The sequence below is a fragment of the Microcaecilia unicolor genome, chromosome 12 (assembly GCF_901765095.1).
Source record: "Microcaecilia unicolor chromosome 12, aMicUni1.1, whole genome shotgun sequence".
NCBI lineage: Eukaryota > Metazoa > Chordata > Amphibia > Gymnophiona > Siphonopidae > Microcaecilia > Microcaecilia unicolor.
The window spans coordinates 71,895,812-71,967,900 of NC_044042.1; the positions used below are offsets into that span (position 1 = coordinate 71,895,812).

A 72,089-nucleotide genomic window follows, 5' to 3' on the forward strand; every position below is an offset into this window, starting at 1 on the left:
ATCTCCCTCTCTCGCCTGCATGCCATATGGTCTCTCAAACATCCCCCCTCCCCCACATACCTTTTAAATAGCAGATTTTCACCGGCAATGAGCAGCAACTAATAAACACTGCTCATGTTGGCCCCACAGCCTTCCCTCTGATGTGTTTCCACATAGATGGGAATACATCAGAGGGAAGGCTGTGGGGCCAGTGTGAACAGTATTAGTCGCTGCTCGCTGCAGGCAAATATCTGCTATTTACAAGGTATGCAGGAGGGGCAGTTGTTCGGAATTTTCGGCTGGTGAGGATCCCTGCCAGCCACATCATAGGTGTGCTGCTACTGGGTGGGCCTGAACCCAAAGTGGGTAGACCTGGGCCCACCCTTGGCTACGCCACTGATTTGTACCCTGCACTTTCCCACTCATAGCAGGTTCAATGCAGCTTACATATTATATACAGGTACTTATTTGTACCTGGGGCAATGGAGGGTTAAGTGACTTGCCCAGAATCACAAGGAGATGCCTGTGCCTGCAGTGGGAATTGAACCCAGTTCCCCAGGACCAAAGTCCACCACTCTAACCACTAGGCCACTCCTCCACTCCCTAGTTGTTGGAATCCCTCTGACATGCCCCCTTTTCAGATATGCATGATTGACGTTATACATTGTGCTTTATAGGATAGCATGCAGCAAGATGCGCGTGCAAATTATTAAGACTGCCAATTAACATGAATAATTAGTTAATACACAATTATTGATTATCATTAGCCAATTTATTTGCGCACACGTCTCTGATATGCGCACAAAGCTGGACCTGAAATTTGGGCATGATATATAGAATCTGGAGGATAGTGGCTTAGTGGCTAGAGCAGTGGGCTAGAGACCAGGGTTCAAATCCCCTCATGTTTATTGGTACTTGATATAGCGCCTTTGCCAAACTGAGCAGATCAAAGTGGTTTACACAAAAATTAAACTTGAAGAAAGAGAAAAGGATTACAATAAATAATACAGAAAAGAAAATAGGGGATATTATTCAAACCACAGGAAGACAGAAGGAAAGGATCAGAAAAAGGAAACAAGGAGGGGTAGGAAATAACAAGGGGAGGAAAAGAAATAGGGTACTCCCAATGGTGTTCCTTGGTTTGCTGTGCACCCCACCCCCAGGTGCAGCATGACACCCCCTGGGTGCAGCGTCATCATCATCCCTCCTGGCGCATCACCTCCAAGCCCCCCCCCCCCCCCCCGAGTGCATTGTTCTTACCTACTGGGGTGCTGGGAGCAGCCGCATGGCTGTTGGCTCCACTGGTTCCCTGCTCCCTCTGCCCCGGAAGTAGCAGCAGAGAGAGCAGAGAACCGGTGGAGCCGACAGCCGCATAGCTGCTCCATGCACCCCTCCTGCAGCATGCACCTGGGGCAAACTGCCCCCACCGCCCCACTGGTTGAATGAAAGGCAACAGAGGGTATCAGTAAATGGAGCTCACCCTGAGGAAAGGGATGTTGCCAGTGGTGTGCTGCAAGGTTTGGTTCTTGGGCTGGATCTTTTTCACATTTTTGTAAGTGATATTGCAGAAGGGCTGTCTGCTAAGGTTTGCCTCTTTGCAGATGATACCAAGATCTGCAATAGGGTAGACAGCCCTGATGGTGTGGGTAACATGAGAGAGCTTGAAGAATGGTCTGGAATTTGACACCCGAGACTTTTATTGGTAAAAAAAAAAAAAACATAGGGTCATACATTTGGGCTGTAAAAACCCAAAGAGTTTAGGCAGGATTGAAGAACGGTTTGTGTAGGAAAGAAGAGAGGGATTTGGGTGTGATCATATGTGACGATCTTAAGGTGGCCAAACAGGTAGAAAATTTGATGGTGAAAGCTAGAAGGATGCTTGAGTATACAGGGAGAGGAATGACCAGTTAAAAAAAAAAAAGGAGGTGATGATGTCCCCTTATAAGATTCTGGTGAGACCTCATTTAGAATATTGTGTACAATTCTGGAGATCACACCTTCAAAAAGATATAAACAGGATGGAGTCGGTCCAGAGGGCAGCTACTAAAATGGTCAGTAGTGTTTGTCATAAAGTGTATAGGGACAGACTTAAAGATCTCAATATGTATACTTTGGAAGAAAGGCGGGAGAGGGAAGATACAATAGAGACATATAAATACCCACAGGGCATAAATGCACAGGAGGTGAGTCTGTTTCAATTGAAAGGAAGCTCTGGAATGAGGGAGCATAGGATGAAGGTGAAAGAGAGTAGACTCAGAAGTCCCACCCAAACCCACTTCTCCTCTCCCTCCACTCTCTATCTCAGTTGATAACACCCTCATCGTCCCCGTCTCATCGGCCCGCAACCTCGGAGTCATCTTTGACTCCTCCCTCTCCTTCTCTGCGCATATCCAGCAGATAGCCAAGACCTGTCGCTTCTTCCTCTACAACATTAGCAAAATTCACCCCTTCCTCTCCGAGCACACCACCCGAACTCTCATCCACTCTCTCATTACCTCTCGCCTTGACTACTGCAACCTACTCCTCACTGGCCTCCCACTTTGCCATCTATCCCCCCTTCAGTCCGTTCAGAACTCTGCTGCACATCTTATCTTCTGCCTGGACCGATATACTTGTATCACCCCTCTACTCAAGTCACTTCACTGGCTTCCGATCAAGTACCGCATACAGTTCAAGCTTCTCCTACTAACCCTCAAATGCACTCGATCTGCAGCCCCTCCCTACCTCTCTACCCTCATCTCCCCTTATGTTCCTACCCGCAACCTCCGCTCTCAAGACAAATCCCTCCTTGCAGTACCCTTCTCCTCCACCGCCAACTCCAGGCTCCGCCCTTTCTGTCTCACCTCACCCCATGCTTGGAATAAACTCCCTGAGCCCATATGCCAGGCCCCCTCCCTGCCCATCTTCAAATCCTTGCTCAAAGCCCACCTCTTCAATGTTGCCTTCGGCACCTAACCACCATACCTCTACTCAGGAAATCTAGACTGCCACAACTTGACATTTCATCCTTTAGATTGTAAGCTCTTTGAGCAGGGACTGTCCTTCTTTGTTAAACTGTACAGCGCTGCGTAACCCTAGTAGCGCTCTAGAAATGTTAAGTAACATAGTAACATAGTAGATGACGGCAGAAAAAGACTTGCACGGTCCATCCAGTCTGCCCAACAAGATAAACTCATACGTGCTACTTTTTGTGTATACCTTACCTTGATTTGTACCTGTCCTTTTCAGGGCACAGATCGTATAAGTCTGCCCAGCACTATCCCCACCTCCCAAACACCAGCCCCCCCCCCCCCTACCGGTTCTGGCACAGACCGTATAAGTCTGCCCAGCACCATCCCCACCTCTCAACCACCAGTCCTGCCTCCCACCACCGGCTCTGGCACAGACCGTATAAGTCTGCCCAGCACTGTCCCTGCCTCCCGCCACCGGCTCTGCCACCCAATCTCGGCTAAGCTCCTTAGGATCCATTCCTTCTGAATAGTAGTAGTAGTAGTAGTAAGTAACCTGAGGAAATACTTCTTCATGGAAAGGGTGGTGAATTTGTGGAACAGCCTCCCGGTGGAAATGGTGGAGATGAAAACGGTTTCTAAATTCAAAAGAACTTGGGACAAGTATGAAGGATCTCTAAGGGAATGAAAGGGAGAGTAGATGGCTTGGATGGGTAGACTGGATAGGCCATATGGTCTTTTTCTATGTAACCCTAATTTGGGGGTAGGGAGTGGGAGGGGTTAACAGTGAAGAAAGGTCCAAGACATCTCAGCTTTAAAACCCTCATCAGCATGTGGCTTGAAGCTGGAATGTGGAGGAAGTGAACTGAAGCCAAAAGACAAAATCTTAACAAAATACATATCATAGTCAAGTTCAGTATGATTTTCTAACCCCTTCTCAGTCACATTGTGGTTTGCATGTCCCATCACGTCCCAGGAAGGGGAGTAAAGCAGCTTTGACACTATCTTGCAGACGCTGCATTTCTCTGCTGCGTGGAAGCTGGGGGGGGGGGGGGGGGGGGGTTGGAAGCAGCTGCTCTGAGTAAGGTCGCCTCTTGCTGTTTTGATGCTGTGCTGTCTTATGACAGGTCATGGAGATGGTGTGGGTGAAAAGGGGCAGTTTGCCCATCACATCATTTGCTATGTTTCATGACAGATAGGTGGGTGGACTGAAAAGAAGTAACCCACTCAGACAGCAGGAAGGCATCATAACATACATGGGTGTATAGAGAGCAGTGTGCCAGCATCACAAGGGTTAAATCAAATCTCTTTCTCATTCCTCTCATTTCACTATGTTAATTTGGTGCCCGTGATCCGTTCCAAGTTTTCTATAAGGTTGTGAAGAATAATAGCTGAATACCAGAATTTCCAGGAATCTGAGAATTTCACTGGGGGCTGCTGTAAGATTCTGTATTTCTCAGGCTTTGGTTGATGATTTGGGGTTAATGGCATCAGCTTGTTTTACTCGTAGGACACCGGGCATCTCTTTTCAAGTAGCATGTTTCATCCCACAGGGTTAACTAACCAGAGCAGCTCAGGGTGGGAGAGCATGGAGAGCACATGGTCTGCCTGAGAATCCAAGGCAGAGAAGTAGAACAGACTGATTGCAGAATTCCAGTGCTGAGGGGTTGATGTGACAGAAGATTAGGAAGGCAAATGATGGAGGGCATTGAGTGACCACATATGAAAAAAAAAAAAACAGGACAGGATGGAAAACAAAACTGAGAATGTTATAATGCCTTTGCATCGCTCCATGGTACGACTGCACATCGAATACTGCGTGCAGTTCTGGTCAACACATCTCAAAAAAGATATAGTGGAATTAGAAAAGGTACAGAGAAGGGCAACGAAAATGATAAAGGGGTTGGGACGGCTTCCCTATGATGAAAAGCTCAAGCGGCTAGGGCTGTTCAGCTTGAAGAAGAGACGGCTGAGATATGATAGAGGTTTATAAAATACTGAATGGAATGGAACAGGTAGATGCGAATCACTTATTTACTCTTTCCAAAAATACTAGGACTAGGGGGCATGTGATGAAGCTACAAAATAGTAAATTTAAAATGAATCAGAGAAAATATAGCTTCACTCACTGAGTAATTAAACTCTGGAATATGTTGCCAGAGAATGTGGTAAAAGCAGTTAGCTTAGCAGGGTTGAAAAAAGGTTTGGATAATTTCCTAAAAAAAAGACAAATCCCATTAGCCATTAAGATGGACTTGGGAAAATTCCACTGTATAATTCTTTGCTGTTCTGGGATCTGGCCAGGTACTTGTGACCTGGATTGACCACTGTTGGAAACAGGATACTGGGCTTGATGGCCCTTTGGTTTGTCCCAGTAATGCAATGCTTATGTTCTTATGGAGGCAGTACAGCTCTTGTGAGGATAGGTTGGGAGGCAGTTAAAAGTAGTGTATGCAACTTTATAAGTCTATGTGCTTTGAAAATGAGCCTCCACATCTCTCTTTCAGTGGTACAGCATGCCTGAGAGGAACAATTTGATCAAGGCTTTGATAGACTAACTCAGGGGTGGGCAACCAATGGCCTGCGGACTGAATTCAGCCCGCTTTTGAATTTTATGCAGCCTGCGAGACCTTGGGAAGTATACACAGAACATGTCATTAATCAGAGTTTTGGTTATTTTAAATACTGTATTTCACAAATATTTTCAGAACGGCTACGTTAACAGTTTGTTTCTACCATTCTAATTAAAATGTTAATTAATTAATTATTACAAAAGGTCTATGGAGCTCTGTGCTTTTCCGGTTCCAACATGCAGGGCCGTGCCAACGCGGTAAGCGAGGTAAGCGTGGCAGGGGAGCGCCATCCTCTGGGGGGCGCCCCGCCGTGCCATGCTTGCCTCGCCCTCCCGCTCCCACGTCCCAACTGCCTGCCCTCTTCTCCCCCCAACAAAATCTCTTTTAAATTTACCTCCGTCCAGCTGGCAGGGCAGCGAACGGCGCAGCGTCAGTGAAGGAGGCGGCACTCCCGACGTCTCTACTAGTCTTCCCTTCGCTCAATGTCCCGCCTTCTTCTGACGTCATTTCCTTGGGACATGGGAGCGGGAGGGCAGGGGAGAGAGGACAGCGATCATCTTCACGGGGGGGGGGCGCGGGGGGGGCGGGGGGCACACACTCCAACCGCTTGTCTGCGGGGGGGGGGGGGGGCGCCACCCGATCCCTTCCAGGGGGGCGCCACAGACCCTTGGCACAGCCCTGCCAACATGGTATAAAGTTGTGGCCTGCCAGAAATAGTACTGACATTCATGCGTCCCTCTGTGCATAAAGGTTGCCCCCCCCTTCCCTAGGTGAACATTCATCCATACACCCCTTTCACATTGTCCAGCATCTCCTTTCCTCTATCCCTTAGGTGTCCAGCATCTCTCTCTCTCTTCCCTCCCCTCCCCAACCATGTCCAGCATCTCTCCTTCCCTCATCCACACTGCTATGTCTAGTATCTTCTTCCCCTGCAGCCACCGCCACTGCCATTTCCACCATTACCCTACCATCATCTTTCTCTTTATTGAGGTACCTGTATTCTGCCATTTGTGCAAATCATGGACGACGGCTCACAGCACAGGTTATGTGGATAGTGAAGTGCAGTAAAGAAATACAATAAGTTCTCTATATACATAAAAAAACAAACAAACAAACAAGGGAACAAAGATAAGGAAGAGGATGAATAGAAAAACTATTTCAACTGGAAAGACATGAGAAGCAAATCTGAACACATTAGGATAGAGGCTTAGGGCCAGCAGACCCTCCACAGCAATGAGCCATTTAAACAGAAGGGAAAGCTTGGCAGCTTCTTAAAACTGTTGATAGAAGTTTTCAAGATGAATTTCAAATGGCAGTGAGCTCCATAAGGAATGAGCTAGAAAACTCAAGGCAGCATTTCAAGAAAAACGCCTCCATCCTTGGAAATGCAGCACAGGTCTTTGAGGACACTTGAACACTCCAAACCTGCCCCTCCAATGGGGTGCTCAAAGGCCTGCACTGCTGCTGTCTGTCTTGTGTTGTTGGTTTTGTTCGCGCCCACTACCCCCCCCCCCCCCCCCCTACAAATGGTTCCACCCTAAGTGGATGCTTCATCTGCTAAGTGCCAGGGCTGGCCCTGAGGTTTGGGTCCCTGTATCTGTAGAGTAACCTGCCTGGACAAGTCAGAATGGCTGGACATTTGATCCTCAGAGGTCTCTGCCTTGATTTGGATTTTTGGATGTAATTACTCACCTTTTCCAAATGTGAGCTCAAAGGGGAACTGAGGAACCGAGTTCGATTCCCACTTCAGGCAGCTCCTTGTGACTCTGGGCAAGTCACTTAACCCTCCATTGCCCCATGTAAGCCGCATTGAGCCTGCCATGAGTGGGAAAGCGCGGGGTACAAATGTAACAAAAATAAAATAGATACTATTGGAGATTCTACATGGAATGTTGCTATTCCACTAGCAACATTCCATGTAGAAGGCTGCGCAGGCTTCTGTTTCTGTGAGTCTGACTTACAGAAGCAGAAGTCTGCGCGGCCACATTGGTGTCACTTAACCCTCCATTGCCCCATGTAAGCCGCATTGAGCCTGCCATGAGTGGGAAAGCGCGGGGTACAAATGTTAAAAAAAAAAGTGAAATGCAAACAGATGCACAAGTCAAGGTTTGAGCACAATCTCCACATTTTATTGGGGTGATTTAACAATGTAAAAACAAAATCTGGAAGAGGGAAAGATGACATGGGGAAAGTAACCTACACTGCATGAGCATAAGGATAGCCATACTGGGTCAGACCAATGGTCCATCTCACCCAGTATCCTATTTCCAACATTGGCCAATCCAGGTCACATGAACCTGGCAGTAACCCAAATAGTAGCAACATTCCATGCTATTGGCTTCCCCTTGTCTTCCTCAAATAACAGACTATGTCCTCCAGATATGCTAACCGTTGAACAACCCTCTAAAACTAAAAACTGGCATGAGGAAATTAGCCTGCACTGCATGGCACGGACTGCCCTGGCATATCCTATCAGTCTTTATCTGTTGTCATCCACTGTTGGCTCAATTCTATAACCAGACACCCCAAATTTGACGGCTAAAGATGCAGCATACAGAGGGCTAATTCAATAACAGCATCTCAGTGTCCAGATTCTGGTAGAGAATACTTTGCATGCCTACATGTAGATGCATTCACTAACACGCCTAAACATGGCATTCTGAAAGATTACAGTAATTTGTAAGTTACATATGAAATTGTTGGACACGTCCATGGCCTTGCAAGATGTATTACCGTGAGTTGTGTGCTAAAGTTACAGAATACTGCTTAGTGCCCAAATAGCACTTATGAACTTAACTGTAATGGCTCTGGCCACCTTGTTAGACAGGCTGGATGGACCGTGCGGGTCTTAATCTGCTGCCGTTTACTGTGTTACTGTAAGCGCCAATAATTCTAATTATTGGTGTATCTGGGTTTGAAAAAGGTTTGGACAAGTTCCTGGAGGAAAAGTCCATAGTCTGCTGTTGAGACAGACATGGGGAAGCCACTGCTTGCCCTGGGATTGGTGGCATGGAATGTTGCTACTATTTGGGTTTCTGTCAGGTACTTGTGACCTGGCTCGGCCACTGTTGGAAACAGGATACTGGGCTAGACAGACCATTGGCCTGACCCAGTATGACTATTCTTATGTTCTTAGTACGTAAATGTAGGTTCCAAGTTCTAGAATGTTACAAGCCCTTGGAACTTGCATCAGGATATAATTGGTGAACTGGCGCAGTGTCAAATGAAAGTATAACAATGTGAAAGTTTAGGAGAGGAGGAAAAATGTTGCAGATTCTTGGTGCAGAATTATGTTTTGTTACTCTGTGGCCATGTGAGGAAGGAGCTTGTTGTAGGCTCCATATAGGCAGTGGCTGGCCAACTCACACACTTCATTCCTCTGGCCAGGTCTTTAAGTAACTTTGCAGATTAATGTCTGGGAATGAAAAGACACTTTGACCCTTTTCTTTGCTTCATCCCTGTTTTAAAAATCTGTTCCAGCCAGACATGGACCATAGCAGCATCTTGTGCTCTCTGGGCTGGATGACAGAAAACTTGCTACTGTGTACATGTGCACTGTTTTCTCAATCAGAACATCCCGTGGAGACTCAGCCCTCCTCCCCCCTTTTATTTCACAATGAATTGTCCCAGAGGGCGCTGGAATACGGAAGCACAGATTCCACAGAGGGATGTGGAAAGTATACAGATAACTATTTACCAAGTTAATCCAATAAAATAATCTATCTGGCCTTCAGTTTAATAAGAGCTCTCTCTCTCTCTTTTTTTTTTCTTTGAGGTCCATGGGACCGATGCAAAAAGCCACGCGCCGACGGCTATGCACATGGTTTCGAGGCGGTGAAGCTGTAAATTAATCAGATGCAAATTCAAATACGCATAACTTGCACACTAATCACAGAAAGCCTGCCCTGCCCAGCACATACACACAAAAGTCCTGCAGTAAGAGTGCTTTGAAAAATGCAAAAATCCCAGCACACATCTGCGCAGATGCTGGAATGTTGTTCTGCCCATAAATATCAGCCTTGCAAAAATGTCCTGAACATACAATTTTTGTGAGGCCAATATTTATGCACATGATAACATTCCAGTTCACCTGCAGTCAGATGTGTGTTGGCAATTTCGTTTATGTTCGGACATGTGCACAGAGCTGTTAATTTGCAGGCCCTGATCAGGTTGCAGAAAACAAGACACCCTAAAATGGCATTAAATTCTGTCAACCAATCCTTCTACACTGTCCAAGTGTGAAAATGTTCATGTGCTGTGTGCAGGTTATAAACCCCTTTACTTTTGTGCATTGTGGAGAAATATCATTCCAATGCCCTCATTACCATATAGTTTGTGCCCAGGTCTATTGCCTGGATTAACTGCCACAGTGAACCCCTTTCTGCACCGTGTGGCCAGTAACATATGCATAAAATGCTCGTTAACCACACGCTCCTGCCTGTAGTAGCTTTCGCAGTCGCTCCCTGTTCATATGCGGTAAAAAGCACGCCGATGGGGTTATTTTCATTGGGCTTAGCACCCCCAATAATTTTGAAAAGTTGGCTCCTATGACTCCAGAGGTGGCTGCTGCATGTGTATTTAGAAAAAGCCACAATGTAAAGTGTGATCTGACTGGCAACACGTAACATTTATTGCAGAATATTTACAGCAAGGGGGAAGTGCCCTAAAGATGTCCACGTAAATTTTAGCAGGAGAAGATGCCTCTTTATGCAGCTCTCTCCCTCCCATTCTGTCTGGAATCAGTAACTGCTAAACTCCTGTTTTGGGAGGTTTTGTGGCTCTGAGCTTTCTAGCGACCGAGAAGCAGCCGAGTGTGCCAGTGAACGCGTAGGAGGAGTAGGGGGCGGTGCTTAGCCCCGGTGGGAGGATTATGGGAGGGGCCGGACTGGGTGGGAGGAGAGTGGGGCGGGGGAACGGTTTACCTTTCCTCCCCTTCCAGCAGGGCAGATTCAACCCCCTACCTGAAGATCCAGAGGGGAGAGGGAAGAGAGAAGAAAAGCAGGAAGGAAGGAAGAGAGAAGGAGAAAGAGGAGGAGGAGGAGGAGGGAGATCCAGATCGAGAAAGGCAGACGAGAAGAGGCAGGAGGGGAAAGAGACAGCCGGGAGAGAGAGAGAGAAAGAGGATCGGGGATGGCAGGGTAGAGAGGGCCCAGGGCCCCGGCCGAATGAAGCCGCTGGAGAAGTTGCTGAAGAAGCAGAGCTCGCTGCTGGCCGGGCCGCGCCGCCCCTCCGGCCCCGTCGGCCCCCCCATGCTGCCCGGCCTGAAGGAGCCGAGCCCGCCGCTCAGTCCCGGGCCCCCGGACACCCCCTGTCAGCTGCTGGGCCGCCTGCTGGAGCAGCTCCTGGGGGCCCCCCGTCCCTGTCCCGCCGCAGGTAAGGAAGACTACAGCATCTCACCCCTGTCCTGTACCCCACCTTCCCCCTGGTATAGAGGGATGTGCCCTGCTGTATCCCCCATAAACCGCAGGGATCATCCTCATCTGTCAGCTACATAACCTTCCCTCCTCATTGGTGAATACACTAGGGTCCCGTGCAGGTAAACAGGGTTACTCTAATGCCAACATCTCTATCCTTACCCTCCCAATACATGCACAAGAAGACTTTTGCACCACCTCCGTACACAGGAGGCTGGGGCTACCCTGGAATTCTCACCCCTACATCCAAGAAACTGGAGCCCCCCCCCCCCCCCGTACCTTCTTCCTCATTGCATTCCCCGGGAACAGGTAAAGTAACTGGACCTGACTTTGTCCAGCCCTCTTGTGTGTCATTATTACCCCCTCTTTGATTGAGTGGGGTAATAAGAACATGGGGCACAAACTGGCTTATCTCTCCTGCCAAGGATGTGGATGAATGAAAGGAGATTTGTCCTCAGATCCTCTGCCCATTTCCTCCTGTAAACCAGGAGAACATGTAAAGATGACCTGATTGGATCGCCAGTGCCCATCCATGTCTCCTCACACGCAGGACATTTTGTCCCTGGAAGTAATTTTTCTTATCCTTGACCTTTTGGCACAAATAGATATTTGAATAAAATCGCAGCCAGTGGCAGATCGTTTTAGGTGTCATTCTGTCCCAAAGAATAGAACAATTATTTCTAATGACATCCTCATCTCTCTTTTTACTGGAGGCAGGATGTGATGGGTTAGGTATAAAGTGAGTGGAGCTGGGAGGGAGTGTTTTTCTCTTGAAATTAAAGCAGACAGGTCAGGCTTAGGACTGGCTCAGTCATCTCCCTGACTCCCACTCAGATGGCTTTATCTCTGTGAGGCAATCCATTTTTTAATGACCTCCAATGACAGTGTTTCTGACTGAGGGTGTTTGAGGCTCATGAGTGGGGAAATCCTATGTGGGGGGAGTGGATTTTGTGACTGTTTCAGCAAACTACATATCTCGATTGGATAACTGTGTCCAAAAATGTTATGAAGTGTTCTTGTAATGAGTCCATGTCTGAGTCAGGACTGGGAATGGGGAGGTAAGGTTGGAAGGGGTCCCTGGTAATGTGGAGCCCAGGTTGGGGGAGATAAGGGTATGAGGGGCATTGACAATATGAGTTTGGGGCTGGAGGTGGAGGAGGTAAGAGTGATGGGTGCATCTGGTAATGCAGACTCCATGCCAGGAGTCAGTGTCCAGGATAAGAGTGGGTATTTTTGAGGGAGAGATCTCTGCATCTGAGAAAAAAAACAAATCCCTGTGCTTTGCAAAATGGATTACATATATCAGATGGCTAAACTGACAGCAATTCAGAATGATCAAGTGGTTACTTTTACATTACATAAGTGTTGCCATACTGGAAAAGACAGAAGGTCCATCAAGCCCAGAATCCTATTCAAACAGTGACCAATCCAGGTTACAAGTACCTGGCAAAATCTCAGAACAGTACAATACATTTTATGCTGCTTATCCTAGAAAAAAGCAGTGGATTTTCCACAGGTCCATCTAATAATAGCTTATGGACTTTTCTTTTACCCAAACCTTTTTTAAAACCCTGCTAAGCTAACTGCTTTTACCACATTTTCTGGGAACAAATTCCAGAGTTTAATCATATGTTGAGTAAAAAAATATTTTCTCCTATTTCTTTTAAATTTACTACTTTGTAGCTTCATTGCATACCCTCTAGTCCTAGTATTTTTGGAAAAGGTAAATGAGCGATTCGTGTCTACCCGTTCTCAGCTGTCTTTTCTCCAAGCTGAAAAGCTTTAGCTGCTTGAGCCTTTCCTAATAGGGTCTGGGAAATGTACAGTAGATATGGGCACCCAGACAAACTGATGATCCATTCCTATTATTGGCTAATGCTTAGACTGGACTGGGTATAGAAAATATATGATGGATTTATCTGCCCTGGCTGTTCGGGGGAGGGGGATGTATATGTGTCGATATCAGGTGTTTATATTCTGCTGTTGTGTGAAAGTTAAAAAAAAATCCCTGTAAAAAGGAAGTTACTTTATTGGATGGGACATTAAGGTGATGGCCTTGCAGTCTAGTGGTTGGAGGGCAGAAGCCTTTTTTGTGATACGAGATGTGAGGTGGATGTAATAGGGAGTCTATTCTATAAAGGAAAATAGGCGTCTAGTTTTTCTTTATAAAATGCTTGGGTCCCATAAATTAGCTGTATGCATGTACGCCAGCCATAGAGCTGGGGCCTAATTGCCGGAGATATGTACATAACTTATAGTATTCTATTTGTTTGTTATTTATGTATTTAACAAATTTCTAACCCTCATTATCTGAAAAGTCTAACAGAGTTAGATATCACAGTTAGTATCTATACAATATTTATGCGCATGTTTGTCCCATGTGTTCACCTACCAGTAATAATACACACTCTGTAAGGTTTGTGTATTAACAGAATAGTGCTTAAATAAAATGTTGGTATTAATTTGTATAAACCTTTATCCTACTTACTCGTAAATGTTGGGGCCCACATTATGGAATTACCCCTGAGGTGCATTGGTTTGGGGCAGAAGGCCCAGCAAAGGGTACCAGAGCCCCTGTTCTGTATAGTCGGAGCTCTGTTGGGATTAGGGCAGCACTTGTCAAACGTTTTGTGGCTGTGACCCCATGATAACGACCAGGTCAAATTGTATGACCTTCCAGGGTGCAGAAGAATGATGCGCCTATGGAAAGCCCACCCAGACCCTGACCCCAAACGTGACCTGCAGTTTGGAAAGCTCTGGGTTAGGGAGTGAGGGTCCTTGTAGCTTTTCTGTCACAATCTGCTGTCTTAACATGGAGGCCATTTATGTCAAGATGTTCCTTTAATCGTTAACCAGTAGGGTTGGTAACTTGGGTGAGTTGAGCTCTGCCTGGCCCCTCAGAGGGCACTTTGCAAAGCCATATAACTGGGTAAACTGGCAGTGGGTGGGAGCTGTTTTGCTGGGCCTGTGAACTGATAGGGGTGGGACTAGAGAATGCTGGTCACATTAAGGGACTTCCATATCCAGGGGGTCGGGTGGTAAATTTCTAAACCACATCCATTCTCATAGTGTGAGGCCATCGCTTGCTTGGCACCCAAGGGACCATGACAAGTGATGTCATGCACATTAGAGCTCATCAATAATGATAACGCACATGACAAACACACTGTAGAGGTCTTTCTCTCAACCTTTCTTGTGCACCCTAGAAGACTAGCTCATGCCTGAAAGTGCACCTGCTTCTGAAAGTAACTGTCAGCGTCCATAATTTAGGTACAAATTGTGCTGTGGATCTTTATAAGAGAGCCTAAAAGAGGCATCTTCCTTCCTGATTAACTCAGCTCCTTGTTATAGAAATTAGCCTCCTGGGACTACTGATGCTCACTGGAATAAAGCCCAGGGAACATGGCCAGGCTTGGTCATGTGAAGATGTAGAGCCTGGTGCCTGGCTGTTTGCTGTGCATTAAGGGGGCTCTTTCATTCCAGGGCTCCTCTGGGCAATGTGAAAAAGTGAATACTTTATAGACTAGGCTTCCACGTGCTGTGAGGCAAGTGTAACTCTGGGTGTATTTTGTAAAACACGTGTGTATATCGTACTGTGCTCCTGGTCTGTGTAAGAGTATGTGCTCTCTTTCTCTTTACACGTATATTCTTGTGTGCTATATAATAGTCATTTTCTGCATGCGGGAACATCTTTATAAACTACCCCCCCTCTCTAAATATGTCATAAAATATGTGCATCCTTCACACCTCTGCCCCTGGGCACATGCAATCTTATCAGTGTACTTTCTTGAACATGCAGTTATACCGGTTTTATAAAATTACTCGCCTGTGTGGGCAGAGAGAGACTTTCCCTTAATATCATTTTGTCTAGAATTGAAAAGGCGCATTTTAGCACCCGGTGCAGATGGGTAGATTTGCTCACTCTTGTCTTCCTCCATCCTCCTCGGCTCCAATTTCTAGCCCTCATTCCTTCCCTCCCACTTTCCAGAGGTAGGAGAATATGTTTGTTTGTTTGCTTCCTTCTTGATATCCCGCCTTTCAGCCAAAGCCAGTTTACACATTACATACAAGCTCTGTATTTTCTCTGTCCCTAGTGGGCTCACAAAATCTAAAGAGCTGCTTTTGGTGTTTCATCCGCTGCTGGCTCCTGCTTTCATTTCACTCATTTTTCCACCCCTGAGGGACTTTGCCCCTCTCACCCCGGCAGCCCTGCTTTTGTCTTTTAGTTAAACACCATGCTGCCCCTATTCATCCAGCTCCCTTGCTTGGGACTGCTCAGGAAATCCATCCGAATGGGGGGGGGGGGGGGGGGGGGAGGGTCCGTATCCCCTATGCAGCAGACCCAAAACACTTGTAAATCTAAGAGCTCCAGAGACAGCATTACAACAGGCCACTTCCAGGAAAAGAGGAATTTGGGTCTTGCCTGCTGCACCCTTTCCCGGAGGGACCACCCCCGCAGCTGGGATCTCCTGTTTGCCACTATCGCCCCTCCCCTCCCACCTCTGCTTTTCCAGGGCTTTGCTGTTCTGTTTCCTCACCCGTGTATGTTTGTACCTATCTGCATTTTTTTCCCCTCCTCTCTCTGTTTGTCTGCCAAGAGTGTAGGTTGAGACACCCATGGAGATTGCTTCCCTCTTTAGATGAAGTGGCGCGAGGGGAGGTGGAGGGAAATACACTCTGTAGCCTCACCTCAAAGGCTGGGTCCTCCTCCAGCTCCAGGTGTGATTTACCAAAGCAAAATACTATCCCATTTTTTGATCCCCCTTAGCTGTAATATAGAAATCTTGGACAGTAGTTTGAGCCTGTGTGTTGAGGGGGGGGGGGTGGGGATCTATGTAGGGATATGGGGTGAAGCTCTTTGTGGTATGGGGCTTGAAGTAAATAGGAAAGAAGTGTGGGTTTAACAGCTAACCGGATTCTAGCTTTCATTTGATGGATTTATGGGGTTCCCAGAATGAATTAACAGTCTGTGCTGTCCTACACTGCATACCATTCATCCTTGCTCGGACTCAGTCTGATGAGATGGTGTCTTATACTATAATAGACCATACTGCCAGCACCATTTCACTTTTTATTGATATCTGTGTGAGCCATTTTAGCCAGTATGTTGATAAAGAGGCATATTTTCAAAGCACTTTGGGAGGCTAAGTTCCATAGGTTTCTATGGAACTTTGGGAGGCTAAGTGCTTTGAAAATGAGCCCCAAAGTCTCTTTAATAGTTTCTGGCCTTCAGCCTGAGTCCAGATGGGTTAAGAACTTGCTCGGGGTTACACAGTGCATGGTGGAGATAGCCTTGGGGATTTGTGAGAAGCCAGCAAGAAATGACACTTCCTCTGACAGATTTTCACTTCTGAAGGTTCTAGAGGATTTGGGGAAGCTAGTGCAGAGAAACAGGGGGCTGAGACTATTTTGATTTATAGGCATATTTTATATTTATATACATACACATAAATATACTTTAAAAAATGTCTTAAATAAAAGCACTGCATGTTGGGAAAGTTTGGTCATTGGGGAAAGGGATGTCTCAGGGCTCAGGGAAATAATAATTCCTGTGTTAAAACAAATCTTGGGAGTGCATGCCTTCTAAATGTGTTATGTAAATTATTCCACAGACATATCTTCCTTAATTCTTACATAGTAATATGTTAATTTAGAACAAACCTCTTACTCTGTTCATAACTATATCTTTTGCAATATAATGTAAGCCACATTGAGCCTGCAAATAGGTGGGAAAATGTGGGGTACAAATGTAGCAAATAAATAAATTCTGCCTAAATGTTATTCTGTAAGTATGCACATAAGTTAAATAGTGCATATTTATAAGAGGGGGAGGCATACACACCAGCAGAGTCTGGGTGAAATTCACACTTTCGCATGTAACTTTCCACATACATCTCCAGCATTTACGTGCGAGGTTTACACTTGCTGTGTGACTGCTGTAAGTGCTTGTGCCTACTTTTAAGTACACCGACACCGGCTATGCTAGTAGGTGCTACCTTCCTTTAGAATAGGCTTCTTCCACAGTGCCCTGTTGTGCAGTTGCCCTGATGGTGCTTCTGGTTTTCCCTGTTTGCCCCACACACACAGGTCAGTGGCTGCCTTGCCTTCCTACAGGTGAGAGAAGGATATTGCTTATTCGCTTCTCCTCTGCACCCCCTTCCCTTGGTTCAATCCTCCCTTGAGACAAGAATCTTAGGGGTGAATAAAACTCTGTGCAGACCCCACCCCCATAAAATTATATTTATTTATTTATTTTGGCATTTATAGCCACATTTTCCAGAGAAGGGCGACAAAGATGATACAGGGGATGGGACGACTTCCCTGTGAGGAAAGGCTGAAGAGGCTGGGGCTCTTCAGCTTGGAGAAAAGGCGGCTGAGGGGAGATATGATAGAGGTCTATATAATAATGAGTGGAGTTGAACGGGTAGATGTGGAGCGTCTGTTTACGCTTTCCAAAAACCCTAGGACAAGGGGGCATGCGATGAAGCAGCAGTGTGGTAAATTTAAAACGAATCGGAGGAAAGTTTTCTTCACTCAACGCGAAGTTAAACTCTGGAATTCGCTGCCGGAAAAAGTGGTTAAGGCGGTTAACTTAGCAGACTTCAAAAAAAGGTTGGACGGCTTCCTGGAGGAAAAGGCCATAAAATGTTACTGAATGGACGAGGGAATAATACACTATTTCTAGGATGGGCGTGACAAATTGCTTGTTCTTTTGGCCACTGTCGGTGACAGGGTGCTGGGCTCAATGGACCCTTGGTCTGTCCCAGCATAGCGATACTTATTTACTTATGTACATTGTTTCAATGTGGCTTACAAAACAAAATAGAATTGTTTACATTTGATGAAATGATCTGTGTCTGTTTCAGAGATTCAAATATGTCATTAGCGTGTGCGTGAGAAAAGGTGATGTGAAGCGTCGGTTTATGCTTTCCAAAAATACTAGGACTAGGGGGCATGTGATGAAGCTACAATGTAGTAAATTTAAAACGAATCAGAGAAAATTTTTCTTCACTCAACATGTAATTAAACTCTGGAATTCGTTGCCAGAGAATGTGGTAAAGGCGGTTAGCTTAGTGGAGTTTAAAAAAGATTTGGGTGGCTTCCTAAAGAAAAGTCAATAGACCATTATTAAATGGACTTGGTGAAAATCCACTATTTCTGGGATAAGCAGTATAGAATGTTTTGGGATCTTGCCAGGTATTTGTGACCTGGATTGGCCACTGTTGGAAACAGGATGCTGGGCTTGATAGACCTTTGGTCTTTCCCAGTATGGCAATACTTATGTATATCTAGGTTTTTGTAGAAGGTATATAGTTGGAATTTGCAGCCAGTGTCTTGTCTATGGAGGAAAAGATATAGTTCAAATCAGTGGCGAGGATCAAGTTAACAAGATACGTTCTGGTTGGTATGCTAGACTTGGTGATCCACCGAGTCTTCGTAGAATTTTTTTTGAAGAGGGCTTTGAGCTGTTTACGGAATAGCAAGTAGTTGTTTATAACTTAATAATTTTGGGAGTGTGTTCCAGTTTTATATGCATTTATATATCTCGCATCATCTACCATTCTGAGTGGTTCACAAACTACACGCATAATAAAATTACATATACAAATCAAAATAGACATAACACTAAAACAAAACATCCATACTAACTCAACAAAATGTTTGTTTTTTGTTTGTTTTTGTAATAAAAACAATTTAAAAATCCCTTAGATCTCACTGAAAGGCTTTTGCAAAGAAGTAGGCCTTCAATTTCTTCCTAAACTGTAAGTAAGGAGTGATCTTTATTGACTCCTGGAACATAGGAGGCCTTTGGTGTATATTTTGAAATACCTGTTAGCTGAGTTGTTCATTCAGGCTTATTATATAGGATTGCATAATTGTGTGGTATTTTGCTTGTGTGATTTCTAGTTATGTAAGTTTATTTGTCTAGCTTTTTAAATGTGTTTTATATGAAAAATGTTTCATGATACATATTCGTTTTCTTAGTGGCAATAGAGATTACTTAGAAAGATATTTCTTCCCTGGTGACCAGGGTTCAGATTAGAGAGCTGCACAAGAATGGAGATCACGGGAATCCCGCGGGGATGAAAAACTTTGTCACGGGATTCCCAGGGAAGTGTAGGCAGTCCCTGGCAATGCCAGAATGAGGCTTGGAACACACTGAGAGAAGCAATTGGAGCACCAGAATGAGGCTTGGAATGCCCAGAAAGGCAGCTGGGACACCAGACTGAGGCTTGGAACACTCATTGGTTGAATAGTGAATACCACCCAAAAAAAACCTGGGAGTCTGCTAGGATTGAGAGGAAACTGAGGGCTGGGGTCAATTAAGTGTAATACATTGATTCCTATGGCTATGGGTGGGATGAAGGAGATTAATTGCATGGATGGTTGGGGATGGGTTAGATTCCAGAGGGGACCGGCGGGAATAAGTTCTGTCCCTGTATAACTCTCTAGTTTAGATTCCACGTCTCCCACTGGCATGCCTTTTGACCTTGGACAAGTTACTTTATCTTCTGTTGCCTCCTGTAGTCACTTAAATTGTTAGGTCTTTGGGGAAGAGGCTTATAAACTGCCTTGAGCATCATTTTGAAAGGTGGGCTAAAATCCATGTTACTATAATACATCAGGCTCTGGTGGAGTAGGCCACAGGCCCAGGCCTCTGCTTTGTGAAAGTCAATTGTGTGCAAAACATTGTGCACAGGAGTGAATGTTAGTGGTGCAGTAATGTGCTGAATATGTCCATGTACTGGGCCATTTGGCATGGCTTGGAGGACTTCAGACTGTGCTGACTTCTTCCTCCCCCCTCCCCAAGCTTTGAAGCCGAAAGACCCAGCAGAGGAAGCTTACAGCCAGCATGTTGTGCCAGAAGTGTAAATTTGGGCCAGGTGCTGCTTTCCTGGCTTAGGTATAGGCTGATGTCTTTCTTCTGCTTTAACGCCATGTGGTAGCTGTGGCTTGCTAGGTGAACCACGTTTACACCAGGCTCTCTTCATATCATTTTCTAATCCCCAATTTTTGTGGTTCCCTGGGTGACCAAACAGTTGAAACCAGTTGATCGTACCATGGTGCTGTCTGCCAACGTGATGCAATGACAAGAGACAACCTGGCAGTCAGAAACAAAGTGTATCCCTGCAGGGTACTGGGTGAACTGGTCCCAAGCTGGGTATATTGGAGGGGATGAAGAGAATAAGGTCAGATTTTCTGGAGGTAGTTTCAGCTGGGATTGGCATGGCTAGATTAGGGGCATGAGTGGGAGTGAGAGTGGATGCTGTTTGAAAGCTAATGCCCAAGATAAATGGCTACACATTGACAATGTGCCATGAATGGGAGGGGGGGGGGGGGGGTGCAAATCCAGTTGTATCATATTTTGATAGAAAACCTGCAGAGCAGACGGGGAGGGGGGAGGGTGGTAGGACAGTGAACTCAGATTGCCCTGTCGTAGGTTCATATGCTGCTGTTTGTTGTATTATTGGGTGGAAGAATTGGATGGACAGAACGTGCTTAGACTGGCACCCTTGCACTCTAGCAATGTTTAGTACAGACGGGCATGGACCTGATAGGTAAATGGGTAGCAGGATAGTAAAGTTGCTTGGGCAGAGAGGCGTTCAAGCTGTGTGGTACGGTCGCTGGGAGCAGGGGCGTAGAGGGGAGGAGGATGGTGTTCTCCCTAAAGTCTCGGGTATTGGTGGGTTCCATGTTCTGCATCTGTCTGGTGTTTCTGAGTCTCCTGCAAACTCAACAGATCTCCAGCCTGGTGTGTGGCAGAACAATATTTCGGTATATTTTTTAGTGAATAGGAATTGATAAAGGGGGGGGGGGAGGGGCAGTGGTAATCTTAAGAAGCCTGGTTTACTTCTGGAGAACGGCTATTCTAAACTTGCACAGGGGCATACCAGCAATACAAAGTAGATGCAAAGCAATCTAAAGCCTACTTTCACACAGTATACATGGGAGTGCTTTCAGGATGTAGTTTGGGTAGAGCTGGGGCTGCTGCTTCTTTGAGAATTTACCAGCCAACACAAGTCTTAAGTTTGGTTAAGGACCTTCTTGACTTATCGTCTTTTTACCATGTCCATTTAAATAAACACCAAGCTATCGTGTTTATGGTAACTGGTCCAACTTTAGTGACTTCATTGACCTGCAACTTACGCTCTTTGGGGGTCGATATTCAATGCGATTTAACCAGCCAGAAATGGCTCCTGGCTGGTTAAATCATTTGTTTGGGGCTAACTGGTCATTTTCAGCAGCACTTAACTGGTTATTGCTGCTGAAAATTAATGATTAGCGTCTAATGCAAAACCAGTTCTTCTGGGGGCAGAGGCAGCACTTGGCTGCTTAACTGCTGATATTCAGCACTTTACTGGCTAAGGTACTGCATAAATTAGACTGACTTTTACGTGGTCCTATCTTTGTGCAGTGCCCCATAGCTGATTAAATACTGAATATCACACTTAACTGGCTATGGTGTAGCCAGCTCCACAAACCCGGAACATGGCCCAGCATTGAATTTGCAGGCAAAACGCCAACGGCGGCCAGCAAAACGCTGAGCACTGCTGACTGAATATTGAAAGCTCTTTTTTTTTTTTTAGCACGCATTCTCTACCAGGGGCGTAGCCAGACTTCGGTGGGAGGGGGGTCCAGAGCCTGAGGTGAGGGGGCACATTTTAGCCCCACCCGGCGGCGCCGCCCCCCCCTCACCGCCACCAACTTTGACCCCCCCGCCAACGACCCCCTCTCCCGCCGCCAACCCTCTCCCGCCGTCGGCTACCTTTGCTGGTGGGGGACCCCAACCCCCGCCAGTCGAGCTTCTCTTCTTCCAGCGCAAGGCTTCATTCTGTTTCTGTGAGTCTGACGTCCTGCACATATGGGGGAGGGTTGGCGGCGGGAGGCGGGGTCGAGAGGGTCGTCAGCAGGGGGGGTCCAGGGCCAAATATACAGGGGCCCAGGCCCCCGTGGCCCCAAGTAGCTACGCCACTGTTCTCTACAGGTTAAAGCAGGGGTTCTCAACCCAGTTCTCAGGACACACGAAGCCAGTCTGGTTTTCAGGATATCTGTAAATGAATATGCATGAGATAAATTTGCATGCACTGCCTCCATTGTATGCAAATCTATCTCGTGCATGTTCATTGTGGGTATTCTGAAAACCAGACTGGCTTGGTGTGTCCTGACAACTGTGTTAGAGTGAAGGCATGAGTGGGTAAATGCCTGCAGCATTGTAGATAGTCCGGATCTACGCGCAGCTTGCACGCCGAGATGTGCACCTCACACCCAAAGTTGAGTGCGGATCCTGTTCCCGGAACGCCCGTTATAGAATACAGTGTGCTGATTTTTTTTCTGTGCCGAATTATGAGTATCGTTTACTGAATCCAGCTTTTAAAGGCTGGGGCTGAGGGGAGATATGATAGAGGTCTATAAGATAATGAGTGGAATGGAACGGGTCGATGTGGAGTGTCTGTTTACGCTTTGCAAAAACACTAGGACAAGGGGGCATGCGATGAAGCTGCAGTGTGGTAAATTTAAAACAAATCGGAGGAAATTTGTCTTCACTCAACGTGTAGTTAAACTCTGGAATTCGCTGCCGGAAAAGGTGGTTAAGGCGGTTAACTTAGCGGCCTTCAAAAAAGGGTTGGACGGCTTCCTGGAGGAAAAAGCCATAGAATGTTATTGAATGGACGAGGGAATAATACAGTATTTCTAGGATGGGTGGGACAAATTGCTTGTTCTTTTGGCCGCTGTCGGTGACAGGGTGCTGGGCTCGATGGACCCTTGGTCTGGCCCAGCATGGCTATTCTTATGTACATATGTAATATTTATTTATTAGGATTTATTTACCGCCTTTTTGAAGGAATTCACTCAGGGCGGTATTCTAGACAGTTACGTGTGCAATGAGCACATAAATGTGGACGCCTAGATAAGAGGGTTGTCCTTTATTCCTCTATTTTCACAATTAGGGCTAGATTCTATATATCATGCTTAAAAAAATAGGCACTGAAAAAAAATACACCTAGTCCACGTCTAAATTTAGACGTAATTTAAAAAATACGCCTAAATTTCAGTGCGGTTTATAGAATATGCTGAGCGCCCATCCATGGGAATAAACTTAGTCACGAGCAGTTACGCCAAGTAAAACTGTGTGTAAATGCCACCGCCTAAATAAGGTGCAGACCAGGTGTATTTTATAATGATGTGCATAGATTTTAGAAACACCCGTGGCCATGTCCCCTTTTCAGCTATGCACCTTAGAATTTACGTGCATCACTTTACAGAATGCGCTTAGATAGCTGTGCATGTAAATGCTAATTAATGCCAATTATTGTCAATTGCTTGTTAATTGGCAACTATTGGCGCTGATTGGCTTGTTAACTAATTAAGTTGCACGTGCAAATCCAGAATATGACCGGATTTGCATGCGCAGCTTAAGTCATGCTATACAGAATCCGGGAGTTAGTGCAAGAAATTGTCCACACAGGTTATGAAATACTGCCAGTTATTTGCATAACTTATTAAAAGGCACTAATTGTCATTAATTGGCACTGCTTTGCATAAACACACTTAGTCTGTAATCAATAACCTTAGTGCATAATTTCTTTAGGGCTCCTTTTACTAAGCGGCGCTAAGCCCAACGCGGGCTTACTGTTCGCTATACAGGAAGTACCGCTGGGCTACCACAGCGGCCCAGTGGTACTTCCCACCCCTAGCTCGTTGTCATTTCTGTCAGTACAAAAATTTTTTAAGATTTTTGTGGCGCTGGTGTGTACCCGGTGGTAATTGCTGCCCAGTTACCGCCGCGTTAACATGGGAGCCCTTACCGCCACCTCAATCAGTGGCGATAAGGGCTCCCCCCCCCCCCGAAATGGCCGCGTGGCAAGTGCTTTACTTGCCGCGCAGCCATTTCCTGCAGGAAGGTGAGACTTCCCTTTTACCAGCTGCGATAAAAGGGGGCCTCAGCAGACATGTAAAACACACGCAGAGTACCGTCCCCCTTTTGCCGCAGATTGGTAAAAGGGGCCCGCAGTGCGCAACTGCTAGGTGGGTGTAGACATAAGAGGAACTTGGTGGGTCAGTGATGTGCCTACTGCTACTAATCATTTCTATAGCACTACTAGACGTACGCAGCACTGTACACATTGAGGCCAATATTCAGCCCGCGGGAGGCAGCCCGCTTAGGTGCTGTGATCAGTGCTGGCCCAGGATATTCAGTGCCGGTCACTGCTGCTCCTTGTGATCTTGGACAAGTCACTTAACCCTCCATTGCCTCAGGTACAAACGTAGATTGTGAGCCCTCCTGGGACAGAGAAATATCCAGAGTACCTGAACGTAACTCACCTTGAGCTGCTACTGGAAAAGGTGTGAGCAAAATCCAAATAAATTATTTGAGATTCTGTTGCTACTATTTGAGATTCTACATGGAATGTTGCTATTCCACTAGCAACATCCCATGTAGAAGCCTGCCCTTGCAGATCAGCCGCGCAGGTTTCTGTGTTTCTGTGAGTCTGACGTCCTGCACATAGGTGCAGGACGTCAGACTCACAGAAACAGAAGCCTGCGCAGCCGCATTGCTGATCTGCAAGGGCAGGCTTCTACATGGAATGTTGCTAGTGGAGGAGTAGCCTAGTGGTTAGTGCAGTGGAACATCGAACGTTGCTACTATTTGAGATTCTGTTGCTACTATTAGTGATTCTACATAGAATGTTGCTATTATTGATGATTCTACATGGAATGTTGCTGAGTGGAGGAGTAGCCTAGTGGTTAGAGCACTGGTCTTGCAATCCAGAGGTGGCCAGTTCAAATCCCACTGCTGCTCCTTGTGATCTTGAGCAAGTCACTTATCCCTCCATTGCCTCAGGTACAAACGTAGATTGTGAGCCCTCCTGGGACAGAGAAATATCCAGAGTACCTGAACGTAACTCACCTTGAGCTACTACTGACAAAGGTGTGAGCAAATCTAAATAAATAAATTGAATATCCAGGGTTTATTTTTTATTTTTTTTTATTTTTGGCTGGCTGAAACTTAACTGCCTACCTCAATATTCAGCGCTGGCTGGTTAAGTTTATAGCAGCCACAGCTAGGACTTCTATATAGGCAGTCCTATTTGGCCACTAAACTTAGCCAGTCAGCGCTGAATATTGACGGTTATCACGCGATACAGTCGGTTATTCTTTCGGCGCTAACCAACAATATTCAGCGGAGGTAACCGGTTTCTGGACGGTCTGGAAGTTTTATAGAATGCAACATAACTTTAACTGCTGCACCTGGCAAATAAACATGTCAGCTCTTCTCATATTTACAGTCCCATTCAAGATCATTAGCAATGCTCTCAGTTCTCTCCCTACTCGTCAACAGGGCCGCTGAGGGGGGGGGGGGGTGCAAAATTCCCTGGGCCCGGCACCGGGGTCCCTCTCTCTCTCCTGCTGCTGACGGGACCCAGGTGATCGTGTCCCGACAGGAGCAGGAGAGAGAGAACTCCGGTGCCGGGCCCCCTTTGCAGGCTGGGGAGGACCCACAGGAACAGACATAGTAGGCTGCTCTTCTTCACAGTCTACATTGCCTTCCCCTGCCGTTGCTTTTCCCCTCAGGCTGCGCATGCGCGATCTGAGAGAAAAAGCAGCCGCAGGGGTGGGCCACGCGGCAGAAGGAAGAAGAGCAGCGCTGGAGGATGATCTCTTCTGTTGGCAGGGCCTTGGGATCCCCGCCAGCCAAGGTACCCAACAGTTATGGTGGGCGGGCGGCAGCAGCGATCGGAGAGTGTGGGGCGGTGGATCCTGGGGGGAGGCAGGGGTTTGGCAGCGACGATCCTGGGGGGGGGGCAGTGGTGGCGGCGATGATCCTGGGGGGCCGGCAGCGCCCTTGCCCTGGGCCCAGCTCGGTCTCTTGACGGCCCTGCTCGTCAGATAGGATGTCTGTTGTACATATTTACAATACCTTCTGTCCTTTTACTCATCCTTTTACGTCAGCAATAAATCCAAAGCTGCTTTATTTCTCCTGACTCCAATCTGCTACTTTCAGGCATAGACCCTCCAGGCTGTCCTTTTTCCAGCAGTGTGGCTTGCAGGGTTACACTCCGGCCTTGGACAGTCTTCCCCTGTCCTGGTCCTGCTCCCTCACCCAGGCTGGACTCCCCTCATCCACCCGAAGCTCTCACATCCTCTCCAGTTGCCACTTATAGGGGCAGCAACTGCTCCTTTAGCTAGCTTGTATTTATTCCTTCACTCCAGGGTCCCCAATGCTCCCGAGGGTCCTGGTGTGGATGGGGACAGAGCTTGTGGGGGGGGGGGGGGGAGGGGGCGGGGGACACAGATCCGACAGGGCAGGGATGGGGAGCCTGTTAATGAATTGGACTGTTATTCAGTGATGCAGATGATGATATTTTGAATCTTTGGAAAACAAGCAAGCATGCTGGCCACAGCTAGCAAAATTTGCATGGGGGGATCCTGTACATTCCTGCTAGCAGCACATCTTGTAAGAAGACATCTTCTATTGCAAGAGGGACTGTGGAAGACAGGAGAGCTAGGCTGAATATTGAGATTGTTGACTTCTTATTCATCCACAGATTAAAAAATCATAACAGTGCTTCATAGGACGTATTTCTCCCCTCTAGGGCATATGTAATGGGTTGTATTTTGTACCTCTGGACATTTTAACAGGATGGATTAGGATTCTTGGGGTAGTAGAAATCAGCTATTGTTGGGATTGGAAGGGTAGAAGGTGGTGGTGGTGAGGGGGTTATTATAGTTGCTTGTTATTGTTTTCTGTTTGTGATTTATAAGCAACAATTGCACAGCATGTTGTTCCTTTTTATACTTTAATAAAAAGATTTAAATATAAAATCATAATTGCTTGAGGCTTCTGCAAATGAGGACAGAACCCATGGGGATGGGACGAGGACATAACCTACGGGGGTGGGGACAGAGACAGGGCCTGCAGGGATGGGATGGAGACAGAACCCATGGGGACGGGGACAAACTTTGCCCCCGTGTCATTCTCTATTAAGCACACAACTTGCTAAGTGTATTTTTTTCAGGTGCCATGTATAGAAAGCGGGCATCGGAGACTCTGTGTCCATTTTAAACAGATACAAATCTGAACTCTTGCCTTGCTATTTAATCTGTGGCTAAGTACGCTGGACGTGGACACACCTTTGAGTAGGGAAGAGGTAGAGGGGAAAAGCCTTTGCAGAATCCATCACCAGAGACACAAACTGAACATTCCTCATTTTCTTTTGTGTCCAATATTTATTAGATTTAACTCAGGCCTTCTTGGTGGTGACAGGTACACAAGTTATTTCCTTGCCCAAGGGAGCTTACAATCTGTGATTCCTCCTGAGGCAAGTGACTTATCAAGGTCATGAGAGAGAAGCAGGATTTGAACTCTGATTTGACTTCCCTGGACAGCTGCTGTAACTCCAGGCTGCTGTTTTCAGGTGTAAGAGAGCGAGTATCTGATGGGGCTGATGCCTGAATCTCTTACACTAATTATAAATAGGGTTTCTGATTTCAGTTATAACTGATAAACCCCAATAAAGCACCGTTGAAGGGGAATTTGGGCTTTTCAGTTCTAACCAAAAAAGCCACCTGTTCCTTGTGCTCCGATGACATCATCCAGCAGCTGCCATCACAGCCAGGTGGCATAATTAGAGTTGGCCACGGCTGCAAAGTCCTTCAGTGGCACTGGAAACTTATGCTCTTTACTCCCTCCCGTTGCTGCTGTTTCACCAGCTGCTGCTGGCTCTACAAAGGTTTTTGACACAGGAAAACAGGCACTTTCTTTTTCATGTTTCAAAGCGGCCCCGTGGTGCTGGTGAAACAGCAGAAAGTGGTGGGAGTAAGAGCACAAGCTCCCACTGATGCAGGGGGGAGGGGGGTTACCGCTGAGCCTGGGATAAGCAGGTAGCTGATGAGGAGGCCAGGACGGGAAGGAGGTTGTTGCTGATACTGTTATTGGGGCTAGAAGAAAGGGTCTGGCACTGGAAAGCTGTGTTTTAGATCACTGAATGGACTCCACCTGCAAAACAACTAAAATATTTTTTTTCACAATTCGAATATTCCAATAAACTGCTATCTTTTCAAGCCTTAAAAATAAATTCCAAACTATAAACACCTGGAATCAGAAGCCCTAATTATAAAGCATCCTAGAGGGTGCTGAGTCAATGAAATTACTGGCCTAACCCTTTCTCTGTGTTCCATTCATGTCAGAGTGAATTACTGAGGGAATTGTCCCATCCCCCCCCCCCAGTACGTTAAAAGGCCCATAACCTATGTTCACAAGCTGTGAATTGGAAATGACCTGCTTAATAATAAGATCACTGGCGTGTCAGCAGTACCTTTGCCAAACATACACGTGGAAACAGTCTTACAAAATAAGAGATTAAAGCTCAGGCCTCTTTAAATAAGACTGGTTACAGTTTGCATTTGTATCTTCAGACCGTGCTGTATTCGCCTTCCGTTCTCATGCCGGCACCGTCCCATTGCCTGCTGAGTCTTCTAGTCCAGTGGGAAGCCATGGCGTGAGATTTGGTAGCCGTGCAGGGTGTGACAGGCAGTGTCTCAGCGCTATGACTGTGCGTCAGATCTGCCCTGGCCTCCTTCCCCAGGGGAATCCATCTGTATTCGTTGCACAGGGCTTTAAAAGGTCCAGGAAGGTCATCTGGGAGGAGATTCTGCTCTCCTGCTTGTTACCGTTATGATGATTAAGGTCGCAGGTTGGATTTAAATCTAGTCACAGAAAGACACACACATTCCTTTGAATTAAGGGAGGCAATGATGGGGTCTCCAGCAAGCTTGCCAAAAACCTCCCACATTGTAGGGGTGAAAACTTCCCGCCTGCTGTCTCCACTGACCCCGGTCCAGCAAGGACACATTGAATGCGTTCTGGCCTTTATCCTCCTGATCCCAAGCATTCAAGGACTTCCTTGGGGCTGCAGATCACGGGGAGCTGGCAGCTTCTTTCATCCTGGAGGTTTGTGGGGATGAGAGCTGCCCTGTTGAGGTGTCGTCTATGTTTAATGCCATTATTTCTCTTTCCCCTCACCCTCTTCTCTAGATGTGTTCTTAGATGATCTCATCCTCACTCATTCGCTCTTCCTGCCGGCAGAGAAGCTGTTTCAGGACCTGCAGCAGCAATATCCTTTCTGGGAGGGGTTTTGCAGGTGGGGGGAGGGGGGGAATGCTGGGACCACTGTTCTTCTCAGAGAAAAATGAAGGCAGATAAAAGCCATATGACCTTTGTAGTCTGTCCACCCACACCATCTACTGTCACTACTGCTCCCTTAAAAATCTTATGTGGTTGTCCCAAACTTTCTGGAATTCAGATACAGTGTTCATCAGCACCTTCACCGGGAGGGTGTTCCATGAATTCGGAACGACGAACAGGAGAAACCTCTACGACAATCCAAACAACAGGAGTAGAGGCTGACCATAGTCAAAGCCAACTCGGGAGATGGTGCTTGAAAACCACTTTATCGATTGTTTGTACAAAGGACCCGACACAGTCCGTGTTTCGGCATGACAAAGCACCTGCCTCAGGGGTCACAAATGGATATTCTAAAAGAACATATAAATATTATACATTTGTAACATAATGTAAAAACATATGATGTTTAATTAATCAAATAATTATAATTAATAAAAATAAGTAGTAATAGAAATAAGATTAAACATAAAAATGTATTTAAAATAAAACATACACTTTGTATTTAAAAGCAGACATATGATCAATAATGTATAGCATCATCAAAGAAACAGCATGATATATGAATATGACATAATTTATACATATAAAAACAGAATATATTCATATCAGTGGACTAATTTGTGAAGAAATATAAAAGTAATATAAATGTACTTTGGGACATCCATTTCTAATAATATCAAATAGGTAGGAAATAAACTGGAAAAGATGGTAACATAGTAAATGACGGCAGATAAAGACCTGTACGGTCCATCCAGTCTGCACAACAAGATAATCTCATTTTACATGGTATGTGATACTTTATACCTGAGTTTCATTTGTCCTTGCCATTCTTAGGGCGTAGACCGTAGAAGTCTGCCCAGCACTGGTTTTGTTTCCCAATTAGCGGCCTCACCACCTAATCTCTGCTAAGATTCCGTGGAACCATTCCTTCTAAACAGGATTCCTTTGTGTTTATCCCACACATGTTTGAATTCCATTACCGTTTTCATCTCCACCACCTCCTGCAGGAGGGCATTCCACATATCCACCACCCTCTCTGTGAAAAAATACTTCCTGAGTCTACCCCCCTTCAACCTCAATTCATGTCCTCTAGTTCTACCACCTTCCAGTCTCCGAAAAAGGTTTGTTTGCAGATTAACACCTTTCAAATATTTGAACATCTGTATCATGTCACCCCCTGTTCCTCCTTTCCTCCAAGGTATACATGTTCAGGTCAGCAAGTCTCTCCTCGTACGATTTGCAACTGGTGAAACATATCAAGCACCATCTCCCGAGTTGGCTTTTGCCTGTGGTCAACCTCTACTCCTGTTGTGTTGTTCCATGAATTCACCACCCTTTCAGTAGTACGAAAACATTGCTGATTCCATCTACCTTAATAGTGAGATTGGACATTGCTTTAGAAACAAACAGCACAGAGTTGAGATAAGTTGTTTCCACTGGGTTAAGAGACGTCTTCCTACTCCTTATAAGAAATTAGTTGTGTGGGTATTCTATATGCAGTGAAGCGACCTCAGCTAGGCGCAGATAATCAGTTTACACCAGGGCACAGATTACCAGAGACTCGCCTGGACATGCACACTGCAGTATCCCTGTCTCCTTTGCTGCTGCCTCCTGATTTGTGGAATCTGCTGCATTTTATTGGAATGTTTGTCTGTCCTTAATGGTGGTTGACTTTCTTGGGGACCAGCGATTACTCCTCTCCTTGCTGGGACCAGAGTGGGCCGTTGCAGAGGAAGCAGGCGGTGCTGGAGGTTCTACTGCACTTCATGAAGACCTACAAGGACATCTTACAGGAGGAGGAATCCAGCTTCAAATTAATCAAGGTAAAATGGTCAGAGCCTCCCCTCACTGCAGCCATAGGGAGGGAGGAAACTGTCCAAAGAAAATCAGGTCATAATGGGACCAAACCCTTTCTCTGGTAATGAGTCCTGCGCTGAATAGGTTTTCGAGGTGTACGATTTAGATCCAGGGTAGATGTGAGCAGCTGTGACGTTTGTGCCCAGAGTCTCTGTTGCTGGAAATGCCAGTGGATTTAGAGCCCCACCGGCAATGTTTTTGTCACTTTTACTTGCTGTTTGGAGAAAATTACCTTTGAACCTCCAGCTGTGTCCGTCCAGCTTCTTTTAAAGCTGATGGGAGAGATCGTGCTCTGATGCCCATTGACTTCCTCCACAAGTGCCATGACAGGCGTCATGAAAAGGACATGACCTGCTACGCACTTACCTGAGTGACCTTCACCTACAGGCCCCGGTCACTCAGGGAGCAACTTTTGTGTAGCCTCCACCTCTATTGTTCCAGCCTCTGAGCTGCGCACTTTGCCGGAGTCTCTGGAAAACTGTAGCAGTGGAGATCCAAAACCATTTGAATGGCTTGTCCCTCCCTCCTCCTTTCATTGGGGGTGCACTGGAAATCTGGTACTTCTAACCTCTGAAATTAGCATCCATCATGCCAACAGAGATGTCCTTGCTTATAGGATCTATACCTGCTGGTGATGAAAGATGTGGCACTACACCCGGAGTTGGAAGAGACTGTGGTGAAGCTTCACCAGCTTCTGGAAATGGCTGAACTCAGGTATGGCTTGAGTTGTGGGGTTTTGCTGAGATGTGGGTGAAGAAGTGCTTTATAGGCAATGGGTTTTATATGTGGGGAGGAGCCCTATGACAACCTGGCAGGAGTAGAAGTGCAGATTTGAATCTGGTGCAGGATTACACAAGTCACACCCTCTCCACCTCCAGCAGCTGTACAATGGGAAGGAGATTCTCTTCTGTCAGTTGCTACCCAGGGCGTAGACAGAAAAGTTTTTACAGGGGATGCGACTCCCCCCACCCTGTGCTGCCACTGCTGCTCCACCCCCCCCCCCCCCATCCCCCGCCCCAGATATGTTAAAATCCTGTCTGCAGTGCTGCAGTCTTGACCCAGGTCACGGCATTGGCCCTTGAGGGGCGGAACTGTTTAGGGAGATTGTCCCAGTGCAGGCCGCGGGTGGCCCATGAGTTTTGGTTCTTCTGCCTGAATCAAGACTGGAACACTGCAGACAGAATTTTACGGTGGGGGCCGGGTCTGACACGGGGTGCGTACGCCACTAATGCACCTTGTTTAAATACACCTTACTACCACACTTTCTGGTGATACATTGAGGTGTTTATGTGCTTTAGTGGATGGCAACATTTCAGCAATGCCTCTGTGTTACTGGGACCAAAGACTACAACGGAGATTTGATGTTCACATCTAAATGGAGATTCTGTGTTCAGCTGATAATTCATACTGCACCCCCTCCCCGACTTTCCCTGTAGGGTCACTGAAGACAGCACAGCCTCCGCGAAGCAGGTGAAGCCTCTTTTCCGACACTTTCGACGGATCGACTCCTGCTTGCAGCCGAGGGTGGCCTTCCGGGGCTCAGATGAAAGTGAGTGAGCTTAATAAGGGGGCGCAAGGAGGGAGGGCTTAGACTGATTCGATGCCATGCTCTCCCATCTCAGGCACACCTTGCAGAAAGTGGCTGGTGGTGGTGCATTAGGGGCGCGAATCCTACTGCTTCCTACAATAACTGAGAAGTGCTCACTGCTTTTTGTTCCCGTTTTTTTTTCATTTTAAATAGGAGGTATTTATTCTTCTGGGCCTTCCGTGCATCTTTTCTTCAAGGGTGCCTTTGATGTTAGTCCTTTGATCGAGTGCCTACATTCAGGGTTTAGGAACTCAGTATTTCCTTCAGGAAAAAAAAAATTCTTTGGTTGTTGGGTTTTGGATTCCTCTCTCAGCTTATACCACAGGTTAGATTAAAAAATATCCCCAGGATGAACTGTAGTGGGAGAGACTTCAAAGCAATCTTTCTCAGAGGCCATTGAAAATGTGCTACAACAAGTACATCAAAAGACAATGTAAAATGTGAAACTGTTCTGTCACCCTTCATTCCCCCCACCCCCGCCCCCCAAAACCGTTCCTGGCATTTACACAGTTAATTTTTCAGTACAAAGCACTTTGGACAATCTGATGGCTTGACTGCATAAAAACTGCATTATATTGTATTCTGTAATCCAGGGGCGTAGCTATGTGGGGCCATGGGGGCATGAGCCCCCCCGTAGATTTGGCCCTGGCCCACCCCACAGCCAAACCCTTCGACACCCCCCCCCCCCCGCTGCCAACCCTCCCCCACCGGCGCCGCCGTTGGGTACCTTTGCTGGCAGGGGTCCCCAACCCCCGCCAGCCGAATTCCTCTTCTCCGGCGTGGCTGCGTTGCTGATCTGCAAGGGCAGGCTTCTGTCTCTGTGAGTCTGACGTCCTGCACGTACGTCCTGCACGCATGTCCTGTGCGGCCACGCAGGCTTCTATTTCTGTGATTCTGACGACCTGCATGTACGTCCTGCATGCATGTCCTGTGGGGCCACGCAGGCTTCTGTTTCTGTGAGTCTAACGTCCTGCACGTATGTCCTGCACGCATGTCCTGTGCAGCCACGCAGGTTTCTGTTTCTGTGAGTCTGACGTCCTGCACGCACGTCCTGTGCGGCCACGCAGGCTTCTGTTTCTGTGAGTCTGACGTGCAGGACGTCAGACTCACAGAAGCCTGTGCGGCCACACAGGACATGCGTGCAGGACGTCAGACTCACAGAAACAGAAGCCTGCCCTTGCAGATCAGCAGTGCGGCCGCACCGGAGAAGACGACTTTGGCTGGCGGGGGTTGGGGAGCCCCACCAGCAAAGGTACCTGACGGCGGGGGAGGGTTGGTGGCAGCGGGAAGAGGGGGTTGAAAGGGTTGGCGCCGGGGGGGGGGGGCTCAATGGTGGTGGTGGCGGGGGGGGGAGGTAAAAAATGGGGGTGGGTTAAAAATGGTGTGGGGGGGTCGGTGGCGCTGGGGGGGGGGCTAAAATGTGCCCCCTCACCTCGGGCTCTGGACCCCCCTCCCGCCAAAGTCTGGCTATGCCCCTGCTCTAATGTGCTGTTGGGTATTGGGAGCAGTGGTCCAGGGACAAACGACCTTTAGCCTTCCAGAGCTTGGAGTCCAGGATAGGGTACTATATAGAAAGTAACAAATAACAAGGAAAACTGCTTGCTTGTGTTTAAGTTAATATGTAAAAATCTCATTTAATATGTACAGCAAAACTCCTGGGGTTAACCATCAGTCCCTGGTAAGTTGTCTTCTTGTGAACTCTAGTTTCTAACACAATGGTTTGTCTTTCCCCATCCCCCACCTCACTTTCTGTGTAGTTTTCTGCCGTGTCTACATGCCAGACCACTCATACGTAACAATCCGAAGTCGCCTGTCAGCTTCAGTGGAGGATATCCTGACCTCTGTCTCAGAGAAGCTGCAGTACTCAGAGGAGCCCAGTGGCCGGGATGAGACCCTCATCTTGGTGGCCGTGGCATCCTCAGGAGGTAAGCCCGCTAACAGTGAGGATTCATCATGGCACTTTTAAAAAATCATTTTTATTAGTTTAGCAAAGAAACAACAATCGTATAAAGGATGCCATACAGACATGAAATATCATAAGAAATTAACCTATAGTATGTAACAAACATCCATCATGACATTTTTATCTTGTAGATCTGTAAGTACATCTGTTTGATGGCAGCAGTCAGAGACATGTAATTGGTGAATTAATAAGAAAACATCAATCACCTCTGCAAATCGATATAGCCAATTGTGTCTCTGGTGAATTAAAATGTAGCATATGAGGACAGTTCTTGAGGTGTTGTGCATACTTATGTGAAATTTGAGTGTGCCATGACACATTTCACTCTAGTTCCATCAAGGTGGGGAGGGGCTTGAGAGCTTCTGTATCCTACCGCATATACACATGTAAGAGGCCCGTGTTTGTGTGAAGGAAAGCGGGGGAGTGATGTACTGCTGGGCCCCTCTTGAATGAAGTCCTGCCACAAGTGTGTGACGGGGGCGAAGGGGTGCTCTCAAGAAACCAAAGCGGGCACTTAAAATGTTTTCTTTCTTTCCTCGTTTTAGAGAAAGTGAATCTGAAGCCAGATGAAGACTGTGTGTTTACAACCCTTGGGATTAACAGCCATCTTTTTGCCTGCACTAAAGACAGCTTAGAAGCCCTGGTAAGAGCCTGTCCTGAAGCTTGTAAAGTGAAAGATCTCCTTCTCACCAAAGCTCATCACAGTGAAATACAGGGCTGCCAAGAGACTAAGCCAGGCTCGGTACAGGGCCTCCGCCCCTGAGGATCGTCGCCTCTGCCGCCCCCCCCCCCCCCCCCCACACACACACAACTACAGTGCAAATACCTTGACTGGTGGGGATCCCGAGACCCCGCCAGCGGAAGAGGTCTTCCTCCAGCGCTGCTCTTCACTCTGCCGCATTGTCTGCCCCTGCGGCAGTGCGGCAGAGTGAAGAGCAGTGCTGAAGGAAGACCTCTTCTGCTGGGGAGGGGGGACCTCCACCAGCCAAACCAGAGGCCCTGGCCTGAAGTCTGTGTCTGCTCCTCCGATTCTTCCCCGGCCTCCAAGGGGGGCCGGCACCGGAGGTTTCTCTCTCCTGCTCCTGTCAGGACGCAATCACCCGGGTAGTATCAGGAGAGAGAGAGAGACCTTGGCGCCAGGCCCCCTTGGAGGCCCGGGGAACCTTGCCCTCCCCGCTCCCCCCCCCCCCCCCCCCCTCTTGGCGGCCCTGGTGAAATATTCTCCATCCCATCAGCCCTTCTGCAAACAATGAAAAATGATTAACCTGAATGTGTCCAGGTTTCTGATATTTAACATTTTCACAACTGTTTCAATGAGAATAAGACAGAGCTATGATACCTCTGCACTTGAGTTCTTAAACCTTGTATCTTATGCTCCTGAGGAAGGGACTCTATATAAACACTGTAAATCCTCCATAAAGAGCTTTCTTAATCTAATCTCAAGCATTTCTAATCTGCTCATTTCCATCACTAGTCCTAAGTGGGTTGCAATAGGATTAGCTAGTCACAGCACTGGGAAATAGTAATACTAAAAAAGAAAAACAAACTGGCACAAAACAATTAAATGTGTTATACACTATCTTGAATCAACTATTTGTAAAAGAGTCTTTAAATGTTTACAGAAAGCAAAAATAGGAAGATTATTTAGTGTTAAGGAAAAGGATCCAGGTGTGATTGTTGATGATACGTTGAAACCCCTGCTCAATGTGCAGTGGTGGCTAAGAAAGCAACTAGAATGTTAGGAATTATTAGGAAAGGGATGGAAAACAAAAATGAGAATGTTATCATGCCTTTGTATCGCTCCATGGTGCAACTGCTCCTCGAATACTGTGTGCAATTCTGGTCACCGCATCTCAAAAAAGATATAACGGAATTAGAAAAGGTACAGAGAAGGTCGATGAAAATGATAAAGTGGATGGGACGATTTCCCTATGAGGAAAGGCTAAAGTGGCTAGGGCTGGCTGAGGGGAGATTTTGTAGAGATATTGTATTTATTATAGATAAAATACTGACTGGAGTGGAACGGGTAGATGTGAATCACTTGTTTACTCTTTCAAAAATACTAGGACTAGGGGGCACGCAATGAAGCTACGAAGGAGTAAATTTAAAACAAACTGGAGAAAATATTTCTTCACTCAGTGTGTAATTAAACTCTGGAATTCATTGCCAGAGAATGTGGTAAAAGCAGTTAACTTAGCAGGGTTTAAAAAAAAGATTTGGATAATTTCCTAAATGAAAAATTCCATAAGCCATTATTAAAATAGACTTGGGAAAATCTACTGCTTATTTCTAGGATAAGCAGCATAAAATCTGTTTTACCGTTCAGGGAGCTTTCCAGGTACTTGTGACCTGGATTAGCCACTTTTGGAAACAGGATACTGGGCATAATGGACCTTCAGTCTGTCCCAGTAAGGCTATGCTTATGTTCTTATGGTAAGCTGTTCTACATTCATACTGCCTGAAAGGAAAAAGAGCTGTCCAGAATTTTTTTTTATGACTTGTGCCCTTCACTAGCAGAAAATGTAGCAAACAACAATTAGACAAGCGATTGTACGATTAGATGTCAGAACGTCCACCAGATAAATTAGGTGAATAGAAGCTCGACCCTGTAGAATCTTAGAGCCGGATATTCCAAATTATTTAAATGGCCAGGAGAGGCTCCTGGCCTTATAAATCACCAGTCCGGGGCTAACCGGGCATTTTCATTTGCACTTAACCAGATAGTAACATTGAAAATGCCCAGTTAGTGCCCAAGCTGAAATCGGCTATGTGGGGAGTGTTCCAAGGGCAGAGTCAGCAGTTAGCGGTTAAGTTGCCAAATTTCAGCACTTAACCGGCTAAGATAACTGCATAAAACATGGTTCTATCTTTATGTGATTCTTCATAGCCACTTAAGTGGCAAATATTACACTTAGGGGCCCATTTACCAAGCCGCGTAAGCGTCTATGTGTGCCAAAATTGAGTTACCGCACGTCTACCGCGTGGCTCTTGAGGCAATTTCATTTTTGGTGCCCGTCTGATACGCGCGTCCGAAAAATATTTTTTCTTTTCGGCTGCACATATCGGACACATGCCAAGTGGCATTTGGCTCGTGTAGGTCATTACCCCCCGGTTACCGCGTGAGACTTTACCGCTAGGTCAATGGCTGGTGGTAAGGTCTCAGACCCAAAATGGATGCACGGGCAATTTTGATTTTGCCACACGTCCATTTTCTGCAAAAGTATATAAAAAAAAGCATTTTTTACAGGTACGCTGAAAAATGATTTTGCGCGTGCCCAAAACACGTGCCTACACTACCGCAGGCCATTTTTCAGCTCACCTTATTAAAAGGACCCCTTAGCTGGCTCTGTATACCCGGAAATTCAATGCTGGCGCCCAGACATGACCTGGCATTGAATATCCCAGGTATAACGCCAGTGGTGGTCAGCAAAACATTGATCACTGTTGGCGGAATATCAGGCCCTTAAATATCAAACAAGCCATTTTTAAATACAACTCAGACATGGACTGAAAGCTAATGAAGATATACCAAGCAAGGGGCCACCCTGTCATACTTGTTTAACTGAAAAATAATTCTAGCTGCAGTATTTTGTAAGAGCTGAAGTTCGTTCTGAAGTTTAATGGAAACCCCCAATTACAGTAGTCTAGCTGAGATAGAATCATCATTTTCTTTGTAAGATGTTTGTAATTTGAAAGGCAGGGGGAGATGATGATTTTGCTATGAAGTGGTAGAGCCCTTCAGTAAGGGAATTCTGATTACGGTGGTTGTGCCCTCCTCCAGGTCCCTCTGCCAGAGGAGATCCAGATATCACCAGGAGATACTGAGATTCACCGGCTTGAGGCAGACGATGTTTCCAATCACCTGTCAACGTTTCACTGGGAGCTCTTCAAGTGTGTCCATGAGGTGACTAGCTTTTTTGCAATCTGTGACAGATACCCATGTATATATACATATTGAACAGCAGGGGGAGGGGGAGCAGAGGGAGGATTTTTTTTTTATTTCATAATTCATTCCATTTGTTTATCACTTGATCACATGATCCAAACCAATTTACAGCCAACAGGTTGGGTTGGATGTTGATTAGATTCTACTGTTACACAATAATTTGTAGTCTTCTAACACTACAAATTACTGTGTAACAGTAGAATCTAATCAACATCCAACCCAACCTGTGTTCCTTATCTCTCCCATAATGCAAACCAGCTTTTCCACTTTTCTACAGTACCTTCTCTTCCCCTCCCCCATAACATGTTCTATATAACAACTGTTGTTCCATCTATCCCATTCCATCCCCTTCTGACTATGTCCACTGAATTCCTACAAACATCTGCTATGATTTTACCTGTTTTCCACGTTGTAAATAAACTGCACAATTACATATAAACTCTGGTAAGATGTTCCAGTGACCTGGGGCCGTCGCAGGAGAGCCTCAAAACTTTCCAAACCTATCTGCTGTAGGTTATCCAGATACCTCTAATAACCCTTTGCCTTCTGATGCTTAGCTCATATACTATCTATCTCAGGATTAATGCACTCATCACCTTAGAGGTAACCAACCGCCAGTATCTTAAAAGTTATCCTACTTTCCATTGGTAGCCAGAGTAGCATCTTCAATGTCAGTGAAACACAATTCCTTTGTTGATGACCCCCCCACCCCCAAGCTGTCATATGTTTTGCACTAGCCGCAATCAGTGGAGGCAGTGTACACAGAATTGTAATAACCTAATCCTGTCATGAGAACATAAGAGTAGCCATACTGGGTCAGACCAATGGTCCATCTGGCCCAGTATCCCGTTTCCAAACAGTGGCCAAGCCAGATCACAAGTACCTGGCAGAAATCAAATTTAGCAGCAACATTCCATGCTACCAATCCCGGAGCAAAGCATGTCTGTTTCAGTAGCAAACTATGGACCCAAATCATGGCAAATTCCATACTACAAATTCCAGGGCAAACAGTTACTTCCCCTTGTCTGTCTCAATAGCAACTATGGACTTTTCCACCAGGAACCTTTTTTAAACCCAGATACGCTAACCGCTGTTACCATATTGTCCGGCAAAGAGTTTCAGAGCTTAACTATTCATCGAGTGAAAAAATATTTCCGTGTAACTTCCTTGAGTGTCCCCTAGTCTTTGTACTTTTGGAATGAGTGAAAAATCGATTTACTTCTACTCGTTCTACACCACTCACAATTTTGTACACCTCAATTGTATCTCCCCTCATCCGTCTTTTTTCCAAGCTGAAGAGCCCTAACCTCTTTAGCCTTTCCTCATACGAGAGGTGTTCCATCCCCTTTATCACTTTGGCTGCCCTTATTTGAACCTTTTCTAATTCCGCTATATCTTTTCTGAGATACAGCGACCAGAACTGAATGCAATACTCACGGAGCGGTCACACCATGGAGCAATACAGAGGCAGTATAGTATTTTTGGTCTTATTCATCATCCCTTTCCTAATAATTCCTAGCATCCTGTTTGCTTTTTTGGCCACCGCTGCACACTGAGCAGAAGATTTCAGCGTATTATCTACAAAGGCACCTGTCATAATGACAGCCCGAGCTATTGTGGCTAGATCTTTTCATGAAAAGTAGGGCAGGAGCTTATAAATTGGTCACAACTTTCAAAAGCTGGTTATAGTCAAGGCACAAATCCGCTGTTCAGGGGAAATCTTAGAGTTCACCTGTGTCCCTAAATCCTTTCTCTCCAGTGCCCACAGCAAGGACCTTCTTCTGAAAATAAGTCGGTCTTGTGGTGGTAGTCCATTTCTGACTCAAATATTTAATTTAAACCTTGTCTCTGTCTGTGCCAGACACATTCAGCCCTTCCAGCGCCCCTTGTTCACCCACAAACCTCACAGACCCCCAGATTCTATGAAGAGCACCCAAAGTTGGATGCAATCCAGAGAAGCATGTACCAGGGGCGTAGCCAGAACTCATGGTGGGAGGGGGCTAAAGCCCGAGGTTGGGGGTACATTTTGAGTGCCCCCCCCCCACTGCCTCGCCTCCTTGCCGCTTCCCCTCACCGCCTTGTGACTCTCCCCGCAAAAACAAATACCTTTGCTGGCAAGGGTCCCCAACCCCTGCCAGCCGAAGCCTTCTTCAGTGGCACAGCCGCGTTCGCTACCCTGCTGTTCTTGCTTCTCCTGTGCACGCTGACGCTCCTTCTCAGTTTCACATAAAGGAGCGTCAGCGTGCACAAGAGGAGCAAGAAGAAAGAAGAGCAGGGCAGCGAACGTGGCTGCGCCTGAGACTGGTGCTGAAGGCTTCGGCTGGCGGAGGTTGTGGAGTTAATAAGGGGATAATACTGAACCTTGTGGTACTCCACTACTTGGAATCCAGGGCTCTGACAGCCAAGTCTCTGTCCTGAAAAGGAAGACATCCAGCCCCGCGCTTTCCCCTGATATCCACCACATGAAACTGTTGAAACAGTAACTGACAACCTATTGTGCCAAACCTGAAGGTCAGTGAGGTGTACTATCGGGCTCATTTTCAAAAGAGAAGGACGTCCATCTTTCGACATAAAACGGAAGATGGACGTCCTTCTCACAGAGACGTCCAAATCGGTATAATGGAAACCCGTTTTTGGATGTCTCCAACTGCAGTCCATCGTAAGGACGTCCAAATTTCAAGGGGACGTGTCGGAGGCGGGACTTGGGCGTGCCTATCACTTGAACGTCTTTGGCCCATAATCGAAAAAAACAAGGACGTCCCTGACAAACACTTGGACGTTTTCACCCGGACCTGTTTTTATTACGAATAAGGCACAAAAAGGTGCCTGAAATGACCAGATGACCATCGAAGGGAAGGGGGGAAGGGAATGGGACTTATATACCGCCTTTCTGAGGTTTTTGCAACTACATTCAAAGCGGTTTACATATATTCAGGTACTTATTTTGTACCAGGGGCAATGGAGGGTTAAGTGACTTGCCCAGAGTCACAAGGAGCTGCAGTGGGAATCAAACCCAGTTCCCCAGGATCAGAGTCTGCTGCACTAACCACTAGGCTACTCATCAGGGATGATCTCCAGTTACTCCCCCAGTGGTCACTAACCCTCTCCCACCCTCAAAAACCATCTTTAAAAATATTTCGTGCCAGCCTCAGATGTCATACTCAGGTCCATGACAGCACATAAAGGTCCCTGGAGCAGTTTTAGTGGGTACTGCAGTGCACTTCGGACAGGCGGACCCAGGCCCATACCCCCCCTACCTGTTACATTTGTGGAGGAAACAGCGAGCTCTCCAAAACCCACTGTACCCATATAAAGGTGCCCCCCTTCACCTGTAAGGGCTATGGTAGTTGTGTACAGTTGTGGGTAGGGGGGTTTGGAAGGCTCAGCACACAAGGTAAGGGAGCTATGTTCCTGGGAGCATTTTATGAAATCCACTGCAGTGCCCCCTAGGGTGCCCGGTTGGTGTCCTGGCATGTCAGGGGAACCAGTGCACTACAAATGCTGGCTCCTCCCACATCTAAATGGCTTGAATTTGGACGTTTTTGACATGGACGTCTTTGGTTTCGAAAATCGCCGAAAGTCAGAAACGTCCATGTCTAGGGACGTCCAAATTTAAGGATTTGGACGTCTCTGACGGTATTTTTGAAAAATGAAAGATGGACGTCCATCTCTTTTCGAAAATATGGGTTTCCCCGCCCCTGGATTTGGACGTTTTACAAAGACATCCAAATTGCAACTTGGACGTTTCTTTCGAAAATGCCCCTCTATATCTCTTATCGAGCCACTTTAATAGGTCATCTAATGCCGCTATCAGGATGGCATCTGTCCTGTGCATTGTAAAGCCAGAGTGATGGTCATTCAGCAGAACTTCCTGGTCATAAAATCCATCAATTGACCCACTTCCACTTTCTCCATTCCTTTACCAGAACAGAAGGTGTTACACACTGGCTCAATAGCATTACCTCATGTAGAAGTTGTTGCCACTCTGGAAGGACCTTACAGAAGTTTAAATAAAGAATCTACATATTACTGTTTAGATATATTTAAGAATTTTCAAGACTTTAGAAGTCAAAATAAAGCAATGTCATAGACATGCAGACAGTGGACAGCATCCTGATTAAAGTTCCCTCTCCCCTGGAGAAGGGCATCTGCGACAGGTGTGTGCCGAATAGGAAGTCTCCAGGGTTTGGGGGTGGGGGGGGGGGAGGACAGGACCAGAATCAGTCTGCTTATATAATTTCAGGGTAATGCATTAAATTACACAGATCATTTTCATTCTGTTCCATCATCCTTTGATTTTTTATTTTTCTTCTCTCTGCCCCCCCCCACCCCGGCTGCAGCTGGAGTTTGTGGATTACGTTTTCCACAGTGAGAGGGGCAGGCGGGAGACAGCAAACCTGGAGTTGCTTCTGCAGCGCTGCAGTGAGGTGCAGCACTGGGTCACCACCGAGGTCCTGCTCTGTGAGTCTGTGGGCAAACGAACCCAGCTGCTGAAGAAGTTCATCCGCATCGCTGCACTGTAAGTGGTTCTGTACTACATGCCCAAGTCGACCTGGCACAGCCCCTGCCTTGTGCCGAGAGGGGAAAAGGTTGTTTGTTCAGTGGGGGGAGGCAGAGTTGGCACCTGCATGGCAACACAGGGCATTAGTCGCTTTTGCTGGGTCTTTGCTTGATTTGACCCTTGATGCATCCTTGGGTAGCTTATAGGAAAGCCTTGTACTGTGACAGAGACTCTTAGTGAGAAATCTCCATTTCTCCCCTCCCTTCCTGGCACTGATGGTCTTTTCCACAGACTGTTGTATAACCAGCTTCAGGGTGAGGGGAGGAGTGTTATGAGTGGGAGTGGTTGTTCTGGGAGTGGTCTCTTGCCCGTCATTGATCCCTAGGCAGTCATGTTTCTCCAGAGTACTTCCCTGCTATGGTTTGCTACTGCTGTAAGACCTGTAATGCAATTCTTGACAGGAGGCACTAAAGACACACCCAGCAATGTTCTTTGAACCCTCTACACTATTTAAAAACACACACACACACACGCACGCACGCACACACACACACACACATACGCACTTATGGGGACCTGGGCATTGAACTTGTGGAGTACCATGGAATATCTGAGCTGAGGAAATGTATTTCAGCTCCCCTTCATTTGGAGAGTAACATCCCCTCTCATCCCATCATGTCCCTACACAGACCTCATGGGCACCATTTCCATAGAGGTAATTATAAGCTTGTCCTTAATATGCAGGATCAAATGTTTCAGAAGTTCTAGTGTGAGTGACACAGTGACAATAGGGATGAGGGATGGATAGTATAGAGTATCTTAAGTTCCCATTACGCCTCCCATACTCTCCATCCCCGGAATTGGACCTGTACCCTGTGTGACTCTCCTCTCCTCTCTGTTTCCAGCTGTAAACAAAATCAGGACATGCTGACTTTCTTTGCTGTGGTCCTGGGATTGGACAATGCTGCGGTTAGCAGACTGCGACTCACATGGGAGGTAGGCCAAAGGCAGGACCTGTTCATCTATCCATTGCCACCCCACATGTAGAGCCGTTCAGGACTCGTGGGTCTCTGGGGTCCAATAAGCTGAAGGCAAATTCTGTACTTGGGAGGGGGTCCTGAGGGCATATCAGCCAGTGGGATCGCTCGATTGAATTGTGGCCTTTCTGTTTTCTCCTACCCTGCCACTAAGAGTAGATAAAAACCCAGTCTTCTTTCTCCAACGCTGAGGATCCTCTGTGCCCAACCCAGCCTTTACCCCTTGACATCCCCCCCCCCCCCACACACACACACAGCTTAGGATCATCTGAGCTTAATCCAGGCTTCACTCCTCCACAGTTAAGGATCCTCTGGGCTTATTCCAAGCTTTACCCCTCTCCCCCCCCCCCCCTCACAACTGTGGCCTCATGAAGCTTCACCAGTTATCAAAGGGGGTTTTTTCCCTACTATTTGAAAAATGACCTAGAGCCTCTCCAACAGTGGACTTTAAGGCACTTTATAGAGATTTATTTTTGAAAGAAACACTGTACATGTGGGGATTTTTTTTTTTTTGCTATTATAGTTCTCCCTCTGGGTCCTTCTAGCTGCCTGCCACTCCTAGGGTTGGTATCTCCTTTTGATAGGGTGATCCTCTGACCTTTGACTTTTTTCAGGAGTCTGTCTGGGCCACTTATCCTGCCGAGACCTTATGGCCAATAAGCATTTTGTGTTTTATCTTTGACCTTCCTTTTCTTGTTTTTCAGAAAATGCCTGGGAAATTCAAGAGCCTCTTTCGCAAGTTTGAGAATTTGACAGTAAGTTCTTGTTCAAGGGGCGACTGGGGCAGGGAAGAGGTATGGCCAGCATGGGGTGAAGGGAGGGGGTCAGTTTAGATCCGCAGAGTCGGTGGTATAAAGAACTATAAGAATATTGGTGACTGAAAGCTGAGGAGCCGATTTCTGGTTCTTAAGGTTTTCCTCCAGGAGATGGGTGATAATTGAGAACTGAATATAAAATGTGTACTATCTCCTTCTGCCCTCTCTATACTGTGCTCCGCTCCAGAGGTGGCTGTGCAGATCACGCTTTCGCAGTGGCAGGATTTGGCACCAGGGCTGTTAGACGTCCTGGGCTCTAATCTCAGCTCAGCCACTGATTCTCTGTCGTCTTAGGCAGGTGCCTGTATCTGTACATAAGACACCAGAATGAAGATGAGGCGCTGCCGCTGGGTGAAACTCTCATCTCCTGTCCTGAGCAGAGAGAGACAGTATTCCATCTAGCATAAGTCTATCCTATATAATAATTCTCACCTCCAACGTTCTGACTTGCCTGGGACCGTGGCTCATTCCGAGTTGGTCTGCTAGGCTCCATAAATCAGGCTGACATCACTGTAGCCATTATGATGTCAACTTCAGAACCCGGGGGAAAAAAAAAACATGCCTCACAGCTGATCCATGTCCAGAGGAGGGTCGCTGGACATGGGTGGCTGGAGGGGGGGGCAGGGGAGAGAGGAGGGTCACTGGACATGGGTGGCTGGAGGGGGGCAAGGAAGAGAGGAGGGTTGCTGCACATGGGTGGCTGGAGGGGGGCAGGGGAGAAAGGAGGGTCGCTGGACATGGGTGGCTGCAGGAGGTCGTTGGACATGGGTGGCTGGAGGGGGGCAGGGGAGAGAGGAGGGTCGCTGGACATGAGTGGCAGGAGGGGGGGCAGGGGAGAGAGGAGGTTCGCTGGACATGGGTGGCTGCAGTGGGCACAGGGGGAGAGGAGGGTCACTGGACACGGGTGGCTGCAGGGGGAGAGGAGGGTCGCTGGACATGGGTGGCTGCAGGGGAGCCGAGGAGAACCTTGCTAGCGCCCGTTTCATTTGTGTCAGAAACGGGTCTTTTTTACTAGTTATAAAATAATTTACCAAATCTCTTGAGGACGCAGTGAGTGAAGTGGAAGTGGAGCCAAGGTTCCTGGGATGCTGTGACAGATCAGAGGGCCACCGCTCATGGTTTCACTTTTATTTCCCCCTACCACAGCCTAATCGTGCTGGTGTCACTGTTTAAAGTTTCAGGGGAATCCAAAAGATTACACTGAAAATCGTCTAGTCATGAAATGTGATTCTGTATCCGCCACCGGGCCCCTTCCACCCGAACCCTGCCAGCAGAAGTGCTGTATTCTGTTCTGACTCCGGCATGCGCGGCCCACACAGACGCGCTCCTCTCAGCTGATCTTCGCTATACTCTGCAGGGCTTCTGTGCGTCTGACGTGCAGGACATCAGACGGACCGAAGCCCTGCACAGTATAGCGAAGATCAGCTGAGAGGAGCGCGTCTGTGTGGGCCGTACACGCCGGAGTCAGAAGACAGCACTTCTGCTGGCCGGGGTTTGGGTGGAAGGGGCCCGGCCCGGTGGCAGAGGCGGGTGGGACTGTGGTGCCAGGCCCCCCTCAGGGGAGGGCGATGACAACCTGGGGGGGTGGCAGTGGGGGCGGGGCCCGGGGCGGCCTTGTCCCGGGCCCAGCCCAGTCTCTCGGCGGCCCTGTCTCTCACCTCTCCTGGACTCAGACATAGGTGAGCAGAAATGCCACAGAGATATGGGAGAGTGGGTGTTGCAGAGGAAGACTTGCTCTGACTTGCTTGAAATGACAGGAGCATCGCGTACTGTGCTTTGGCTCTGGATGCTGCACGTGTTTCGGTAGCTCTCGCTCTTTGCAGAACTGAAGCTCAGAGCAGCTCTGCAAATCCCTCCCTGCAAAAACAATGAGAAACGCCTTTCTGTTTCTCACTATAGCACAGGTGCTGAAATTCAGGTGCGGTGCACTAGAGATAATCTCCTTTCACACATCATGCAGATTTTACATACCACTATAATTATTTGAGTAGGACTCAGTTGGGTTTGAAATCTATACATAGTACAGAATCTCTTTTCGCTGGTTTTAACAATTGATGTGAAGAATTTTCTGTCAAAGGGTTTGGCTGCGGTTCTTCAATTTGACACTGCCCTTCATGATGTGGTATTGTACAAATTAAACTGTCTTAGCATCTCGGGCCAGTTTCAAGATGGTTTATAGAGTTCTTAGTTAATAGGTCCTACCAAGTTAAAATGATGGATTTTTTTTTTGTCGTCCTCTTGGAATCCATTATGTGGGATCTCTCAAGGCTGTCCCCGCTCTCCAATTTTTAGTTTCAAACATTTTTATTGGTGATCAGGTACTACAGGGAACAACAAATGATTTAAAAAGAAAAACAAAGCAAATTGTACAGAAATGTTACTTCGCACTGTCAGAATAATAACCGGTACCTTTTTATATTGCCAACAAAACTGGAACCCTTTCCAATCCCGAATATCCCATTTAACCCCCTCTCCCTTCCCTCTAAAGAGCCCCTCCCCCTCCACTAAATATGATTGGTGAGTTGGAGATTACAAATTCTTTCCTCTCCAATTCTCAATTGTATAGAAATAGAGAAGCCTGGACTCTGATAGCTCCCTGTGCCCTACATTTATCCTCTCTTCCCCCAAAAGTCAAAGCAACCACCTACCCACATTCCCCCCTCCCCACCCCCTCCATAAGTATGAGAGACAGGAGCTAACCCACCATAGAGGGCCCCCCAAGTGGTGTGGTAAGTTGCCCAAATGGTTTAAAATATAACTACATACGCTTGGTCGCTCTCTCCGATTTTATTTAACACATATGCGACATCATTCGGAGAGTTTACGCAATTTAGATGTCCTGTTCATATGCTGGTCTAGTTCGCATGGCCTGAAATTGAACAAGGATAAGACCAAGCAGCTATGGTTAAGTAACCCATTTAGATTGGTCCCTCAGACTTTAACTACTGGCTTATCTTTACAAGTTGAAAAATTCTCTTCAGTCTTAGGATTTACTTGAGATACTAATCTTAATTTTTCAGCTCCAGATCAATCAAATAATTAAGACAATCTGAAAAAAAAAACAATCAGGTTTCTATTTGTGAAAGAACATTATTCAATATTAGTTCAGTCTTTTCTTTAATTCTTTTGCACGTGAACTCTTGCAGTTGTTTATATTCATTCATGTATTTCAAATAATTATGAAACTTTACCTCAGTGGTGTAGCTATGGGGGCCACGGGGGCCTGGGCCCCCCCTCAAATTGGCTCTGGGGCCCCCAGTTTGGCTGATGGGGGTCCCCAACCCCCACCAGCTAAAGTGTTTGTCCCACACATGCTCAGTTTCATTAAAACAGCGACTGAAAACAGAACAGGGCGCCAGGCAATGTGAGACCAGCGTGGGACAAACGCTTTAACTGGCGGGGGTCCCCAACCCCCGCCAGCCAAGGTACCTTCGCAGTGGCGGTGGTGGGGGAGCAGCGGTGGCAGGAGGGAAGCAGCGGGGAGGCGGTAGCGGCCACAGGATGGGGTGGAAGTGGCGGAGGGAAGGAGGCCAAAATGTGCCCCCCACCTTGGTCTCTACCCCCCCCCTCCCGTCGAGGTCTGGCTACGCCCCTGCTTCACCTAAAAATCATACAAGCTGCCACATTTTGTAGTGTCTGAACAACTAGACTCATTCCATTGTTGATCCATGCAGGGTCAAATTCATTTCAAATTGGCTTGCTCTATCTTTAAACTGTTTGAAGGAGCTGGTCCTGAATATATGATTCAATTATTCTCGTATCCTATTAATGTCAAAATTTTAAGCTCTCACTCAGCGTGTGGTTTTTTTTACTTTACTTTAAGAGTTTTTTAAGTTCTTTTGGGTTCCAAGCTGTTCAGTGTTGGAACTTTTTTCCATTAACCTCAGATGTCTTAATTCTTCCTCTCTTTTTAGATATTTGTTAAAAACGTTTCTATACCATACCGTTGTTTCTCTGTCTGTTTTTATTCCTTCCTTTCCTATACTTTTATTAGTGAGCTGTTATCTTTCCTATCCAAATTGTAGTTCTTTTCTATTTTCAATCTTTTACATTTTATTTATTGTAAAACCACTGAGACCTGCGAGTTAGCTTTGGCAGTAAACCATAAACCATATTTCAGAAATATCTCTGTAGAAATTTGGGGGGTATTTCCCTTTTTGGCTCTTATATGACTATTGCTGTCATCCACTTTGTACCTGTATGGGATTTAGCAGAATACAAATTCCAGATTAGATTGTAGTAGTGGGAAAAAAACCCTGCTTGTCCCTCTCTTTCCAGGACCCATGCAGAAATCACAAGAGCTACCGCGAGGTCATTTCCAAGATGAAGTCCCCTGTGATTCCCTTTGTGCCTCTGATACTGAAAGGTGAGTGGCCATTCACAGGACCCTCATGTGGAGAGGAACAAGGCATAAGGATTTTGGGGACTAAGACAGAGGGGAATAAAGTCCTATAAAGATAGGATAAGAAGCGGGAGCTGGCTGAGTTTATTTTTTCACAACTTCTGATCCATAGAAAGGCCACATGGTAGAGCCTGGAGCTCTCTTTCCAATCTTCCTTCCTGTCTCTTTTCTTGTGTAACTTATTAATGTTGATCACCATTCCTCCTTCTGTTCGGCTCCCTCTGTTCTCAGGCTCCGTCTGCTGCGTTATCACTCTTCCATCTGTGGAGAAATATGCTTGGAAATAAAGTTCTCTTTCTTTTCTTCCAGATTTGACTTTTCTAAATGAAGGCAGCAAAACCTTCCTGGATGGATTAGTTAATGTGGAAAAAATGGTGAGTTTGGGTCTGCCTGCAGAGCCCCTTTCGAAAGAGCTACTGAGCTCCCCATTGGTGAGCGTGAGTTGGCCAGAAGTGTGATTTAGTGCCAGGTGTGCACAAGTGGCAGCTCTCTTGTGCACTACGCCCAGGCTCGGCAGACACTGGGGGGCTGTCCGACCGCAAAGCTGAAGATCTGCAATTATGCTGGTGGCAGCCTGGGAGCTGCTGCCTAAAGGCCCACGCAGCAGAATCAGAGCCAGGGTTTCCATGGCAACCTCGAACTTTCTCTAGCAAAAAGCAGACAATTTTGTTTGAAAAAAAAAAAAAAAGAAGACATCTGATTTTTACTTAACTCTAAAGGGTCAGAATTTGGGAATCTATCCATGATCAGTCTGGCTTGCTGGAGACTGTGTTATTTGGGTCTTGTATGCTGTATACTGAATTATTTGTGGTGAAAAGCAGAGGGCGGCATCGATCAGGTGTAATCACAAGGGTTAGCATTTACTGTACAGCTGCCATGTAGATGCTTCCCAGTGATGTAAGAACTTGTGACACTAAGCATGGGCACAGGTTCAATTGTAAATGGTTTCAGCTCCACATAGGAGATAAAAAGCCATTACAGTGGCACTTATAGATGTAAATAAAGCCTGTTTTAAATTGTAGCCACCACAGAGATGGAAGGGATAGGGTCTGTCCTTGGAAGGCAGGGATCAAGGTTTAACCACGGACCGGAACGGGCTAGTAATCTACTACTACTTTCTATAATGCTGCTAGACGTACGCAGTGCTGTACATGTTATACGCAGGTACTTTCTTTGTCCCTAGTAGGCTCACAATCTAAGTTTTGTTTTGTTGTTCTTTTGTACCTTGGGCAACAGAGGGTTAAGTGACTTGCCCAGGGTCACAAGGACTTGGCAGTGGGAACTGAACACAGTTCCCCAGGATCTCAGTCTGCCTCGGGTACCCAGAGTGTCACTGGCTGTGATCATGGAATAAACCACTGTAGTCCCATTGGGTGTCATAGGTGCCCTATATAAGAGGCTTGGGGGGAGGGGCTAAGCCTTCCTAGTTGCAAGCACAACATTCATAAGTTTAAAAACGTGAAGTAGCCCTTGCACGCAGACAAAACAATGTTGGAAACAGGATAATGAGCTAGATGGACCATTGGTCTGACAAAGTATGGCTACTTTTATGTTCTTATGGTGCTAAAGCCCATCACAGCAATCTTCTCTCTCTGTAGTGATCCCCCGACTCTGACTCTAGGCAGTGTACTTGGCTGCCAGTGTCTCTTTTCTTATCTGTCTCTCCCCGGCTCATGAGAGGAGCAGGTCTCACTCCTCGGGTCCAGCAAATCCTTCTTTTCCACCCCCCTCCACCACCACATCGCCTACCAGTAGCTGCACTGCAGCAAGTAAAGCAGGGCTGCTTTGGAGCCTCGGCCTTCTCTGGGACTTGTCCCACCCTTGCAGAAACAGGAGCTCCATCAAAGGAGGGTGGGATGCATCCCAGAGAAGGTCGTGGCTCTGAAGCAGCCTTGCTTTACTTGCTGCAGTGCAGCTACTGGTAGGCGATCGAGGACAGGACGGGAGAAGGAAAGATGTTAGTACCTGCAAGGGGGGAGGAGTGGTTTGCTAGACCCGGGGAGTGAGACAAGCTCCTCTGCTGGGCTGGGAAAGGACAGACAGGAAGAGGTGCTGCATGGGAGGGGAAGATGCTGGAACAGGGGGAGAGGGGAGGGGGATACAGAAACTGGACTGAGGAAGAGGACAAAGGAGAAAGATGCTAGATGGAAAAGGGGGGGGGAGAAATACTGGACTGAGGAGGTGGGAAGAAAGGGAGAAACTTTGGTCCCACGGTAGGGATGCTGTGTAAAATGTGGAAGGAAGGGGAGGGACAGGGAGACAGAGGCTGAGGTCAGGTGGGATGTGAGAAAAAGAGAGGAAGACTAGCTGCAGGCCTGTATGGAGGTGTAGGCATCATTTACGAACAATGTTTTCAATCCAGTTTAATTCTAAAGACCTAAATATATAAGATTACCACTGTCCCTATAGCAATATGTATAGCAGCTGAATATATCTACTAAAGTTTGCACTGTTCAGTTTTCTTGCCACTTTTATTCTTTAACATATGTTCTCAAGGCGGCCTATGGCAACCCAAAGAGAAGGAAGAATTTTATCAATATATGGAACCCATATTTGCAAAATATCTCTCATAAAGCAAGAAGTGCTGTACTTAAAACCCTAAATTATGGGGAACCCAGTAGACATATACTCCTTGATTTAGACGGGCAAAGTCTGGTGACAGATTTCGGAAGGAATAGATACCATGAAGTAAGAAGTTCACGGTACAGAGGTTATAGTGGGGGATGGGTAGAGGGGGAGTAAAAGGGGTAAAATTGATGATCCAGATAAGATGTACATAAATGCAAATGATGTGTTATTATGATTACAGAATGTTTGCCTTTAATAATTCTGTTGCAAATGTTTGATCATCAATAAAAATCGTTTCAAAGTAACATATGTTCTCAAACTCTACCCCAGCCCCTCCCACATTAGCCTCCCCAAAAGCTGAGCCACAGACCACCTATGTTGGGTGTCCTTATCTCTAACTTATGGGAGTGACAGGAAAGGGGTCTCCCCTTCAGGACCTGTTGGTCCTTCCCAACTGATATGGCCTGGCCTCTGCCAGATAGGATGCTGGGTTCAGTCTTGCGTAGCATAGTTCAATTCTGGTATTTCTCTCCATGGCCTGCCACCAGTCTGCCCTTCCACTTGTCTTTCCAAAGTACCGACCGTTGGGCAGTAGTGACACAAGATGCCCATGCCATGTGCAGGGTCTATCTGTCTGCTAGGGTAGGGTGCACCAGGAGACTAACCTTATCCTCCCTTTCACGTAGCACTCTGTGGCAGAGAAAGTGAGAGCGATCCGCAGTTACCGCAGCATTCCACTGCGTAAGTATTCATGCATGTTAGCACATTCTGTTACTTATATGTCAGAAACATTGTAGTTCTATAAAAGAACATATGTATAATGGTAAATACAGTGACTTCTAGAGGGGTGGTCTTGCAAGGGGGTGTATACATAGGTGGGACTCCCTCGTATATACAGGTGCCTAAATGTTAGGCATGCTGATACTGGGTTGTATTTATATTCTATAAAGGAACCGAGGTGCTGGGAGTGCCTAAATGGAGGAACCCAGTTATTAAATTACCCCCTCAGTATTTCAAAATCTTTATAAACTTTATCTGCTAGATATATCAATATATATAAATGGCGAGTGTCGTACTCACTCGCAAATGCGCAGTAGAGACCCTCTCTGCCCCGCCCCCGCGTCAATACGTGATGAGGGCGGAACAGAGAGGGTCTCTACTGCGCATTTGCGAGGGACACTGCCGTCACTAACGCTCCCCCCCCACCCGGAGTCACCGCCGCCACCCACCTTCCACCCGGTCGGGCCCTCGCTCCGCTATTGAAACAGCGAGGGCACACAGCTCTGCTGAGCTGCCGTCGGCCTTCCTTCTTCTCTGCCTGTGTCCCGCCCTCGACGACGTTACGTCACACGAGGGCGGGACACAGGCAGAGAAGAAGGAAGGCCACGGCAGCTCAGCAGTAGAGCTGTGTGCTGCGTGCCCTCGCCGTTTCAATAACGGAGCGAGGGCCCGACCGGGTTGGCGGTGGGTGGCGGAGGGGGAGCAGCAGCGGCGAACTCGGCGGCGGGGTGGGGGGGCCTTTCAACCCCCCCCCCCCTCCTATACTATCCCATTTTTACGGGCTGAACGGCTAGTCCTAGTAGAATCTGTCTGTGGTGAACTGGCTGTGACCTATTTGGTGGTATTGCAGATGGCATTCTGGTTACTTTCGAATTGATATTTGAAAACGGTGGGCGCCCTCTGCTGTGCATTCTTGAAACTACAATTCAGCTCACATAATTCTGCATTTTCCTGTCTTCCCTGCAGGTCTAGATACTGAATCGTCCCTGAATCACTTGCAGACAAAAGCTTATGTGCGGCAGTTCCAGGTTATTGACAATCAGAATTTGCTCTTTGACCTTTCCTATAAGCTGGAACCGAATCATCAGTAAACAGAGTGTTGCACAAGCCATGCCGGCAGTGAGGCACAAGGGTTTCTCGGCCATGGTTTTTGGAGCTGCACCACAGGATGGCAGCATCTCCTCTGTAGTAACGTGAACCGTATAACACTAACCTCTTCTTCCCCCTTCCCCTCCAGCACCAGTGTTCCTCACTGCCTCCAACAGCAGCACCTGAAACCACAAGAACTGAGAACTGTTTCCTCAGTCAGGGAGTTAGTGAGACCTGAATTGGTTTTGCTGTGATGCAGGCACGGACATGGAAGCCAAGAGACTTACAGAGAGAGGGCATGCAGCTTGTGCCCATCCTGGGATGGTCCCAGGTAGAGGTAGTGCTACAGAGATGTACTCACAGGCAGAAATGGTATTGCAACTGCCAGCATATTTCAGCCTGTGCTGCTGGCTGTGAACCGCTGCAGAAAAAAAACAAAACAGAAAAGACACTTGAAAGAAAGTTTACAGACTTACCCAGTTCTAAATGGGGGATTGTCAGAAAAGCTACTTGAATTCCCAGGCGCACTTGTTTTTATACTTCCTGTTTTGTAAGGTTTGTTTTTATCCTTTCTTAATGTGGGACTGGTCTGATATTTTTCTTGCACTGCTTTTCATCCCATGCTGTGTTGGCTCCGTGTTTTATATTCACTCTCACTGTATACCCTGTGGACAGACTTGGTTATGGAGCACAAATGCACTTTTCCTGTGCAAGAGGATGTACTTTTGGCCTCACCACATTGTACTGGAATTAGCTCCATATCAATGAAATTCAGCTGCTGGTACAGGACACGAGCCCACTGGGAAATGGCAGGAGCCCTATTTAAAGAAGCGGGTCAGTCAGAATACAGATTGTTCTGACTTCTCAACTGGAAATGGCAGTTCTTATTGTATAAGAAACTCTATCTTTGGGAGAAAGGACAGCAAAGTTAACAAGAGCTCCTCAGCTTCCTGAGTCAGAGCAACTATTCCTTCATAGTAAGGACAGTGGGTGCATGTAGTAGCCTCTCAGGAGCAAAAGGGGAGGTAATGGTAATGAAATGCAAGAAAGCCTGGAATAACACAGAGGATCCTTAGCTGTGGGAGGAAGGAGGGGTAAACCCAGTGCATTTTTTTAATAGCGAAAAAGGTTCCGGTACTCAAATGCTGGGCCACCCTTCAGGGATGGGGTGATCACTGAGGGACCCACCCCACAATAGCCAGGCCCCCTGCAACCAGTCACAGAATCTATCAGAAGGCAGAATTGTTGTGTAGAGCCTGAGCTCTTTCATTAAAACTTGGGGACCATGGGTCAATTTTAGCAGACAATGGAAAAGGTGCCGGTACTCAGTACCCCCAAGTACCCCCTCAAAAAAAGCCCTGGGTAAACCTTAAGCACAGAGGATCCTTAATGTGGAGTGAGGGGTAAAGCCTTGGAGAACCACCAAAGAGCCTTGGCTTCTGGGGTGGGGGTGGGAGTGGAGAGGGTTAAAGCTTGGAAAAAGCACAGAGATTTGGAGGGAGTGAGGGATAAAACCTGCGATAAGCACAGATGGTCATATACTCAAAACCTAAAGCCGGCGCTAGGAGCGATTAACGCTGGCGTTAATCTGCGCAGAATGTTCAATGGACTGTAGTGTGGGAAACAACATGAGTGCCAAAGATTAGCGCAAATAGCATTTAAATGTAGTCAAACGGATGTTAATGAGGTCATTTCCTGTTCCCTCCCAATGCTCAGAGAACAGCGCACAAAACAAAGCCACCCTTAATGCTGGAAACCACTGGCGTTTGGGTGTTTGAAGAGAGGATTTCCCATGACTTTTTTCCTCTAAAATGAGCTGTTTTTTATTTAATTTGGAAGCAGAAGGAAGCTCGTGGAAGCCCCTAAGTGCTGGTAGTGAGAGACGAATGTGTGCGAGTCAGAGCAAACCCAAAAGTGAAAGCACACATTGGTGCCTGTTTTCTGCACTTTAAGCGTTTCAGGAGAAAAAAAAACATTTGAAAACCTTATATTTAAAGGTGCAGAAGAATAGAGCCAATATCTGCTTCACTTCAGGATTTGTCTGGCACGTACTCGTTCCCCTTACTTTCGGTCTGCAGCACGCATACCATTTGTATAGCATTAGCGTTAAGCGTTGGGGAGCTAAGTTTTGGTGCTGTTCCAGTGGAATGGTTTGGGCGCTGTTCCCTATAGTAAAGGAGTTCTGAGCATCAGCCCAAGAGGATCCTTAGCTGTGGGGGAGGGGGAGTAAGGGGTGAAGCCTGACATAAGTACAGAGGATCCTTATCTGTGGGGAGAGTGAGGGGTAAAGCTTGAGATAAGCACAGAGGATTCTCTGTGGTGAATGAGGAGGAAGTCAGTCCGCTCTGCAGTGTTTGCAACAGGAAGAGAGAACGGACAGGCTGTGTTGGCCAGAAGGTTTATATCTTAGCATAATAAATAGAAATAAAACAAATAAAAGAAAAGAAGATGATGAATCCTTTTGTATTGGACTAACTTAATACATTTTTGACAAGCTTTCAAAGGCCAGAACCTTCTTCCTCAGCTCGGGACAGTACGAGCAAAAGGTGACAATATCAGAATATATAAGTGAAAAATAAAAACATTTTAATGACTGTCTGAATGGAAACGTGTGTGTGGGGGGGGGGGAATAAGAAACACCATCCATCTCTCCTGTTTCTCACCCTCCGCCCCTACCTTTCCCCTTGAGACTGTCATTGGAATGCTTTTGCGTTTGCCTTCTGTATTTCTGATATTGTCATCTTTTGCTCACTCTGGCCTGACCTGAGGAAGAAGGTTCTGGCCTTCAAAAGCTTGTCAAAAACATATTAAGTTAGTCCAATAAAAAGGTATCATCTTATATTTTCTTTATATGTTTTGTTTTTATTTCTATTTTTTTATCTTTAAAGTGGATTTAACCAGCTACGAAGGTAGTTAAATTCTGCTGGCCAGCTCTGTCACTGATATTCAGCCACACTTTACTGGACAGTGCCACAGAATATCAGCAGAGACTGCCGTGGCACTATCTGGTTAGTTCCAGAGCAGACCAGGGTAAGGGTAGAGCTGGGATTTACCCTGTTAGCAGCGATTTTCAGCCCAGGTACTGGGATAAAGTTAGAGCAGTACAAAGGCTAACTGGGCAGTTTATCCAGGCTGTGGTCTGAATATCAGCCGGCACTCGGCTAACTTCTGGCGGCTGCTGGAGAGCTGGATATACAGTGCTGGTGCCTGGTTTAGAGACCAGCATTGAATATCTGGGTCATTTTCTGGCCATGGTGGTCAGCACCACTGTAATCGCTGATCACCGCAGACTCAGTATTGGCCTGATGTAAATGACAGCAGCTAAAGACCACCATGGCCCATCCCATAGGAGCCAACTTTTCATATTTATTGTGGATGTTAAGCCCAGTAGAAATAACCCTTCCTTGGACACATACGAGGAATATTGGGGGTGCTGAAGCACCCATAGCACCTACAGAGTCGGCTCCTATGGCCCATCCAGTGTGCCCAGTCGACGGGGTAGTAATGCTGCTCCATACAGGGTATCCCCCATGTCAGCACTTAACTTTAGTGCTCTATACATGGCCAGCCTTAAGCAGAGGTGACAGGGACAGCTGCACAGAGCCCCGCTCTTCTAGAGACCCTGCCCCAGCATGCTCCCCTGTCTTTGAAACTCCACCCCCTCCCCCCATACATTTCTCTGTAGAGGGCTCAGGGCAGCAGCAGCGATTTGCGTTGGCCATCTGCCGCCAATCCCGGAGCCTGCTCTCTGCTGCTGCATCCCACCTCCTTCTGACATAGCTTCCTGCTTCCACAAGGGCGGAATGCAGCAGAGAGCAGGCTCCAAGGTCAGTGGCAGATGGCCTATGAAAACTGCTGCTGCCCAGAGCCCTCATCAGAGAAATGCAGGTTTTAAGATGGGGAAGGTGCTTTAGGGACAGGGGGATGTACTGGATTGCGGGGGGGGGGGGGGGGGGGGTGAGGGGACTAGTCTGCACAGGGCCACACAATTGGTAAGGCCAGCCCTGGCTCTAGCGGAGGCTGTTCATAGGGTAAGAGATGGGTGGAAGAGAAGACGATCATTTTACCAATTCTGTTGTTTACAGAGTTCTTAATGTTTCCAGCAATTAATCGATGGAGTCAGCTTTCTGGACGTGAAACTGAACTGAATTGTCAGTGGCCTACCAAATGAGGTGATATTCTGATCTAAGCTGCACTATGTTACTATGTTACTTTCTGTGGGGAATATTTTTGAAAGAATTCCTTGCCACCCATTCTCTTTGTGTTCACAAAATATCATCCTTGTGCGGCTCTTTAGGCTTTGACGGCAACTCCTGTAGTTGGAACATAAGGATGGAGCCGGGCAGACTTCTAAACAACAAAGAAAGAGCATGATCAACTATATAGTATCACGTTCATTGTTTCAATCTAGAATTGAGAATGAACGAGACTGTTTGGCAGACTGGATGGATCGTTCAGGTCTTTATCTGCCTTGACCCAGGGGCATAGCCAGACTTCGACGGGAGGTAGGGCCAGAGCCCAAGGTGGGGGGGTGGGGGGCACATTTTGGCCTGCCTCCCTGCTGCCGCCGTCCCACCGCCGCTTCTGCCTCCCTGCTGCCACCACTCCCCCTGGCGCTGCTTCTGCCTCCCGCCATTGGAAGGTACCGCTTCTGCTGCCGCTGCTCCCATTCCCCCCCCCCCCCACCCACCGCTGGAAGGTACCTTGGCTAAAACATTTGTCTCATGCTGCTCTTACATTGCCTGGCACTCTGTCCTGCTTTCAGTGCCATGCACACTCATTTTAATGAAACTGTTTCATTAGAAAAACAGGACAGGGCGCCAGCAATGTAAGACCAGCGTGGGACAAACGCCTTAGCTGGCTGGGGTTGGGGACCTCCGCCAGCCAAACTGGGGGCCCCGGAGCCAGTTTGAGGGGGCCCAGGCCCCTGTGGCCCCTCAAAGCTACGCCACTGCTGCCGTCACGTACTATGCTACTGTTTACCGGTGTGTGCAGTGCTGATCTAGACCTAGGCTAGCCCCACAACATGCCTAGACTTTAGTCTGACAGCCCTATATTTCTTTCCATGCTGTGGGTACAACCAGACCTACATCAGACTGAATTCACCGGAGTGAGGTGGTGACCCATGAGCACACAGGCCCCGATGCTGAAAAGTAAATGCAGGCAGTAGAAGCCATTTCAGAGGGGTCTAGCACAGGTAGCATGCAAATGTAGTGAAGCTCATGTGAATGCTCAGAAAAGAGCGCCCGAAACAAAACTGCCTTACCCCTGTAAAAAATAATGCCAGGGCGGAGCAGGCGTTAGGTTGTTGGAAGAGAGGATTTCCCATGATTCTTTCTGCAAAATTTGCTGGTTCGGATTGCTTCTGGAAGCAGAAGGAAGCCCGTGCAAACCCTTAAGCACTGGTCATGAGAAACAGCAGACCCAAGCGAAAGCATATGTTGGGGTCTGTTTCCTGCATCTAAATTTAAAACGGCCATGCTAAAAAAAAAAATTAAAAATGCCCAGTGAAAGCGGACATTGGCATCTGTTTCCTGTATCTAACTATAAGCATCCAAGCTAAAAAAAAACCCCAAAACTTACATTTAGGCCGCAGAAAACAGATTCCAATGTGTGCTTCACATTCGGGTTTTACCAGGCGCATGCACACAGCAGCCGAGCTTACCATGGAACTTCTGCTCATGTACCAAGCAAAGTCCATGCCAAAGCACAATCCTCCTGCCAATTTCCATAATGCTTAACGCTATGAGCGTGCCTATATTTGCATCTCATTAGCATCGAGCATTAGGGTGTTACTCTTCTGCATTGTTCCAGCAGTATTTTTACAGCGCTGTTCGGAATAGCGCCGGAGTTTTGAGCATCGGGGCCAGAGTGAGGCACTAGGTCAGAAAGTAGATGACTCCGGCACACTAGGAGCCTCCTGATATTCAGGTAAATGAGAACTAGGTTTCATTCTGCTTATGTATGTTAGATTTAAAAGGAGCACCTCAGAACAGATGATGGTGAAAATTAGGGAAGGGAATTTGTGAATGCTGTTGAATGGTACTGTTTGTCCATGGGGACTGTTTCAACCCAGCCGATTTCAGCACCTCTTTCAGTGTTTGTGATGTCATACAGAACCAGTGTGACATCACAAGGCTGCTGACTCACCAGTCATTTTGCAGCTTTCATATAAGAGATAATCTGGTGGGTGAGTGGAGGTGTGCGCCTCAAGCTGCATCTTTGGGCACTGCTAGCATCTGAAAGCATTCTGTGGTGGTAATAGTGTAATTTTAGTTTCTGAAAAGTGACCGTCCAGATGCTGTTTTCTGCAGGGTGGAATTTGAGCACTGAAACCTCTACATGCTTTGTGTTGGGGAGAGGAGCACCTAAGGAATTTTAACAAGGATGTACATATTTTATATTGGGTGAGTCTCTCACCTGTAAAGTTTTATTTTTGGAGGTCTTGTACAGTTGGGGTAGTAGAGTAACTTTTCTACGTCAAAGTTTTCTCCTGTTCTGCTGCCTTATTGGGGGTGGTGGGAGGCGAGCCTCTTGTCATGTGTTTTACGTGGCAGACTGCCACATCTGCTTTTGTATTTTGTTTGACTGGAGAAGCACTTATGAAAACAAAGCTTATAAACTGGAAATAAATAAGATGAAATCATTCCATCTGTGATACTTTCATTTTCCTGCGCTGTGTCTTGGCCAGGGTGCTACAGTCAGAGGCAAGGCTGCCTTAGCACTGAGTGTGGATGGAACAGCTGGCAGTACTAGGGCCTCTGGGGGTGAGGCACTCCACACACACACATGCTCACAGGGCCCAGGGCACAAACTGGGATGAGGACCCCAAAGCCTGACTGCAGGCTGTGCCTCCTTCAGCTCGAGGCAGGCTTGGAGCCCTCTGTGACATGGGGGACAGGGCAATTGCCCTGTTTGCCACCCTGCATGCTCAGCAGATGGTTCCATGATGGGAGACAGACAGTAATGAGCCATCACACACCAGCCTTTTTCCTTGCTTCCTGATCTGCAGGGGTCATTTTGGGACTCTATAGCTTGGAGAAAGACTTCGAAAGGGGTGCTGTGACAGAAATCTATAAAGTCACTGGTGGTGTAGAGTGCAACAGATAACCACAAATCACTTGTTTATCAAAAAGCACAAAGACTAGGGGACCCGCCATTAAGTTACTAGGTATAACATTAAAAAAAAACCAGAGAAAATATTTTTTTTACTCAAAGCACAAGTAAGCTCTGGGATTTGTTCTAAAGGATGTGATAAAATTTAGTTTGCTATTTTCATTATACTGCTTTTCAAATTTGAACACAGTTTCCACTATTTATAAACAAACATAATAAAAATGTTAAAATACCATATGGTAAATAGGATTAAATAATATAGATTGAAAACACTTAGCACTTATTTCTTAATAAAACAGGACATGCATAACTCAAAACACAATTACAGGACCTTCAGATCGCACTAACCCAAACCAATTATCCAGCTTTTCAGTTTTATGAAAAAAAGGAATATATCATTTCAAGGCCAAAAGGCCACCCTGAACAACAATAATCATTATTGAGCAGAGGGAGGAGTGGCCTAGTGGTTAGAGCACCGGTCTTGACATCCAGAGGTGGCTGGTTCAAATCCCACTGCTGCTCCTTGTGAGCTTGGGCAAGTCACCTAACCCTCCATTGCCTGAGATACAAAATTAGGTTGTGAGCCCTCCAGGGATAGAGAAACACCCAGTGTACCTGAATGTAACTCACCTTGAGCTACTAACAGAAAAAAGGTGTGAGCAAAATGTAAATAAATAAATCACAGTCACACTACTGATAACAATGCTTCTGCCACATTATGATGTGTAGAATGCTTACTGACAACAGTGTAGCTGGCCTAAAAAAAAGGCTTGGTTAATTTCTGAAAACTTCATATACCCACTTCCTATCCCTGGGAAGTAAGCAACATGGAATGTGTATGTTTTTTTTGGCATCCTAGATTGGCCTGGAACAAGAATACTGGTCATGGAGGATGTTTGCTCTGATCCTGTCTGGTGGTTCTTATCTACCTCTGTTCACGTAATGAGTTCTCTTCTTGTGAAACCCTCAGGCACAGATCTGTCACCGTTTGTTCTACCATCTTTTGTGTATCTTCTTCATCTGTCCAGTGGCTGCAGAAATAAAAGACTGAAATAAAAGATGGAAATTTCATTAATAAGCACTTAGGCTAAGCAGCTGACATTAATTGAGCTGCTTTTCCTTCACTGAGCTGTTTAGCGACGGGGCTTTTTCACCAATATCAGGCAGCTTGGTCAAGCCTAATAGAAGGTCCCCAAGCTGCCAAATTATCTAGTGAATTACATAGTTCTGTAAGCAACAGGAACATTTCAATCTTAAATTTAATATTAGAGCAATTTTCGTACATCAGGGGCGAAATTCAGGGCAGTCTTGGTTTTCTGGCCACTCCCATCCTGAGGCATTGTGGGACCTGCAGCACTGATTTCAGGCTCTGCAATAGGGTGGAGCTTAAAGAATAGAAAAAGTACAACTGCTGATTTTCAAAGGTCTTACCCCCACTAGAACTGCTCCACCTTAGCTAAAAATATTTGCCAAAAGGTTTGAACCTTATATTTGAATATCTAGAGGTAGCTCAATATTCTCACAAAGTTGATGAAAATAACATATTTATCAGCAAACATGCAGAAACACAAATTTGTTTCATGAATCAAGTTTGTATCAATTATGCAACATATTCAGACAAATATTTTGCTACAGACAAGTCTAGAATGCAGCAATGCTGTAGAAAAGCAACAAAATTAGCGTACAAAAGAATAGCCATACTGTTGTCAGGCCAATGGTCCGTCTAGCCCAGTATCCTGCTTCCAGCAGTGGCCAATCCATTGAAGATCCAGTTTATTTTTGGCTGGTTTCAGCTTAACTGGCCAAGTCGATATTCAGCACTGGTCTGTTAAGTTGGAACCAGCCAAGGATATTCAAGGTATTCACGTGGCCAAACATGACCGCCAAACTCATGCTGAAAATCAGCGGATACCGGTTATATTGCACAATATAACCAGCTATCCGCTAGTTGCAAATTTTCAGAAGGTCATGGCCAGCCATATACCTTTTAACCGGCCAGGTAACATTCCTGGTTGGTTAAATGGTTTTGAATATAAGGGGGAAAGTGCTCGAGAATCTATGTTAGGCAGAATGTATATACTGTAGCAAGGACTTTAATAAAAGACATTTAATGGGCCAATATTTTTCAGAGATGGGAAATAGTAGAATCTGCTTAGAATGTTTAGATAATGTGGGATATCATTTTTTTTATATAAATAAAATTACATGAATTGAAGTTGTAGGGAGGTAGACCTAGGAGTAACATTAGGAAACTAGTGGAACCAAGCCCGTTTCGTCAACAATGAAACAGGCCCTAGGAAGGCTCTCATGTAAGCATTTTTTTCTCTCTCCCCCTGCCCTCCCATCCATGTCCAGCGGTTCTTCCCTCCCCTCCCATCCCATGCCCTCCATGTCCAGCGATTCTCCTCTTCCCTGCCCTCCCATTCTTGTCCCGCGATTCTCTCCTCTCCTCTCCTCCCATCCCATCCCATCCATGTCCATCGATTCTCCTCTGCCCTGCCCTCCCCTCCCCTCGATGTCCCGCGATTCTCTCCTCCCCTCCATGTCCAGCAATTTATACCTGAACGTTCTCTGGCTGGCTGGCTTCCATTCCGTTCGTAACATGCTGACGTCAGCTCGCCTCCAGCTTTCCCTTCCCTCTCACTGTTCCGCCCTCCTCAGACGTCATTACGTTACGCGAGGGCAGGACAGTGAGAGGGAAGGGAATGCTGGAAGCTCGCTGATGTCAGATGTTACGAACCCAGCCAGCCAGCCAGAGAATGTTGGAGGTAGAAATTATTATATAGGATACTTTTCTATGGAGAGGGTAGTGGATGCCTGGAATACTCTCCCGTTGGAGGTGGTGGGGTCAAAAAAAAAGTAGGTAGGATAAACACAGAGGATTCCCTATATGGAAAGAGGACGGAATCAAAGCTAAATGACCTTAGTACTTTGAACAGTTACAGTTTATTAGATTTGATATACCACCAAAGCTTTATCAGATCTAGGTAGTTTACAGTAATAATAAACAAAAATATATTGAAAAGGAACTCCATGACCTTAATAGGTCAGACCATGCATTCCAACAGAGAAAAAAGTATAGAAACGTATTAAAGTATGCAATGCTGCCTGATTAAAACAATATTTCACTGCCTGCAACTGATGCAAAATTAAAAAAAAAAAAAAAAAACTCTCTTCACAATAGAAGAAATCTGTTCCTGAAAAGGGCACATTGGGGTGGAAATTTGCACAGAGAGGCAGGTACAATTCTTGCTTTATTATAAGCCATAGCAACAACAGGAAGTGATGTATTCTACCCAGGTGAACCCTTCCATTTCCTAGATGTCTCCGAGCTGGTGTTATTTTCTACAGTAGCAAGGCAGCTTTGTTTTGTGTGCTGTTCTCTGAGTATTGGGAGTTCTCACTAAACACCTTTTCTGGAATACCATCATGTGCAAAATGCATTTTACAGAATATCATCTTTATTCAACAGCATTATAACCTTACACAATGTCAATCGATATAAGGTCTATTTACACATTCTATTATTTTCTGCCAATATTTACCTCCACTCCCCCAACATCATCTCCCCACAACGTTCCCCTCCCCTCCTATTTTTATTATTTATGTATATGACATCTCAACAACACTTTCCATTAAGCTTGAACAACTTATGCCAGTTAATCATGTTAAATTATTTGCTAAATTAATAATTTAGCGGCCAGATTATTTTTTGGAAAATCCAAATTTTGAAAGTGCTAAACCACTCCGAGAGAAATTACATTGGCTCCCTGTCAAGGACCAAATCAACTTTAAAATCTGCTCCCTAGTACACAAAATTCTCTATGGTGAAGTTCCTACATGATTAACCTAATCACCCTGCCACCCAGGAATGCATTAAGGCTATCCCGTTCATACCTTAACCTTCATTACCCTTCATTACCTACCTACAACGGGCTTAAGTATAAATCCACATATGCGTCATCCTTCTCCATCAGCTCACAATTGTGGAATTCTTTGCCAAAAGCCATAAAAACCATTCACAACCATCTACATTTCAGGAAATCTCTTAAGACTTTGTTATTTGGAAAAGCCTACCCCAAGGACTCAGCATGTGTCTCCACTGCTTGATTCACATCAATATAATGACAATTTTGTATACAACCACCCTTCCCTTCTCTCCCCTGGTTTCCCTGATCCTTTCATCCCTTCCCCATCCTCTCCTTTATTTCTAACATAGGTTTATTATTGTATTAGCTTAATTTACTGCTTTGACTTCCGTTTTTGCGGTGTGATGTAAGCCACATTGAGCCTGACACAGTTGGGAAAATGTGGGGTATAAATGAGGTAATAAATAAATTAATTAATAAATTTAGATGAATCCTTAAATCAAACTCTCAGAGGGGTCCTTTTACTAAGCCGCGGTAAAAAGTGGCTTGCGATAGTGTAGGCGTGGGTTTTGGGCGTGCACACATACCAAAAATTCCTTTTTAAATTTTTCCCCAAAAATGGACGTGCGGCAAAATCAAAATTGCCACGCGTCCATTTTGAGTGTCTGACCTTACCACTAGCCATAGACCTAGCAGTAAGGAATCTGCACGGTAACAACCTACTCGTGTCAGATGCCACTTGGTGCTCATCCGCTACGCGCAGCTGAAAATATACAATATTTTCCAGACGCATAGCGGACGTGCACCAAAAATTAAATTACCGCAAGAGCCGCGTGGTAGTCGGGCAGTAAGTTCATTTTGGCGCACGTTGGGCGCGCGTAGAGCAGTGGCATAGCTACAGGTGGGCCTGGGTGGGCCACAGCCCATTGGACTCAGGCCCACCCAAAATTGTGGCACTCTTGCTGTGGCTGGTGGAAATCCCCAAACCCCAGCAGCTAAAGATTTCCTCCTCCTCAGTCAGCCAATGCTCTTTCAAACGGCAGCTGGCACCACATACTAGCCTCTCTGCACATGCTCAGTTTTCACCCATGCGGAAGCACTGAGCATGTACGGACTACTGGCAGCAGTGTCAGCTCAAGTCAAGTGCTGCCAGCTGTTGTTTGGAAGAGCAATGGCAGACCGAGGAAGAGGAAATCTTCAGCTGGTGCAGTCTGGGGATCTCCACCAGCTCAGGTATTTAATATTTTGTGTTTGAAGGTGGAGGGGGGGGGGGGAGGCCAGGAGGGACTGAATTCCGTGCCCATCCAGTTTGAGCTCAGGCCCACTCAAAATTGGCTGTCTGGCTACGTCCCTGGCGTAGAGCCTTACACGTCTTAGTAAAAGGGGCTCAAAGGACTTCGGAGCACACTTTGCATTCTAGTTGTTAATTAATTTAAGAATGGGGTCCAAATTCCTATGAAATGATTGGTTTTCTTCTTACCCAGCTTTTGGATGGATATATGCTCCATTCATTGTACAATATGCATTTGTTTTCTCCAAAGTATCACTGTGGGAGATTTGGACTGTATCCACTGAATCAATATACATCTTTTGGCAATTATTTTATTTATTGCATTTGTATCCCACATTATCCCACCTCTTTGCAGGCTCAATGTGGCTTACAATTCATCATGGATACTGGAAATAAGAAGAGAATATACATTTGGTTTTACAGAGGGTTTTGGGTTACATGGTGGTGAAATACATGATAGTGTTAAAGCAAAAGACATTATGAGACATTTCTGGATATATTAAAGATTATACAGTTACATGTGTTGATCTTTGTGATATTAAACATGCTTTTCTTATAAACAAACATTGTTCATCGGGAACTACCTCTAAATCATCATCTATATCCAAAATACATAGTTCTGTAGTAGATTTAGGGATAGCCTGCCCCACCAATCTTTCCAAATGAGTCCACAGCTCAGCCCAATATTCTTTCAAGTTGCATTAAAACATTTCTATCCCGTCCTACAGTGGGTATTATCTGGGCGGCTTACATTCTAAAATAAGGGGAGACGAACTATTGGAGAAGACGACATACGATAGGTAAGAAGGAAGGAACTACAATCTTTGTAGTTCCTCCCTTCTAGCCTATTAGTCAGTCTGGACACATGGGGGTGCTAAAGATCTCCTCTGTTTTACTGCTGGTTGAATCTGTCAAAGGAATTTTGTTCATGCAGCACAATTTTAAGTATATGTCATGCAAAGACTTTGTAATAATTAGAGTTACCATATTTGCAGAGACAAAAAAGATGACAGAAAAATAAAAATAACTGCTACCTTTGCTAAATAAATATTTAATCATCGCTCTAGAAATGTTAAGTAGTAATAGTAGTAGCAAATGTGTAAATGGCTTTTAGACAGTCATTGAACACACATCAAACAGTGACTGACTTACAGTATAGCAGTAGATAATATACTTTTCAAAAATTTCCAGATATGGGTTTATAGTAACATTGTAAATGATGGCAGATAAAGGTCTGAGCGGTCCATCCAGTCTGCCCAACGAGATAAACTCATTTTACATGGCATGTGATACTTTATACCCGAGTTTGATTTGTCCCTGCCTTTCTCAGGGCACAGACCATAAAAGTCTGCCCAGCACTGTTCCTGTACTAAACGTTCTGAAGCTAACGTTGAAGCCCCTTAACATTTACACTCCAGCCCATCCTTATCTAGTCAGCCACGATCTGTGCCCAAGCGTATTTGTCAGAAGAGTGGATATCCCTCAACAATGTGAAAGTCTTTGCATAGTTTGTGATGCATGAATAAAATTCTTTTGACAGATTCAACCAGCAGGGAAACTGAGAGGAGATCAGCAATGCCGTTCTCTCTCTTTAGCTCCCCCATGTGTCCATACTGACTAATAGGCCAGAGATGGTTTCTCTCATTATGTGGGTAGGTGTGTTGTTCATAGGCACATTAAAAAAAAAAAAGACATTTTCCTAAAAATTAAAAAACCTGGCGGATATATCTGAAGAAGTCCAAAAGGAGGATATGTCCTCTTAAAATAGGGTGTATGGTAACCCTAGTAATAAGAGAAAACACAAAAGAAGACAAAAATTCAAACCCTCACAGTCGTGTGAACAGCAACGAAGAAGTGAGGAAAAAAAAACCATGAGGATTTCCACAGTTTAAAACACCTAGGACTTTTAATGTTGGGTCTTATCTGTGACTACATTAAAGGTCCTAGGTGTTTTAAACTCTGCCAGTCCTCATTGTTTTTTTGCCTCACTTCCTCATTGCTGGTAACCCTAGTAACATAGTAAATGACGGCAGATAAAGACCTGTATGGTCCATCCAGTCTGCCCAACAAGATACTTTAGATGTATACCCGAGTTTGATTTGTCCTTGAATTACCGGCATCGCCACCCAATCTCTGCTAAGATTCCACGGAACCATTCCTTCTAAACAGCTTTCCTTTGTGTTTATCCCATGCATGTTTGAATTCCATTATTGTTTTCATCTCCACCACTTCCCGCGGGAGGGCATTCCATATGTCCACCACCCTCTCTGTGAAAAAATACTTCCTGATATCAGTCCTGAGTCTGCCCCCCTTCAACCTCATGTCCTCTAGTTCTACCACCTTCCCATCTCTGAAAAAGGTTAGTTTGCAGATTAATACCTGTCAAATATTTGAACATCTGTATCATGTCACCCGTTTCTCCTTTCCTCCAAGGCTAGTGGAGGAGTGGCCTAGTGGTTAGGGTGGTGGACTTTGGTCCTGAGGAACTGAGTTCAATTCCCACTTCAGGACCAGGCAGCACCTTGTGACTCCAGGCAAGTCACTTAACCCTCCATTGCCACATTGAGCCTGCCATGAGTGGGAAAGCACAGGGTACAAATGTAACAAAAAATTACATGCATTATTACAGAATCAGAGACCTCCAATGGATGATGAGGAGACATCAGCATCTTTATGGGATAAGTGGCTGCTCTGATTCAAACTTAAAAAATATATTATAAAAAATGAACACCACACTACCTTTTTACTTGAATACTGTTACTATAAAGGGTTCCTCGGGGTCTCAGGATTATGAAGAGACCCACAATGTACCAGGATGGTCAAGAACTTTAGATAAGTGGTGTAAGATATTGAACAAATGCTCTCTGGACTTGATACTTTTGATTGAAACATCTAAAAGTAAAGCTGATTTATACAGAGTTAACCTTAACACTCAAATAGAAAAACTTAAGACAGATGATAAACATTTTGATTTGATTATACAGGATGTAAATGAGTGTACCAACTATTTAAAAAAAAGAATCAGGAAGGGTAAGATGGATAAGTTTAAGAGAGAGACCTTGATGACTAAAAAAGAGGACCATTTATTTCCTTGGGCAATTTCTAGGATCCCCTATTGCGCAACTAGAAAACCAAGATCCTTATCTAGACATAAACCACAAAGGTAGTTAAGCATAAGATCTAGATACTATGACAAGACACATGATGAGGGTGCTAGAAATAGAATTAGATCACAAGAGGAAAATAGACAAAAAGAGTCTGCATCACTAGATAAAGTTAGAAGGGAACGTAAGAGAAAAAGAATCAGAAGTGGATCTGATGATGACCTCTTCACCTCGCCCCCCACAAAGTGCTTCTCCTGTTCCAAGTCCATCGATGACTTCTTTAGAACAACTTTGAACAAGAGACCCACTGAGATTAAGTCAGAAAGAATCCTCATCAGGCCAGACGTATCAGAACCAGAAACTTCCTTATAATTTCACAGAGAGAAAGAGGGGCAGAGGCAGGGGGCAGGGCAGAGCCTGAGTCTTCCAATCACGAGGACTGCAGTAGACCACAATCCTATTTTTAATCTATCCTGTGTAGTTTTACCTACAGTTGAAGAAGCTGTGTTAAAGAAGGGATTATCATTTGTACCCACTATTAAGTATGATTCTTTTCAGACATGAGTCGATTTATTTAAAGTTACTTGTAAGTTACAGATAAGACATTTATTTTCTAAAACTAATACCACCATAAGAACATAAGAATGGCCATACTGGGTCTATCTAGCCAGGTATCCTGTTTCCAACAGTGGCCAAGTGTCATGTCACCTACCTCAATGCAAGCAGCGTCCTCGGGCTGCACAGGGTCCCGTTGACATGGACACTTGACTGGTACAGCCCTGAGCCATGTGTGTGTAGTTCTTCTCTGGCTGCAGGCTCCTTGATTGCTTTGCTTCCACCCACCTGGGTCTGCTCATCCTCTGCCTGGCTTCCCTTGCTTCTCTCCTATTGGACTTCCAGTTCCTCCTTCCCCTGATCTTGTCCTATGGCTGTGCCCCTTCTCCCTGCTGATGTCAGATGCCAGCACTTTATCAGCTGAGCTCTCCCTAGTCTCCTTGCTTCGGCTTCTACTTTGATAGGTGTTATTTGCTCAGTAGTGTGATTCTCCTCTACTTTGTTCTTCGTTGCTGACTCAGCCTGTACCTGGATTACTCTCGTGTCTGCTGCCTGCCTACTGACTTTGCCTGTACCTGGATTACTCTTGTGTCTGCTGCCTGCCTACTGACCTTGCCTGTATCTGGATTACTCTTGTGTCTGCTGCCTGCCTACTGACCTTGCCTGTACCTGGATTACTCTTGTGTCTGCTGCCTGCCTCCTGACCTTGCCTGTACCTGGATTACTCTCTTGACCTGCTGCCTGCCTACTGACTTTGCCTGTACCTGGATCACTGTCTTGCCTGTTGCCTGTCTGGCCGTCACGTTCATCACCCCGCTTCCTGCTCCATCTCGTAAGCCCTGCAGGCCACCTGCACCTAGGGGCTCAACATCTGGGGAACGGCGGTCAGCGCAGGTGAAACCCGGGGTTGTCCAGCCACCAAGCATAACCTGGTCCAAGTACCGGGCTCGGCAGTGCTCTACTTGGTACAAGAACTCACAGGTCTGACACCAAGCCAGGTCACAAATACCCGGCAGAAACCTACATAGTGGCAACAGTCCATGCTACAAATCCCAGGGCAAGCAGTAGCTTCCCCATGTCTATCTCAATAGCAGACTATGGACTTTTCCTCCAGGAACTTGTCCAAACCTTTATTAAACCCAGATACGCTAACCGCTATTACTACATCTTCTGGCAAAGAGTTCCAGAACTTAACTATTCATTGAGTGAAAATATTTCCTCCTATTTGTTTTAAAAGTATTTCCATGTAACTTTCTTGAGTGTCCCCTAGCCTTTGTACTTTTGGAACAAGTAAAAAAATTGATTTCACTTCTACTCGTTCTACACCACTCAGGATTTTGTACGCCTCAGTCATCTCCCCTCATCCATCTCTTTTCCAAGCAGAAGATCCCCAGCATCTTTAGCCTTTCCTCATACAAGAGGAGTTCCATCCCCTTTATCATTTTGGTCGCTCTTCTTTGAATCTTAATTGCACTATATCTTTTTTGAGATATGGCAACCAGAACTGATCGCAATACTCAAGGTGAGGTTGCACCATGGAGCAATACAGAGGCATTATAGTATTTTCAGTCTTATTTACCATCCATTTCCTAATAATTCCTAGCATCCTGTTTGCATTTTTGGCCACCGCCACACACTGAGCAGATTTCTGTGTATTATCTACAACGACACCTAGATCTTGTTTTTTTGGGTGCTGACTCCCAAGGTGGACCCTAGCATCAGGTAACTATGATTTGGATTATTCTTTCCAATGTGCATCACTTTGCATTTGTCCACATTAAATTTCATCTGCCATTTGGATGCCCAGTCTTCCAATTTCCTAAGGTCTTTCTGCAATTTTTCATAGTCTGCATGTGTTTTAAAAATCTTGAATAGTTCTGTGTCATCTGCAGATTTAATCACCACACTGGTTGTTCTGATTTCCATATAATTTATAAATATGTTAGATAGCACCAGTCCCAGTACTGATCCCTGCGGCACTCAAATATTCACCATCCTCCGTTGAGAGAAATTACCATTTAACCGCACCCTCTGTTTTCTGTCTTATAACCAATTCCTAATCCACACTAGAATATTGCCTCCTATCCCATGACTCTTTAATTTTCTCAGGAGTATCTCATGAGGAACTTTGTCAAAATCTTTCTGAAAATCTAGATATACTACATCAAACGACTTACCTTTATCCACACCTTCAAAGAAATGAAGCAAATTGGTGAGGCAAGACTTCCCTCTGCTGAACCCATTCTGACTCTGTCGCATTCAACCATGTTTATGTGTTTGTAATTTTATTCTTTGTAATAGTTTCCACTATTTTACCTGGCACTGATGTCAGGCTTACTGGTCTGTAATTTCCCGGATCATCCCTAGAGCCCTTTTTGAAAATTGGCGTTACATTGGCTACCTTACAATCTTCAGGTACTACGGATGATTTTAATGACATATTACATATTACTAACAGCAGATATGCAATTTAATGCTTGAATTATTTGAGTACCCTTGGATGT

General features: G+C 46.1%; 1 protein-coding gene across 1 annotated transcript; it reads left to right on the forward strand.

Moving 5' to 3' along the window:
• The first annotated feature begins 10,553 nt into the window (after positions 1-10,553).
• On the forward strand, positions 10,554-54,779 carry RAPGEFL1 (Rap guanine nucleotide exchange factor like 1). Its single transcript, XM_030221857.1, has 15 exons — positions 10,554-10,873; positions 28,955-29,033; positions 30,777-30,927; positions 31,578-31,675; positions 32,398-32,510; positions 34,307-34,474; positions 35,058-35,155; positions 38,294-38,416; positions 42,799-42,977; positions 43,865-43,955; positions 44,701-44,751; positions 49,090-49,177; positions 49,523-49,587; positions 52,468-52,522; positions 53,528-54,779. Exons 1-15 carry the CDS (start codon positions 10,666-10,668, stop codon positions 53,650-53,652), a joined length of 1,692 nt encoding a protein of 563 aa, XP_030077717.1. The 5' UTR covers positions 10,554-10,665; the 3' UTR covers positions 53,653-54,779.
• The last annotated feature ends 17,310 nt before the right edge of the window (positions 54,780-72,089 follow it).

What these genes read in the sequence shown, in the direction of transcription:
- RAPGEFL1 (XM_030221857.1), top strand. Translation starts at nt 10,666, where the DNA reads ATGAAGCCGCTGGAGAAGTTGCTGAAGAAGCAGAGCTCGCTGCTGGCC. An exon ending in CTGGAAATGGCTGAACTCAG is followed by an intron (nt 31,676 to 32,397) that starts GTATGGCTTGAG and finishes CTTTCCCTGTAG; the next exon opens with GGTCACTGAAGACAGCACAG. An exon ending in GGCCGTGGCATCCTCAGGAG is followed by an intron (nt 34,475 to 35,057) that starts GTAAGCCCGCTA and finishes TCCTCGTTTTAG; the next exon opens with AGAAAGTGAATCTGAAGCCA.